This window comes from Globicephala melas, chromosome 1 (genome assembly GCF_963455315.2).
Source record: "Globicephala melas chromosome 1, mGloMel1.2, whole genome shotgun sequence".
Lineage (NCBI taxonomy): Eukaryota > Metazoa > Chordata > Mammalia > Artiodactyla > Delphinidae > Globicephala > Globicephala melas.
Window position 1 is genome coordinate 34,283,661 of NC_083314.1, and position 71,029 is coordinate 34,354,689.

At 45.5% G+C, this 71,029-nt stretch overlaps 2 protein-coding genes across 5 annotated transcripts; one reads left to right on the forward strand and one right to left on the reverse strand.

Annotated features, from left to right (window-relative positions):
* Positions 1–8,756: 8,756 nt before the first annotated feature.
* MFSD4A (major facilitator superfamily domain containing 4A) lies at positions 8,757–33,299 on the forward strand. 2 transcript variants are annotated; one of them, XR_009562765.1, is made up of 10 exons: positions 8,757–9,082; positions 17,172–17,370; positions 18,035–18,286; positions 21,312–21,474; positions 21,919–22,034; positions 23,104–23,277; positions 26,238–26,385; positions 27,468–28,132; positions 29,774–29,844; positions 31,155–31,222. XR_009562765.1 is itself a non-coding variant. In XM_030872786.3 (10 exons), exons 1-10 carry the CDS (start codon positions 8,853–8,855, stop codon positions 32,459–32,461), a joined length of 1,530 nt encoding a protein of 509 aa, XP_030728646.1. In that variant the 5' UTR covers positions 8,765–8,852; the 3' UTR covers positions 32,462–33,299. The 2 variants fall into 2 exon arrangements, 1 of the variants encoding a protein (XP_030728646.1); XM_030872786.3 differs by lacking the exon at positions 27,468–28,132 and adding an exon at positions 32,406–33,299 and having other exon boundaries at positions 8,765–9,082; positions 31,155–31,275.
* ELK4 (ETS transcription factor ELK4) lies at positions 12,876–56,733 on the reverse strand. 3 transcript variants are annotated; one of them, XM_060293570.1, is made up of 5 exons: positions 56,527–56,661; positions 50,538–50,753; positions 48,515–49,390; positions 47,631–47,747; positions 12,876–17,616 (listed from the first exon to the last, which is right to left on the reverse strand). In XM_060293570.1, exons 2-5 carry the CDS (start codon positions 50,742–50,744, stop codon positions 17,566–17,568), a joined length of 1,251 nt encoding a protein of 416 aa, XP_060149553.1. In that variant the 5' UTR covers positions 50,745–50,753; positions 56,527–56,661; the 3' UTR covers positions 12,876–17,565. The 3 variants fall into 3 exon arrangements, with proteins under 3 accessions (XP_060149553.1, XP_060149555.1, XP_030728651.1); XM_060293572.1 differs by lacking the exon at positions 12,876–17,616 and adding an exon at positions 24,008–24,053; XM_030872791.3 differs by lacking the exon at positions 12,876–17,616 and adding an exon at positions 37,849–45,877 and having other exon boundaries at positions 56,527–56,733.
* Between the last annotated feature and the right edge of the window lie 14,296 nt (positions 56,734–71,029).

Consider the following 71,029-nt stretch of genomic DNA (forward strand, 5'->3'; position numbering starts at 1 on the left):
TCTAGAAAATTTATATTAATGCCATTTTACCTATGAAATATAACCTAAGGATGATTATTACCACTCATTTGACAATGTTTCTCATGTAATTTAACATTCCAAGTAATCCTAAATTAGTTTAATATCTCTCTCTCAGATGCCTCAGAGGTCCTTGGAAACATCCCAAAGTTAGCTGGAGGTCAAAGGAACTTCAATTAGAATTTGATATTTGGGAAGTTTGTCAAAAATATTTTTTAAAAAATTTAAAACACTGGGTGAAATAGAATCATGGGTCACTGTGAAACAACACTTATTCACTTAACCAAAGTGATAGTAAATGATTTCAAAGGCAAATACAGAAAGTTACAACGGGTCACTTAAAAGGTGAAGAAACTTACAGTCTGTTATCAAAAGCAGCTCAATATTCCAAGAAAACTTTGTACTCTTAACACAGGGGAAACAAATTCTAGTTGTGCGCCATTTTATCTTTAATATTAAAATTTACTTAATCAATTAAATGTACTCTAATTTTAGTCAGTCCTGACCACACATGGAATTCTCTTCTAAAGACTCTTTTTTTCTTATAAACCTTGTACACTTCCTATATTCATATTAATTTGTCCCTTATTTTCTTTCCCATTTAGAAATAATGAGGGACTTCCCTGGTAGCCCAGTGGTTAAGACTCCATGCTTCCACCACAGGGGGCACAGTTTTGATCCCTGGTCAGGGAACTAAGATCCCACATGCTGCATGACGTGGCCAAAAAAAACAAAGTAAAATAAATATTAAAAATTAAAGAAAAAAGAAATAATCACCTTTAGGACAAAATTATTCTCTTTTCCCTTAATAAAATGCATTTCCATTCCTAATACCTTCTTTTCCCTCACATACAAAGATGTTTTCCTTATTAATTTTTAGTAGTTTTAATTACATATATTAATTAGAATTCTTAACCTTTAAAAACCTTAGTTTCTAGTGAAAACTTAAAAGGAAACAGTTATGAACTGTCTTTTACATTAGCATTCTATCCATACTCATGTTTCTCTTCAGGTCATATAAATCTTTTGCCTTTTACATTAGCATTCTGTAGACTGGCAAACATAAATAGTACTTATTGTTTCAAAAAACACATGCTTTCTGATAGAAAATATCTTGGTGTGGCACCAAAAATATTTATTAATAATCCTAAATATCTTTAGCTTTCTGTAAAAAGAAGCCTACATTCAGTAATTAATGTTCCAGTATCTTATTTTATTTGGAAGTGACCTAGATATTTAATAAACTTCCATCATTTAACTTAATTTAGCAAAACTCTAAAGCTTCAAGCTACCAAAAATCTGGAGAGACTTTTCTTTTTTTTTTTTAACAAACACTGGTGAAGAAGGATAATATGTCAAGTCAGAAATATTTTCTCAATGACATTTTATATAGAGATTTTTTTTCCTCTTAAGTTTTTATTTTCTCTTAGATAATTCTATCATTTCAAGACTTACCACTTATTCTTTTTTTTAAATTTAATTTAATTTATTTTTTCTACAGCAGGTTATTAGTTATCTATTTTGGAGAAATTATTTTTAAGTAGACATTCCTAAAACATAATTATTCCTAAAGAGTTTACCTAAAAACTCTCATTTCATTTACATTTAATTTACTTATAAAAATTTCATTATATCAAGTTATTTTTCTTGATGAGAAATTTTTGTAACAGAAATAATAAGATCCCTCACAGATACAGAGAACAAACTAGTGGTTACCAACGGAGAGGGGGAAGGGGGAGGGGCAAGATAGGGGTAGAGGGTTAAGAAGTAAAAACTACTATGTACAAAATAAATAAGCTACAAGGATATATTGCACAGCACAGGGAATATAGTAAATATTTTATAATAACTATAAATGGAGTATATCCTTTAAAACTTGTGATTCACTATATTGTACACCTGAAATTTACATTATATGATAAATCAACAATACCTCAATAAAAAAAGAAAAAACAGAAAGGAAGAAATAAGATCTTTTTTGACTTTCAGTAAACCTAGGTATAATAAAAGTATTAATGTTGATGCCTCTAAAGACATGTCTATGTTAATTAAACCAACAAGCTTAAACTAACTTTTTAAATTTTTTTAAATATAAATTTATTTATTTATTTTTGGCTGCGTTGGGTCTTCGTTGCTACGCGCGGGCTTTCTCTAGTTGCAGTGAGCAGGGGTTACTCTTCATTGCGGTGCGCGGGCTTCTCATTGCGGTAGCTTCTCTTGTTGCCGGGTGCGGGCCCTAGGTGCGCAGACTTCAGTAGTTGTGGCACGTGGGCTCAGTAGCTGTGGCTCACGGGCTCTAGAGCGCAGGCTCAGTAGTTGTGGTGCATGGGCTTAGTTGCTCCTTGGCATGTGGGATCTTCCTGGACCAGGGATCAAACTCGTGTACCCTGCGTTGGCAGGCAGATTCTTAACTACTGCACCACCAGGGAAGTTCCTTAAACTAAATTTAATACCAGATAATAATTTAATACTGAATATTTTGCAGATCACATGAACCTGAAATTAATTTGGGTTAGTTTCTTTTCTATTTCTTTCTTTCTTTTTTTTTTGGATTTTTTTCACATTAGTTTTTAATTGAATCATATTAATGACAAAATAAATATGTGCTTGTTTTTTTATTAGTTTATTTTATATCTTTTCTATTTCTGAGAATTTAAATAAGTGCTTAATTTCCTTTCAGCCAATTAAACAGAGTTCCCTTACAAATTAATTTTGATAATACCATCCAAAGGAAAAGACATATATTTGTAATGCACACATAGACATATAGACAGACACAATCTCATAGCTTCATTTTAAAGCTTAGTCATGAACCAGGTCTTATAATATAAAACTCACTAGTTTATAAATAACAGTTGGAATAAGTTAAGTTTAAAACGGTCTCTTTTCTCTTTTTTTCCCTCAGTCTGAGGAATTGGAAATGGTGTAAATAAGAGGAAGATAAAATTTCCTGAGAGCCGTGGTAGAATATTTACATCTCAAAGGCACAGGTAGAGAAAAGCAAGTTTTTTCTAGACGCACGTGTTCCCTTAGGGTCAGAATTCTGAAAAGATGTTTTATCAAGTCAGCAACCCAGTTTTGGGGAACTATAACTAAAGGTGGTCTAAATTTGTAGTATCCTACAAGGCTATTTTTAGGAACTGAACTTTTGTTTGTCATGTCGGCCAATTAAAATACTGCATCTTCTTTGACAGAAATATACACTCTCTCTCTCTCTCTCACACACACACACACACACACACACACACACACACACACACACACGACAGATGTCAAACCGATTCCAAAAGGTTTAAAGCCAAACCAATTCCAAAAGCAACCTTAGGCTCATACTTTTATCAAACCCAATCCCTCCCCCAATACCCAGCAATGGGCCTAGGAGGGCATCAATATACAAACCTAAAAGTTTTTGGCCTACACCATTGTGCTGGTTGTTTACCGGTAGATGTCTTCTAATCCAAAAACCATTCCTTCACCGCAAGCCTGGAATATTGCCTACGCTGATGCTTGGTCAAAAAAGGAATTCCCCAGTTGGATCTCCTGGCCAAAACAGCCTCAGCTGCCGGATCTGCTAAGGGAAGACTGCACTGGCAGAGGGCCACAGACCACAGGCACTAACTTCAGAGGAACCTGAGAGGTCCCTTCATGGTCGCCAAATGATAACCTAGCAAAAGGGCTCATGAGCCCACCATGTAGAAAGCCAAACTCTGAAAGCAGGTGTTGCAGCAAAATAAGAGTTTATTGCAGGGCACCAAGCAAGGGAGTGGGAGACAAACCTCAGATCCACTCCCACTTGGTCTTTGAGTTAGGGGTTATTAAAGGGGAAGGAAAAGAAGCTGGGATTAGTCATTTTATGATATTTCTTAATCATAATTTTGGGAGTCAGGATGCCAAAGGTTTATGTGTCTCTGGTCTGGTGGTCCATGACCCAGGGGTCTGTTAGCTCATCTTGACTTGAAGAAACAACCTGAGTCTGTACATTAATGATATTATCGACAACAGCAATTTTAGTCATCTGACTCTGGGTGATAAGTGTTTAGTTTGCACAGGATAGAGGCCAGAGGGGATAAGATGGGGAATAGTTTTGGACAGAGAGGTTAATCATAAACTCAGAAGGGGGACTCAGTTTTAGGGGGATTCAGTTTCATTAGCCACTGTTCTAGCGTACAAGACCAGGAGATCATTTTGAGTTGTTGTTGATGATAATAAATATAATAGTAATAATATTAACAATAATCTATTGAGAACCTAGGGTACTAGCTCCTATGTTATACACTCTGTCTACATTTTCTCTCAGTAAGGGAGGAATTATTCTCCCCATTTTAGAGAGGAGAAAACTGAGGCTCAGTTTTTCACAGGTCTTATAGATTCTTCTTACTAGATTCTTCTGACTTCAAGCCTGAGCGTGCTGAAGCTGTGGCTACCTGCAGGGATGCTATAAATGGAATTCCGTTTCTGAGTGGGAGGTTGCACTAGATAATTTCAGAGAGTCCTTCCAACTCTCAAATTTAGACTAGCTTCAACTAGCACTTTTAAGCACCAACTAAATGCCAGGTGCTATGCAACATTCTCTCCAGGATGCGTGTGGTCACTGGTCTAACTCTTAAGGTGCTTCTGGGCCATTTCACCTGCTCCTAATCCCCCTTGGCATCTGCAGCGACCACCCCACTCACCCTCCATGCAGATAAGAACTCAGTTCACCTGGATATTTGTACACACACCCATCTCTGCTGTTTGAGTTCATGTGTGGTAGGGTGGCTGGGTCATCTGGGTGCAGTCCTTGGCACCAAGCTGTCTGCAACCTACCCCATGCCACCCCCAGACAGAGCCTGCCAATTCACTCTCCAAGTCTGGCCAGCCAGGCAATGATGTGGAGAACACAAAATCCGGAAGTAGGGGAGGGGCAGCCTCATGCCCTAGAGAGGCCAGAGGAACTGCAGGATATGCTTAATGATCTTGAACTGCAGACTTCACTCTACTGCTCCTGCCTGGCCTCCTGAGAGTCTGGGAAGCAGAAATCAGAGGGCCCTGGGGACGAGGGCAGGTCCATGGTCACTTAGAGGATCCTGCCAAGCATGAAATCAGGCCCAAGTCCAAGTGACTCCCCTCTAGGCTCCTATAATCAGACCTTTTCTTTTTGTACATTTTCCTAACATTTAAGGTTTTCAATCCTAACAGAAACAGTAACAAAAACAAAATGCACAGCATGTGCATTTCTACACTCAGGAATCCGGGCAGCCGTGTTGCATGTAGAAGAATCACGGTGAGGGTACCTGGTTCTTATTTCACTTTGTGTTACATTATCTTGTTTGCTTTCTCCTTGAGTATTTCCAGGATGTCGATCACCTATCCATAGTCCAAGACATGCAGTTGATTTATTGCTTGTAAACGTCCAGGTGTTAGCAGGAGTCAGTGTAGTGCAAACATCTCTCACCAAGGAGTCAATCCCCACACCCAGTGAAGAACAAACGCCATGGCCCCTGCCTTGAAAAAGCAGCAGTAAACAGGTAATTAGCAATGATTTACGTTGGGAGCCCCAAGGAGGGACTCTAGGAAGGTCAGGGAAAGCTTCCTGGAGGAGATGATGCTTGAAGCAAAAGAACAGATTTCAGGAAAGAGCTTGAGAACACTTCACTCCTTCAGATTCTTTCTGCCAGTCTATTCAGTCTTCCATATTTTGGGGTCTCAAACTGCTTTCCAGAGCTTGTGAGAGGGAAGGGTAATTTCCTTCCAATTTAGAAGGAGGTAAATCAGAGAATGGCTAAGGGACTACCCAATTTCTTTCAAATTTAAGAATGACCAAAGGGTGCCCAGCTAGGGCTAGACGTTTGAATACACAGCACAAAGGCAATATAGGATAGACCCTGCCCTTGGGAACTTGTTATTGCTGGGAGATATGGTATGTAAATGAAAATCAAAAATAATTGCAAAGGTGTTATATAAATAATTCAGTTCCCAGCTACTTATCCAGGACTTGCTATCTGCAAGGTGTTCTGTGAGGCACAGGGTAAAGGAAGGGAGTTAGAAATATAGGTAAATATAGTCCCAGCCCTTTCTTAAGGAAGAACCCACAGTTTAATTGGCTGCAGGAGAGGCAGGGTGGCAGGAACAGGAAGCTAACACTTGGTTAAATGTAATAGCTGACACTATGAAGACTGGAGGGTGAAAGGAGTGGAGGGGGCTTGCTGGAATTTGGGGGCTGGATAGAATTTTGCTGAGAAAGCTTCCTGGAGGAGGTGGACAATGTGATTCTGGAAAACAGAGGAGATAGAGAAAGAGAAGAAAGAGCACATAAGCAAAACCTTTTCACATACTTGCCTTTCCTGATTCAGTAATCACCTCTTCCATGAAGCCTTCCCAGGCATAATTAGACACTGCCCACCCCCCCTCCAGGCTCTCAAAGCATGCCTATTACAAAATGTACCTTACTGCTTGTTTCCTTATCTGTTTTTCTCCGATCAAGGGCCCCACACCACCAAAGGAAGGAAGGAAGGAAGGAAGGAAGGAAGGAAGGGAGGGAGGGAGGGAGGAAGGGAGAGAGGAAGGAAGGGAGGGAGGAAGGAAGGAAGGGAGGGAGGGAGGGAGGGAGGGAGGGAGGGAAGAAGGGAAGGCCTTTCACTATAAGGTGACTGGGTGCTGCATTCACAGGGGGGTGTCTCACTTTGTTTTTGTTTACTTATTTTTACTTTTTACTATTTTATTGAAGTATAACTCACATACAGTGAAAGGCACAAATCATAAGCATACAGCCCAATGAATATTTACATGTTTACAGCTGTGTAACCACCACCCAGATCAAGTTATAGAATGCTTTTAGCATTCCAGACATGGTAGGCTTCCTCACTGACCTGAGTCACTGCCACTGGGGCCCGAGGATCTGAACCAGTAGGGTGATGTAACTGGGAAGCACCATCCAAGAAAATTATGAAAGAATTTCAGGAATTTGGGCTGGAAAAGCCAAGTGTGGCAGGGGTGGAGTGGTGGTGGGTGAGATCACTATGTGTGTGAAGGGCTAACACGCACAAAGCAATAGTCTTGTCCTGTGGGTGGCAGTGGGGAGCCACAGGGAGAAGCATTTCAGTTCCACATAAAACCTTTCCTACAACCAGAGCTGAACCACATTGGAGGCAGCCCCCCAGGAAATGATAAGTAAGGTCTCCATCAGTAAGAGGTGTCAGTCAAGAACAATACTGACAAGCATTTATCAGCAATGATGGGGTGGGGATACGGGACTGAACTGGAGACGGCTCCTTCCAACTCTGAAGCTTCTATGGTTCTGGAATTCTTTGAGTGGCAGAGAGGACTCAAACATTTGCAGTTATTACTTAGTTTTGCTTTTTCCCCCCAGAGGATAACTTTTTACTTAATTGCAAGTACTGTGCAGGCCCATCATTATCACCACTGAATAAGTAACTGTTGTCACCTATAGACCAACTGAGCCAGAGGGACACTGGGGCTCTCCTCCCTGGTGTTCACAACCTAGGGGAATGGAGCAGATGCTAGGGTGCCACTGTGAGGGGGGAGGGTACCTGCAAGAGAAGCTGGTTGCCCCACCACATGCCAAGCTGTCATGGGGACACCCACCTACCTATCTCCTCAGCCCTTTCAGCCCTGGTCCCCTTGGTGGGCAAGTGGTCATGATGTCATGGCTCCTGCTACTACTAGGACACTTGGGCAGAGTGACCCTGAAGGACCTTTCTGCTCTGCTTCCAGGTGTCAGCACGGGAAAGGTGTCTGGCAGCCTCATGAGCAGGACTACACGGGACCCAACAGCCCCGTGGCCATTTGGGGGGAGTAACAGCCTGTGTCAGCTGCAGGATCCTGGAAGGACTCCCAGTCTGGAATATAACACCCTCCCACTCCACCCTCCATCCAGCTTTTTCCAGCAACAAAAAAACAAACAAACAAAAAAAAGCAATTTTCTTCAGAACTCTTTTTTTTTTTCTTTTCCTAGAGGGTTATTTCAGAATTCCTTCAAGTCACTGCCCTGCTCTTCCCGCCCTCTCCTCACCCCTCCCCCAACTAGGAAGAAGGGAGAGAGATGGAGTCTGGAAGAACGTCTACATCTTCCTCCATCCCGCACCTGTACGGGGCGCCAATGTGATGCGGCAGGTGAAGACCGGCTCTCAGGCCCTTCTGTGGAGCTGAGAGTGATTACCTTTCTGGTGAAAGCCATGAATACTCTACCAAGAAAAAAACGTATGTATGAAATTTTGCCTTCTATTCCAGGGTAAGATGGGATGCTGTCAGACCTAAAGTCCATCAGTGAAGCCCCTAGGTTTAAGGGGGGAGGGCTCGGTGTTTCCTTTACCGCCAAACCACAGGCCAGATCGGTGTCTGGGGAGGGTTTGCAGCTGCCCCGAAGGAGAAGCGCTGGAAGATCCTGCTCCCAAGCCTCTCGGTGTACTTACAGGACGTCTCAGGCTCTCAGTTTGCCCAGCTCTAAAATGGGCGTCCAGGCCCTCCAACCCTGGGGGGCTGGATAAAAAGGCTGGAGAGACGCGGAGCTGGGTGGGAGCGGGGGTGGCGGTGAAGAGCGGCTCCCGGTTGGTCTCCCGAGGCCGGGGGAGGGTGGAAACGTGAGTTCAGGAAGGAGGGGAGGCCGGCGCCTGGCACCGCACGAGGAAGGCGCTGGCCCGGACGCGGTGCCCACGGGCGGCCCAGGCGCCCCCGGTGCTCCCTGGGCCCGAGGGCGGGGCCCCTCGCCGGGCGGCCCCTCCCCGCCCCTCCCGCCCCTCCCCCGGCCCTGGCCTCCCCAGCCCTCCTGGCTCTCCCGCGGGCGAAGCGGCACTCGGCACCGCGCGCGCCCTGACCGGCAGCCGCCAGCCGGGACCATGGGCTGCGACGTCCGCGTGTCAGGGCTGCTCCGCCGCAACCTGCAGCCCACGCTCACCTACTGGAGCGTCTTCTTCAGCTTCGGCCTGTGCATCGCCTTCCTGGGGCCCACGCTGCTGGACCTGCGCTGCCAGACGCACAGCTCGCTGCCCCAGATCTCCTGGGTCTTCTTCTCGCAGCAGCTCTGCCTCCTGCTGGGCAGCGCCCTCGGGGGCGTCTTCAAGAGGACGTGAGTGCCCGGTCCGCGCGCCCGAGGGCCGCAGCCCCCCGACCCTTCCGACCCTTCCCACCACGCTCGTCTCTGCCCCCGCGGGGCTCGGGCCGCCGGTTGTCCCTGCCTTCTGGAAGGCAGCGACCACCCCTCCCCGCTACGCTAGCCATGCGCAGCCTTAGCTGGAGGGCTGCCTCCCTCCCCCACCCCAGCTCTCCCCGCAAAACTCTCTCTGGAGACTGAAGGTGACTTCTGGATTGTTTATTCGCCTTTGCTCGCCCCTGTGAGGGCATAGACTCAGCTCTCACCCCTCTTCTCCCGCCCACACCCCGAGGGAGAGGGGTGAGGCAGCTTGCAGAGGTGGGAGGGTCGCCCTCTTGCACGGCAGACCTGAGGTTTGTCTGCAGGCCCTGCTGCCGGGGGTGGGCGACAGAACTGGAAGTGAGGTGGCAGGAGAGGGAGTGTCACCTCAGGGGCCGTGCCCAGTGCCAGAGCTGGCTGCGGCTGGACAGAGTGCCCTGGGGTGTGCTCCACTCAGATCCTCAGCTCCAAATCAGCTGACACAGGGGGTCCCTTCCCCTGGGCGGCCACGGGGCAGGTGGGTCCTGTGTGGTCCTGCTCCTGAGGGAGCCAGGGTTCCTGCATGGGCCCCTGGAGGTGGCCCCCTTCTGCCTCTGAGACAAACAGGACCTTAGCACTTGGGTTCACGTAGGGGAGGCACAGGGTGACTCACCCATAGCTTAGTGAGGTGACACTCCAGCTCTGGTGCCAGGATCCCCCTCCGCTTTCCCCCACCCCATGTTACTCCTCCCTGGCCTCTGCCTGGCATGGCCCCCAGAGATGCCCCTTTGGATACCGTTGCAGAGCCTCAGTCTCCCGGCTCAAATTCGACAGGGCCACCTCCACAGAGCCCTTTGGAAAGGCAGTAGGATTCACTCTCCTAGTGCAACTGGGAGAGCAGACCCAAAGCAGGGGCTAGATGACTTGCAAGTCAGAGGCTGCTGGAGGTTTCCCTAGTCCTGGCTTCTGGCTGGGTGGTTTCCTGGACTGCATGGACTCAAGCGAGCAGACGCCTGGGAACAAAACCACAGTTGAAGCCTCTAGGGAGCCATTCTGCACCAAGGGCTCTGCCCTTTGGCTCACTGCTAGAGGTATCTGTGAGGTGGGTTTCCCCCTCCACCTCACTTCTGGAGCTGATGGAGAGGAGCATAGGTGTCTATACATATAGACCCCACATTAAGCCACCCAACTGACAAAGCATCAGTTAGGGAGTGATTATCCCCACTACCAAAATCCTCGTGGAAACCCAAGTGTCCTCTTGAGAAGCAAGTCTCCTTGTGTACGATAGTGTTTCTGTGGGTTTTGTACAGGATTGCATGCATAGGGGACTCCGAAAATCTTAAGAAAAAGCTCCAGATCCTTTCTAATTCTGCCTAGAGGTTTAATTAGAAATCAGTCAGGGTATTTTTCTGGTTTTGTTTTCAAGTATTTTGACTTACAAAAGCTCCCTTACCTGGAACTTTTTAGGAGCCTGTGTAGTGCAAAGAACAGGAAAGGGAATGAGGATCATTCTAAATGGCAGGTTGGCACGTCAGGCTTTGTGAAAACAGCAGAGATACACAACAAGCTGGACCAGCTCTTCCTTACTTGCTTTGTGCCTCCCTCAGGGCTCCTTACTCAACGAGGGGCTCTGAACAGGCAGTGGAAAGGGTCTTGCCTCAGGAAACTGGCTCACAGAAAAGAATGATCACGGTAGCAATAATAACTAGCTTTATTGAGTGTTTAGGCGATGCCAGGCACTGCTCTTACTTAGTACCTCACTTGTATCAATTCATTTAACCTTCACAGCAACCCTGCAGAGTAGTGCTATTGTCTCCATTTTGTGCAGAGGGAAGCTGAAGCACAAGGAGGTTGAGAAACTTGCCCCAGGTCACACAGCTATTAAGCTAGTGAGGATATGAACCCGCACATTTGTGTCTAGAACAAGATACTTTGGAAATCCCTCTTGCTTTTTCATAGTAGTCAGCTTCAGCTCTGAAGTGTACAAGTTATAACCCATACTCACCAGGCAAAGGCATGGCACGAGTATCCCTGTGTGTACTCATGGGCTGAGTATTCCTGAGCTGACACTCCTGGGAAGGAAACTATGGGCCTCTGGGGCTTCCGGCTGGGATCTGAGGGGTGGGAGTAGGGGGAGTAGTCCCATCAGTGGTTCAGGTTTCAATTCTGAACCTCAGTCCTCCCACCGAAAGACAAAATGTCTTAAAGAACCTCTTCCCTTGGTTAAGAGCAAAGTAGCCTTCAGTGGAAATAGAGGGACATCACGGGGGTGGCCTGTGTGTGGACAGGAGTCGTCACCAGCTAGGGCTGGACAGCTTATCGCAATCCTCCATCCCCCAAAGCAAACAGAACCTCCACCAGCCCTGAAACCAGCCTCTAAAGCTTGATTCCTCGGGGCTTCACAAGTTAAAATGCTAATACCACTGCTAGTGCTTTCAGCTTCCGTGATTACTGCTGGTGCAGCTAGTCTGGTACTGCGGGAGGAGGGTTGGTTTAACAAATAGGGACGGGAGGGCCAGCTGTTGCGCGGGAGTGGGGAGAATTGCAGGATGACACACACCAGGCAGAGGAGAGTCAGGGGAGCACTCTTTCTCTAGGGTTCCTGCTCAAGTCCTGCCTACTCCTTGGCCCAGACTGAGTTCCAGGGCTGAGCAGAGTTTCTGGATGCCTCCAAAGGGACACGCTTTAGAGGGACTGGGTGTAGAGAGCCTTGATGTTAGAGTGGGTGCAGAGGAGGGCAGGAGCCCTCCACTCAGGATGGGACCAGCTCTCGCTCTCTCTTCTGACATTGACAGAGATCTTGAAGGAGGCCACCACATGCAGGCCAAGAGGGAGCAGGGTGCAATTAGGGCCAGAAAAACGTGGACTAGACCTTCCTTAGAAAAACCTTGCTTATCGAGAGCAGGAAGCCTTTCAGAGAAGAGACAAACCCAAAGCCACCTGGTTGGCAGGGTGTATAGATATGTGCTTTGTCAGATAGGAAAGAGGAGGGGTATTTAGACAAAAGGTTAGGGTTTTGTTCCTGGTTTCATGGGGACCTGTTTAACCACCCTGGGCAGGTTGGGAGACCCCTTTATCTCAAAGGCATCAGGGCAGATAAATGGCTTTCAGAGTTTCCCCAGCCTTTTCCCAGCCTCACCTGGGCCTCTCCTCTGCACACATGCTCTTAAAGGAAGGCTTGAGTTATTCTCTTTGCTATATTAACTGTGTCTTTCTCTACCTTTCTTTTTTTCTCAATTTCCTGCAGCCCTGCCTTCCCAATGCCCACCTCTGACTCTCTCCTGCCCACTGCATAAAACCCAATCTCCATGCAGTGTTCCCCAGGCCACTATCTGACCTACTTCCCCAGGATGCTGGCCCCCTGTGGTTCTGGGATCACAATACAAAAGCCAGTTCCCTTCTCTGAGCCAGACCCGGGTTAGTCTCCCGTCTAGAAAGCGTCTGCCTCTCCCTCCAGCAGCTTGTCCACCTTTCAGCATGTAGCAAACGTGGGCTGAAGGTCTCCTAGGGGTCTAACACCAGACATGGTTCTTGCTTAAAAATCCATCTCTTCATGGGAGGTAGCATCTGACCCAGCAATTTCACTCCTAGGTATATTCCTCAAAGAACCGAAAACATGTCCACACAAAAACTTATACAGGGGCTTCCCTGGTGGCGCAGTGGTTGAGAGTCCGCCTGCTGATGCAGGGGACACGGGATCGTGCCCCGGTCTGGGAAGATCCCACATGCCGCGGAGCGGCTGGACCCGTAAGCCATGGCCGCTGAGCCTGCGCGTCCGGAGCCTGTGCTCCACGACGGGAGAGGCCCGCGTACCACAAAAACAAACAAAAAAACCTTATACATAAATGTTCATAGCAGCATTATTCATAATAGCCAAAAAGTGGAAACAAACCAAATGTTCATCAACGGATGGATGGACAAACAAAATGTGGTCTCTCCACACAATGGAATATTATTCAGCCATAAAAACGAATGAAGTACTGACTCATGCTATAACATGGGTAAACCTTGACAATGTTATGCTAAGTGAAAGAAGCCATTCACAAAAGACCACATACTGTTATGGTGTCATTTATGTGAAAGGTCAGAGTAGGAAAATCTATAGAGGTAGAAAGTAGATGAGTAGTTTCCTAGGGCTGAGGGTGGGGTGCAGAGAGGAATGGGGAGTGACTGCTAATGGGGAAGGGATTTCTTTTGGGGGTGATGTAAATGCTCTAAATTTAGATTGTGGTGATGAGTTCATAACTCTGAATATACTAAAAAAAACCCATTGAGTTGTACACTTTGAATAGATTAATTTTATGGTATATAAATTCTATTTCATTTTTTTTAATTAAAAAAATCTCAAAACTCATCCCACCCTTTAATTCACTCATTTAACAATCATCTCTTGAGCCAGACCCTGTTTTGGGGGTGAATATGACACAGGTCCCTACTCTAATGGAGCCTACATTCTGAAGGATCATTTTAGTGAAATGAAGGAAATAAGGCGGGGTAAGGATAGAGAGTTACAGAGTTGGGGGTTACTTTAGCTCAGTGGTCAGGGAAGGCCTCTCTGAGCTGACACCTGAATGACAGGAGAGAGCCATGCAAGCAAAGAACGTGGGGAGAGGTGTTCCAGGCAGACACTGGAACTGCAAGTTTAACCAGTGTGTAAGGAGCACTCCCTGTGGGTCCAGCACCCATTGAGCCAGGGAACATCGTCATGCAAGGGTGCTCCCCTGATCTGAGTCTAACAGGGATCCCCCCAAAGACAGGCTTCCTTGCTCCTCCTTCTGGGTCCCCCAGCCTTAACAAAGGGTGTCAAACAAGCTGGGGTGTCAGTGTGGGGGGACCCAGTTAGAGGGGGACCTTTCCGCCTGCCCCTCCCTCAGTCTGTCACCCCTTCCCTCTCGCCCTGGCTTGCGCTGCAGTCTCCAGCCTGCCCTCACTCCCAGGGGGTGTCCTGTCCTCTGGTTCCTGTCCCGGGCCCCGCTCCTCTCTTGGGAGACTGCCGGACCCTTTTGGGGTAGAGGGGAGCTGGGGATGCCTCTGACCCCTCCTGGTTCTGCATTCTGCCCCTTTCCCTGGTCCTTCAGGGAAGGAGATTATCCAGGGTGGACAGGGGGAATCCCTTGAGGTAAAAATGTGAGGAGCATGTGAGTGCCGCCCTGGGGTCGCTCACCCCGGTGGCATGGGGCTGGCCCTCAGCAGCATTATTCCCCACCCCTGGGCAGCAGAGGGCTGGACAGCTGGCTGACATCTTACTGTTTTGCTCAAGCCCTTCCCCTGCTTTGGAGCCTAGCAGCCCCTCCTATTATCACAGAACCAGGAAGGCCAGAGCAGGCACCCATGGCAGGACAAGGTGATCACGTGTGCCCTCTGGGTAAGGCAGAGCACCGGGGCTGACAGGTCCGCAGTGTGCTCAAGGTCACACAGCCTGCTGGTGGGGCAGGCACCTGGCTCCCTGCTCTCCCTTGCCCGTTTGCACCTTCCGTGTGGAGCCGTTAATAATAACTAACACACCATTGTAAAGCAATTATACTCCAGTAAAGATGAAAAAAAAAAAAAGTAACCTGGACGTTTCTCAGGCTTCCTGAGGAAGGGTTCCCTAGACTGTCTTGGGGGAGTGGGGCCCTTCCTCTCATTGGCCTGAATTAACGTCAGAACCCAGGGCCAGGGGAGGGACGTTCCACGACACCGCGCTGGCCTTTTCCTGGATTGGGAGTCAGAAACTGGGTCCCCACTCAGCATTACTCGCTCTCTTCCCTGTCTGGGCCGGCTTCCTGATCTCTTCCTGATCCACTGGGGGGGCTCATGTTCTAGTGGCTACAGCTGTTTGCCATTGCTTCCTAAGACCAAGGCTCTGAAGAATCTGGCCTCGTGCTCCCTGGCTGCTCCCCTCTCCAGCTTGGCTGGGTCCGTGGCCCAGCATCAGCCTTTTTACACACACACGCACGTGCACACTCCTCCATGGGAAAGCAGCATGGCATAGGGAACAGCAAGTCAGAAGCCCTGGGTTTGGGTCAAGGATCTGTCTGCTACTTTCTTAGCCCTTCTCAGCCTCAGTTTACTCGTGGGTCACACGAGGCACAATTGCAAGGTCTACCTCACAGCGTTGTCACGTACACCAAATGTCTTGGACCCTGTAAACAAGTGTTCGTTGTTTTCGTGTACCCTGTAATGTTAGTTCTCCTTTCTTTTCCCACACCTTCCCACAGCTCTTGCCTATCTCAGTTCACTGACCCCAGGTCCCGTGCCCTCAGGACTGTGCTACAGGACTGGTTAACCACTGTCATCCAGGTTTTTCAGGGCAATAATGATAATGTATTAATTCTTCAAGAGAGCATTTTTGTACCTGGGGTGTCGGTGCTTTACCGCCAAGTGGTGAGTGAGGTTGTGGCAGTGTCAGGCCCATGTAGCAGCTCAGTGGGGGGAACACTTGAGGGAGATGGGGACCCTCTTGCTATCCCTGAAGTCAGGCCACCCAGGAGGCTGCCTAGTCGATCTTGTGCAGGGAAAGGAAGGGGAAAGAGAGAGCTATTCTGAGAGGCCTGTCGATTGTATCAGCCTGCAGAGGTGTGGGCATCACCTCTGTGCCAGCACCAATGAGACAGGCCACCAGGTAGCAGGAAGCAGAAGCGCCATGAAGCTTGGTGAGCAGTCCAGGCTGTCGGTGCTGGAGGCCGGCAGAGCAGGGACGCTTGGGGAGCGGGAAGGGGGTGCTGGGAGGGACCTGAACAGCCCTCTCCACAACACGAACCTCTTGTTCTCCTTCCAGTGGCCGGGGTGAAGTGAGTCTCCCCTGCCCCCTCACACACAGCTCTGAGCTGGGAACAGACAGGGGTCATGATTGGTAATCTCCAATCAGCAGATCAGCCTGGAAACAAGAAAATGAGAAAATAAAGAACTGCTGCTACCAGCAGAGCCCTTCTCATAAAGGATTTCATCAAAGATGGGGCGAGATGAAAAGCTGAGAGCCAACAGGGTCAGAGGCAAGAACCTCTGGGAAAAGACAGACTGGGGGGTCTCTTGGGGCCTCTCCCTTTTCCTCGGTGAGCTGGAAACTCAGGTCTTCTTGTCACAGAAATACCAACACTCCCACCTCCACAGCTCCAGGTCCGGCAGCCAGACGGAGGCACCTGGGGCTGTCTACCTTCTCATAATCTGAGACACTTTCCTCTACAACCTCTCCCTTCCAGAAGCTGCCTGCTGCCCACTCTCCTTCCCCCCACGTTAGCCTTTCAGACTGGCCCCGGAAAATACGAGGCTTCCTTCCTTTCTCCGAGAGTCTGCTTACTGGGCGGAGTGGACCCGAGAGACCGGACAGAGCCTTAGGCCTCCACCCATGTGTTCACTCATCCATTCACTCCCTCAGCCTGCTGCTGTGGGCTCCTCTGGGGAAGGTCACCACTCAGACACCTCTCAGTGGGGCCTCCCTTCTGGACACTTGCCAGGCACAGAGTCCAACAGCTCTGCCCATAGAGGGGTCACCAGTTTCCCCAAATACCTCGGCTGTGGGCTTCGGTTCGGGCAGCTCAGGCCTGGTGCCTGCAGAGGGCCTTGGCGTGTTCCGTTCCTGTGTGGGGAGGGCAGTGCAGCCCGGCTCAGCAGCTCTCCCCGGCCCCCCTCCAGGCTCACGCATGTGGCACGGCTCCCTGGAGGCGCTCAAAGCCATTCCCCTCACACCTTCCGTGAGAGAGATGGATATAGCTTTGCATATAATTGTTTATAAGCAAACAATCTAAAGTTTAAGTAAATGATACAAATTCACTTCTGAGTCCAAAATTAGCAGTTACGCTTTGTGAAGTGTCCATTAACACAGTTCTCACAGGCACCCCGTGTGGTAGGGATTGTTATCTGGGCAGACTCCAGACATCTTGCCCACGACCCGTAGCTAACAAGTGACAGAGCTTCTGCCACAGCTCCCTTTGCCCTTGGACCAGAGGCGCGGGGAAGCGTCTCGGCTTCCCTGGGGGCCACCCAGTGAGTGGAGGATGGGGTGGGGGGGGTCTTCCTTCGAAGGGCTCCGGCCCCCCTCCACTGACCACACCCTCCGCTACTGCAGCCTGGCCCAGTCGTTATGGGCCCTCTTCACCTCTTCTCTGGCCATCTCCCTGGTGTTCGCCGCCATCCCCTTCTGCCGAGACGTGAAGGTGCTGGCCTCAGTCATGGCGCTGGCGGGCCTGGCCATGGGCTGCATCGACACCGTGGCCAACATGCAGCTGGTGAGGATCTACCAGAAGGACTCGGCGGTCTTCCTCCAGGTGAGCCCCCAGCAGGCGTGGGGCTGGGGGCGGGCAGGGCACAGGGGAGCTCCCTCAGCCCTCTCCCTCGGGCCAGGCATCTCCTCCCCGAGACCAGGACGGTGACCCAGAGAGAGTAGCAGGGTCGAGTTCAGTGTGACCGCTTCCAGCTGGACCATACTGGGCCGTTATCTCTGGACTGAGGTCTCTTCATCTCTAAAATGGAGTGATGATCCTGGCCTGCAGGTGGTCAGAGGAATCTAAGTGCTAATGAGAAAAGGTTCTTTGTAAGTTGGAAAGGGCGTGATGGAAGGACTTGGTGTTTTCTCTCATCTCCTCCTCTCCCTGTGTTTCTTCTTCCTTCCTTCTCCCAGTTACCCAGGATTCCAGTCCAGCCCTTCCCTTTATTAAGCCCCCTTCCCTTTGGGGTGTTAACTGGTGGATGCTAACTTGGGAACAGCCCCCAGCTGGTGGTTAAGCTTTGGGAAAGAAGAGAGAGGGAGGGCTTGGCCACTGTCACCAAGTTATCCCAGGCAGGAAGGTGGTGACAGGAGCTTCACTCCTCACCTCTCTTGCCTCCCACCCTACTGCTCCCAGACAGGGGCTCCCCAGATGGGACACAAGGTGGGGGGCAGGCAAAGCCTGAGCCATGCCTCCACCCACCCCGATTCTCTTCCCTTCCCAGGTTCTCCATTTCTTTGTGGGCTTTGGTGCACTGCTGAGCCCCCTTATCGCTGACCCCTTTCTGTCTGAGGCCAACTGCTTGCCTACCAATAGAACAGCCAACGCCACCTCCGGCAGCCACCTGCTCCATGCCTCCAGGGTCCTGGCCCACCACCATACTGGGGCCCAGCCTTGGTCCAACCAGACGCTGACCCCACAGGACGGGGCAGGGGCCCGCGTGTCCTACGCCTTCTGGATCATGGCCCTGATCAATGTGAGTGCCACTGGGGCAGGGCTGGGTGGGGACTAGTGGACAGTCACCCATACCAGTCCATACCAGCTCCCAGTACAGATTCTTCTGTTTCTGAGAAACGTACTAGGGCTGAGATATGCCTTCAGGAAGGCAAGAAGAGGGGAGGACTGACCCCCGGGGATTCATCTGAACACAGGGGGTTGCAGGAGATCACCTCTAAGGTCCTTCAGTTGTGACATCCTGGGATTGCGATTCTCAAGGGAGATGAAACAGTGAGCAGGTTTAGTGCAGTGAGACCAGGGTCAACTTCCAAGTCATCAGAGGTTCCCTGGGGAACCAGCTCTTTTCCTCCAAGGCCAGATGATGTAGACCCTGGGACAGAGCACTGCCGGACATACCAGGCTCTTCTCCAGGGTCCTCAGTCACTGGTGGGATTCTCCTGTGCCTGCTGTGAGGTGGGCCCCCGTGGAGGCTGGAGGATAGACAAGATGACCTCCAAGGGACCCTGCCTGCCAAGGCTGCCCTGGTGGGAGCAGAACAGGGAGACCACGTCACTGTGTCTGGGTCAGATACCAAGGCCCTCTGCACCCCAGCTCTCATCCTCCCCTGCTAAGTCAGGACTGACTCTGGTCTCTGGCTGGAAACCTCCTCTGGTGCCCTGCGGCCCAAGTTAGCCCAGGCTGGGGCCAGAGGGAGAGGTGGGACACGCTGCCCGCCAGCTCCTCCCCGCTTGGGAAGAATGGTCGTGAACACCAGGGGTGCGCACTGGGGTGAGGCGTATTGCAGGTGGCCATCCACCTGGCTACGGGATGGAGGTGTCACATGGCTTGTCACCCCAACTTGGAGTCTGTCTTTGCTCTAGGCAGACTTGTTACCTAGCCCTCCTGAGGCAGGAAGGCTGGGCCTCAGGGTGATGCTCTACACGTAGCATCGAAAGAGGCCGTTGAGGGCACCCAGTCCCACTTCAACAGCAGGGCAGGGGTGTCACACCATCACTGGCTCGAGGGCCTGATGAGGGGCTAGTAAGAGGCTTGGCCAGGCTGGAACCCTGACCCCCAGCACAAGCCCCGAACAGCTGCCCTATAGTCACTGCTCATTTTCCCTTCTCTTTTGTAACTTTCCCTGTACGAGATTCTTCACTGGGGGCTCTGAAAGACATACCCCTCTCCCTCTGCTCCTTTTCCTTTCTGCCCATGCCCATCATTGTTTTGGAAACAATGCGGCTTTGGGCCTGTGCCCTCCACAGGGGACCTACGAAGGCAAAGAGCACTGTCCGTACAATGTCAAGGCTGAGACTCTGGGACCAGGAAGCCGGAAGGTCCAGGCAGCTTAAGCGTGAGGTCTGCCTTCTCTTGCCCCATGGGGTGCAGAGTGGAGGCACTTTGTTTGCTGCAGGATTTCCGGACTTTTTCCATTGGTTTGTGTCTGAAGATAAACAGCCCACCCCAGAAGAGAATGGGCTGTGCATGCACGTGGGCAAACACATTCACACAGGCCAGCCCACCTGGCATTCTCTGACTTTTAAGGTAGAGCCCACCTTCCCCGAATGGGCTTCTTATAAAGATCCGGTGTGTTCCTGCCAGCAACGTCAGCCCATCCTCTGTGAAGTCCTTCCTGCCACCCACCTCCCTGGAGAGCCCAACCTGCGTGAGCACACCTCTTTTACAGCTGTTTCCCCTTGGCCTTCCCCCAGGCATTCTGCTACCACAGGCCTCTTCGTGTGGGTTTCCTGTTTCTCCCATCAGACTGGAGGGAGGGCTTCACCTCCCTCATCAGACCCAGGACTCCTGAGGGCAGGGGTTGTCCTGTCCATTCAGACCAGATTTATGGCTCTAATGCTGCTGGGGTGTGTCTGACTTATTTATAAGTGGAGGGAGGCTCCCAAGGTGCCCACAGGGAGGTGTCAGCACAGGGGTGGCATTCAGGTGACTTGGGAAAATGTCTATGCGAGCCAGCCTTCCTCCGGGCGATGGGGAGGCTTCCCCAGGGCAGCACTAGGCAGGGGCTGGCAGCCCCCTGATGTCCGTCTACCAGGCCAGCTTCGCCTGCGAGCCCAGAGGAGCCCATTAGCCCCTGGGACACTTCCGCAGTTCCCTGGGCTTCCTCTCTTTCTGAAGCAAAAGGAGCTGGGATGAAGTTGCAGCAGGAAGGGCAGAGGTTAGACTTGATGAAGAGCTCCCTGGCAGCGAGGTGGTTAGACACAGGCAAGGCACCTGAGGGAGGTGGTGAAGGCTTCTCCGGGCAACCTCAGGAACAGGAGACATTTCCCATTACTCTGGGGAGTTCATAAAACTGAAGCGGCTTAACATAAATATCAGTGAACATGACACTGGGCTCTGCATGTGTGTTGCTCACAGCATGCATTTTTCAATCCAAGGAGTCCCTGTCTCTGTTTTCCCTGAGGAGAGCCTCTGTACCTTCCTAAGGTATAACATCACCCAGAACAGCCCCTGACATGGAGATGGCACTGGTCAGAATCAGGTTGCCCGGGCGCCAGTCTAGCGCTGCCTCAAGTCAGCTGTGTGACCGTCTCTTCCAGTTGTAACAGTTTTGACTAAGTAATAACTTTAAGCCTCAGTTGCCCCACCTGGAAAATGGGGTTAATGATTTTCCCCCAGCACGTTTTACAGAACTGTGATGAACAAAAGCCAAACTTCTTTGTAAAGCATCACACGCTCTACCAGCATGAATGAGTGTGAGGGGCCCTGCTCCAGCCCTGCTCAGGACAAGGGTGTTAGAAAGGAGTTTAGCACCTCCTGTGCCAGCAGAGGCCCGGTGTGAGTCCAAGCTTTGCATGTGACAAGTACATGTCTTTTCAGGGAAATGACTGTGGTTAAAGTCGGGCAGCAATTACACCAAGCCTGCCCAGGTGTAATTGCACCTGGCTGCATTTCCCAGGTGGGCACCCTGGGAAAAGAGCTGTCTTCTCCCAGGACTGTGCAGACATTCGCCACACAGCCATGTGGAGGTGTATGCAGCAGGCCAGGCACGGGAAATGGGGACCCTCACGGGAACAGGGCTCTCCTGACCCTCTGCCCACCCCCAGCTCCCGGTGCCCATGGCTGTGCTGTATCTGCTGTCCAAAGAGCGGCTGCTGACCTGCTGCCCTCAGAGGAGGCCCCTACTCCTGTCTGCAGATGAGCTCACCCTGGAGACGCAGCCTCCTGAGAAGGAAGACACTTCCTCGCTGCCCCCTAAGTTTCACCCAGGTGGGGGCTCTAATGAACTCTCAGGCTCATGGCCCCATACCGAGGCTTCCCTGGTAAGCCCTCCCACCCAGAGGGAGAATATAGATCAAGGTGAGAATGGTTGGGGAAGAACCCTTGGCACTGCTGGTCTCGGGAGGCAGGAGATGGAACAAACTGGCCAAGAGGATGAGGAAGGCAGACTTCCGGCTCCAGCCTGCATTCTACCTAACCCCTCCTGTGTGACCCTGGGCGAGTTACCTGACCTCTCTGAGCCTTGCTTCCAACAGCACTGTGAGATGGACAGGGGCTGTTCCTAATAGACAGTTGGAAGCTGGAGAAGGTGGGAGGCAGTAAGTGGTCTCCCCTCTGCCAGGGCTCTCCTGACCGCCGGCCACCGTCCCTGGGTGCGCAGAGGAAGGGAGCAGGAGCTGAGACCTGTCCCTGCTCTTCTCGTATGTCATCCAGGGCACGAGGACCTGTTCCGCTGCTGCCAGAGGAAGAACTTCAAAGGAGTCCCTTCTTCTTTCTTCGCCATCCACATCACAGCCGCCCTGGTCCTGTTCATGACCGACGGCTTGACGGTGAGCCTGCCCTCAGACGGTGTCCCTTATTGGGCACCCCCTTGCGCCCCCTGAGCCTCAAGTCTGGGGATGGTAAGAGAAAGGAGGAACGTCAAGGTTTCCTAGAGACCTCACCTGTACTACAGTGGGCCCCAAAATTTAAACCAAGCATAAGTCCCTGGGGAGAGTCTCTCCAGAATTGAATACAGCCCCTTGGAACTGTGGTCTCCTGTCTCATTCAGTTGTTTTTATTTTCATGAACTCTGTGGATAGGGGCCTCTGGTTTGTTACTGAGTGTAGGCTCCCCACATTTTTTAAAGGGGCAGTGCCCTCTTCCCCCAGGTAGAGGTCATGCCATATAAACTCTAGGGCACTCTGCTTCCTGGAATACATTCGAAGCCTGGGCTTCTCAAGCCATGTGGTAAACAAACTACAGGTGGGATCTGGGCCCAGCTATTCGGTCCACTCGTGACCTCTGTTACTCTGTTCAGTGCCTTTCTCCAGGAATCTCTAAGGATTAGGACAGGTTTGAATGGCTGATTGATTAACTGGTTGCCATATGAGGGACTCTCCAAAGAAAAGGCCCTAAAAACCTAGATGACCTGGTGGAAAGTACTCGTGACGGTACTGGTTGACTTCCAACTCTCAGTGTGACCTTGGGCAATTCACTTCCCTCTGCCCTCTCATCTGTAAAATGAGATGCCTAGACACACCTTTTTTTCAGCTGTAGCACCCTTCCTTCAACAAAAAACCTTCTGTGGAATCCTCATAAATAAGGCATGTAGTGGAACTCTGCTCTGGTTGAAGGGGGAGCAGAGCCTGCATGACCAGACCCTTCGGGACTCCCGTGGGGACCCAGAGACACCTTCCTGGATCCCCTAGCTCCTGCAGGCACCGTCCGTAAGCTGTGGTGCCCAGGTTCCACTCTCAGCTCAGGCCTGTGTGTGCCGCGTGGTCTCGGCTCCAAGCCCACCCCTAAGCCTCTGGCAGCAGGACCAATCCCTGCCGGCCCACACCACACCTGCCCCAGCTAGGCCTCCTCTGCGGGGGTATGCTGCAGGTGTGCTCAGCAGGACCTGTCTCCCCACAGGGGGCATACTCCGCCTTTGTGTACAGCTATGCAGTAGAGAAACCGCTGTCTGTGGGACACAAGGTGGCCGGTTACCTCCCCAGCCTCTTCTGGGGCTTCATCACTCTGGGTCGGCTCATCTCCATTCCCATCTCCTCAAGAGTGAAGCCAGCTACCATGGTTTTCGTCAATGTGGTAAGTGGCCTCCTTTCACTTTTTGGAGACCCAGAAGAACCATTCACTCCTGGCCCTAGCACTGCCCCAGGACATTTGTTCGGAACTGGACTCTGACAGCAGGGGAGAAATGTAGAAGTAGAGGGAGGAGAGGAGAGGAGAGAGATGCTGGTGGGGAAGGGATGGAAATCCAAGGGGTGGAGCCTATTCGTGCGATCTTGGAAAAGTCCTTTGCTCGCTGTGGGCCTCTGATTTTGCACCCATGGAAGAAAGGGGCTGTAGGAGACGATCAGTGCTGTGTCTGGAGCAGATCCCAGCTGACAGCCTGCAAGGAGTAGAGAGAAGCAGGTGCTGGCCTTGATCCTCCCTTGTTCACCTTGGTGCCCAGCTGGTCAGAGCCCTATGGCCAGTGGAGGGCAGGGATCCCTTGGCCTTCAGAATCACCATCTCTGGGCTGGGGCCTGGGAATTTACATCTTGCAGCTCTCCCAGATGATTCTTTTTTTTTTTTTTTTTTTTTTGGTGGTACGTGGGCCTCTCACTGCTGTGGCCTCTCCCGTTGCGGAGCACAGGCTCCGGACGTGCAGGCTCAGCGGCCATGGCTCACGGGCCCAGCCGCTCCGCAGCATGTGGGATCTTCCCGGATCGGGTCACGAACCCGTGTCCCCTGCATCGGCAGGCAGACTCTCAACCACTGCGCCACCAGGGAAGCCCTCCCAGATGATTCTTAAGTAGCCAGACTGGCATATAGGATGGCCTTCAAGGAACTGGTCTTCTCCGGAGGCAGGAGGTCTGGGCCTGAGAAGTGGGTTAAGACTTTTACCCTCATGTGTGTCCATGCCACCATCTATGACAAAGAGGTCCAGATTACAGATTCCTGTAAGGTTGCCTAGCCCAACCTCCGACCAGGGATTGAATCACCTCTGTAATATCCCTTCCAAAGGGTCCACAGTCTGTCTAAACACCCCCGAGTGACTGGAAACTCGCCACCTTTCCAGGAAGTCCAATCCACTGTCGGAAAGTACTTCCTTGAATTGAGTTTCTAGTGGAGAGAAGGTTGGGAACTATGTAGAGGCCACAGAGGTCAAAGATCATGAGCCCCAAGAAAGGCCCTTGGATTTGGCCTTGTGCTCGTTGATGACTTTCAAGAAAGAAATTTCTGTTCAGTGTAGATGGGAGGTGGGGGGAGGGGGTAGAAGCCAAACTCAGGAGGTTGAGGGTGGGAATCCCCTGGCAGTGCAGTGGTTCTACTGCAGGGGGCACGGGTTTGATCCCTGGTGGGTTCGATCCCTGGTGGCCTGGGAACTAGGATCCCGCAAGCCGCACAGGGGAAGCCAAAAAAAAAAAAAAAAAAGAGGTTGAGGGTAAGAAGGAAGTGGAGGTGTGAGAATTGCAAATACGTCTGTGAAGGGAGTCTTGCTTGACAGGAGTCAGGTGGTATGAGCGTGTTTGTAGGCAGAGGAGAAAGGCAGGAAGCCTGTAAGGCGGAGGCCTGTGAGGTTAGCACGTCAGAGAGTAAGTGAATGAAGAAGGCCAGGGGAGAGGGGACGGGGTCGAAGGACAGAGGCGAAGGAAGGGCTAAGCTTAGTAAGAAGAGGGCCCCTGTTCTGTGGAGCTGGGGTGATGGTGACGTGATGCGGGCAGAAAGACTCCTGAGGTCCGTGAGGTGGAGAAGAGTGAGGGTACAGGGGCTGCTGGTGGCCAGACTCTCTAGCACACGAGGCCAGCTGCTTAGAGAGAAGACAGTGGGCATGACTCTGGGTTGGTGAGAAAAGGAAGTCTGAAGCCTCCACATGAGTTAGGCACTGATGATAAACTCACCCGGGGTGCTGGTTTCTAAAAAGGAAAATCAGATTTCTGGGTCCAGCTCAGACTTGGTGAATCAGAATGTCCAGGGGAGGGGGCTAGCAATCTCTATATTCAACAAACACTCTAGGGGGTTCGTGTCATCAAGCAAGTTTGGGAAAACATTATCCTAGAGCAAGTGATTCCCACATACATGAGACCCACTGGAGGTGCTTTTGGAATATACAGATTCCTGGGCCCCTACCCCAGAGATTCTGATTCGGGGAGCAGGGGGAAGTGTGGAGGGGAACCTGGGTGCCTGAATTGTTTTAAAGCTTTTCAGGTACTTTTCGTGGGCAGCCTGTTGGGACCACAGCTGAACAGCCCTGAGCAAGCTCCCAGATGCTGCAGCTGCCATGTCTCGAATTCACTGCAACTTCTTCCCAGATTCCGCTCATTTTAAAATTAAGGGTCACTCTGCTCTTGATGTTCTCCTGGATCTCAACAATCACTTACTGGTTAATGAGTACACACGTGGGTGGGGGGGCCCTGCGGGGAACGGCTGGGGTGCTGAGTTCTATAGGATGAGGTCTCTGCCTTTAAGGAGCTTACAGTTGGCTAGGGAAGAAGATGGGCAGGGGAGAGGGAACGTGTGTGTCCCGGTGCAGAGGTGAGGATGAGGGTCTGGTAGGGAGGTGAGAAGCAGGCTGACAGCCAGTCTGCGCCACCGACTGAGGAGGGGGCCACGCCGAGTGGGAGCAGAGTTGGTTGGCAGAGTTGCTAATTCGCCCTTGGCATCCTCAGTCTTCTGTCATGCAGGCTAACATAAAAGAGTTAGGTGTTTTTAAAACTTCCCAAGTCTAGAGATTTTCCGGGCGACGCTTCAAACCTTTGTTTGTAAGGTCGGAGCGGAGTAGGAGCTAAGCGTTTCTAAGGCATGCGCGGTAGGCTGTTTGCGAGATGTCTGGCTGGGCTCCCCTCCCCCCTTTCTCCTATTCTCAGGGTTTCCTTGGCCGACACCAACTGGGGAAGGTGCAGTTCCCACATATTCCACAGGGGAGCGCACGGGTCACACAGCGCTGCCCCTGCGGCTGGAGAGGAACTTTTCAAGTCTGCAGACGGACTGCTGGTTTTCCTTTCTCCATGACCAGCCAGCTTTTCCCTAATTTCTCATCGCCTTCGTCTCCGCCATGACAGGTCGGCGTGGTGGTGACGTTCCTGGTGCTTCTTGTTTTCTCCTACAATGTCGTCTTCCTGTTCGTGGGAACAGCCAGTCTGGGCCTGTTCCTCAGCAGCACCTTTCCCAGCATGCTGGCCTACACTGAGGACATCCTGCAGTACAAAGGTGAGCCGGCGCGCCCAAGAGCGAAGAGGCACTCCCTCGGGCCGGGCGCTGCTTCCTCCCCGCAAGCCCCTCTTCCTGGGGTCTTCCAGCTACAAGGTCCCTGCCCCACCTCCTCACAGAAGTGAAGGCTCCCCTCCTGACTCTGGGGGCAACAGGCTTGTTCTGGCCCACGTGCCCCCCCCCCATTCAACGTTATACCGGATCATGTGATTTCAGACCACAGAGAAACAGTAAGCATCTCTTTCCCATTTTCTTTTTCCCGGTAGCGGTGTCTACAGACCCACAGCTGGCATCTTGTGTAACACCCATGTGCTGGAAATAACAAGTTCAAAGAAAAGCAGAGTTGCACAGGAAAAATTATAGCATAGGAAAGGGGTTTTATAACTTAGCAGTAAAGGACCTCTGTGTTTTGTTGTTGTTGTGGGTTTTGTTCGAAACAGAGGAGTAGAACAATGACTCCACACCTGATTGAGGGTTGTGCCTGATGTCGGAAACCTCTGATTCCCTCAACTAGTCTCCTTCCCTTTCCGTAGCCTCCCAAGGGCGTATAGCAAAGATCTTTTTTTAAAATAAGTTAATTAAAAATAATTGTTTTGAACATTTAACGTTACCCTCAGAAGTAATCAGAGGTGCCCTAGAGTGTTGGAAAACCAGCACTAAAGATGAGTGATTTCTCTAGAGCAGAAGTGGGGGCCGTTGGTGTAGGGGGTTGCGGGGGGCGCCAGGCAGGGTCAGAGCAATGAGAGCTACATCCCGCTCATCTGCTGAGTTGATCCTGAGACCTGGGTCCTTGAAATCAAAGGATAATCCCCAAACTTCAAACGAGTAAAGGAAGTAATGAAGTAATGTTGGTATCACCTGTCACATAGTATATCCCACAGAGGTTGAAGTGATTCACAAATGTTAGAGTTTAATAAGAAGAAGAATGTTATGTTGGTTGGTTCTGCTGCAAATGATCACTCAAATCCGTCCTCTTCTTTTCTCACCATCCCGGCCTTAGTTCAACCACTTAACCTGTTTGGATTAGTTAAGGGTGCCCAGCTTTTCGTAATTTCTAATCACTCCCATCCCTGCCTTGGCAGGTCTTGGCTTGTCTCCTGGCCTTCAGATTTGCCTCCATCAGTGGTTCTCACTGCTGGTTCCACATTAAAATCACCTGGAGCCTTTGTAACAAAGCCCAGTGCCTGGGCTTCATCTCCACGAAGTCTGATGTAACTGGTCCAGAGCTGCTGAGTGATGGTAACGTGTAGCCAGGGTGAGGAACACTTACTGGGCCGTCCTCTACACGGCTCCAGAGGGATTGCTTGGAAACACAGAGCTGCTCACAGCCTTCACATCTTCTGTGGAGCGCTTTTCCTTTCTCCAGCCTTCTCCCTCCCTGCTTCCCCTGAGAGCCCGCATTCTAGCCATGTTGAATTACTTGCTATTCCCTGATAGCACAAAACCCATTCTGTATCTCCACACTTTGGCACAAAGCGAACCCTCTGCCTGGAATGCCCTCTCTCTTCTGTCCCACCTTCTCATCTGCCTGTTCAAGTCCCTCCCCTTTCACCCCCTCTGGGAAGCTTCTCTGACCCCACTGGGAAGGTGTGCCCCGCTCCTTTGTACCTGCCTCTCCTGTTTGTCCCACCTCAAGGCTTTTCTACCTATGTTATCTGCGTCCTCTCCTTGACAACACGCTCCCTGAATGCACCAGCAAGGGACAAGGGCAAGAGCATGGGCTTTGAGGTCATCAGCAGATCTGAAGGTCAGTCCTGTCTCCACACCTTCTGGCTTTGTGACCTTGTGCAGGTCAATTTCCTTCCCCTTTCTGAGCCTCAGTTTTCTTATGTGCAAAATTGGGATGCAAACACCTTCCTGTGAGGATGGTTTTGTGCACTAGAGCAAATGTAAAGCTCTTGACTTAGCAGCGTAACTGGCTCACAGGTGCTCAGTATATACGTTAACTCTTATTATTCATCTGAGTACCCTCAGTGTTTAGCACAGTACCTGATGCACAGCAGGTACTGAAAGGTTTTTGAACGTATGAGTGGAATAGACAGTGGGTACTGCTGACCAGTGTTGAATCTAGAGATAGCTTCATGGAGGGGAGGGAACATGAACTGCCCCAGGGTTTGGAAAGTCAGAGGAAAAAGGAAAGGCATTCTGGGGAAGGATGGGGTGGGGGGCAGTGAACAGGGTGAGAGCAAAGGCACAGACAGGTATAAATGTAAGTGAGGAACTTGAAGGACAGAGGAGACAATGGCGATCTCTGATTCAAACAACACTAAATGTCTACCGTACGTTGGCCACTGTGCTAATATTAAGCAGTGGTATATGCCACTGAACTAAAATTCAAGGCACATCCTCTCTCATGGGCTTCCAGCCTGTAGAGGGAGGCTGCCTGGTAAACAGGTGGGAGGTGGGTGAGGCACGTGAGAGTAGAGTGCAGGGGGCTGAGGGAGCACAGAGGAGGAGCTAATCCAGGTTCAAGGATGGGGGCTGGGGGGAGAAGATTATGATGGAAAGCTCAACTTAAAAGATGAACAGGAGTTTTCCAGACAGAGGAAGAGGAGGAATGTTCAGGAGGGGGTGAAGGCATGTATGAGAAGCTGGCGGTGAGAGTGTGTGCAGGGTCGGGAAACGGAAGAGAGTTTCTCCTGACTGGAGGGTAGATTGTGAGCAGATACTGTGACAGTCTGAGCTCTCAACGGGGGCAGATTATAGAGGGCCCTGCAAACCACATTAAAGCATTTGGACCTGATCCTGATGGCAGCGCTGAAGGGTTTAAGCGGAGAACTGGCCAGCGCTCTGCTGAGCGCTCACGTGTGTCTTGCGTCAGAGTTATCCACACAGCAACCCTGCGAAAGAGGTGTTGTCATGCCCATTTTACCGAAGGAAACCAGGGCCTAGAGAATGGGAAGGACTTGCCTAAGGTCCCATGCTAGTAGGTGATGTAGCGGGCTTGGAACCCAAGTCTGACTCTGAAGCTCGGGCTCCGAAGGTCTGTGCCATGTTGCCGGATTGACCAGAGGTGTGGCTGGTCAGCACGATGCCAGGGCAGTGAGGACACTAGCCTGCCTGGCAGAGGAGGTCAGGAAATCTTTCTGGAAAGGTAATTGGCATTCCGATTGGGAAGGGCCCTGAATGCCAGGCTAAGCAACTTGGAGTTTACGCTGGAGACAATCGTGAGCAATTGAAGGTTTCAGAACAAGGAAGGGATATAATGACAAGCGGGACCTAAGCAAAGTTCAGAGCTAAAGTCTGAGAGATCTCAGGGATCCAAAGTAGTCCTCTTAGGCAGCTGTACCACTTTCCAGATGCTTCCCGGAAACAACCTGGATTATGCCAGCTGACTTCTGTCTCCTTAACTTGCTGTTACTAAGCCAGATCCTTCTCTTTTGGTTAGGCTGTGCGACCACAGTGCTGGTAACAGGGGCAGGCGTTGGTGAGATGGCCCTCCAGATGCTGGTTGGCTCGGTATGTGGGGAAACTCGGGGTGGGGGGAGTAATCAGGGAGCGCCCCTCCAGGCAGGTGAGAAGATGTGGCCAGCCCCCGTCTGAACCTAGGCTGTCCCTTCCCTGAGCCTCCCACACAGCAAGCGGGAGCCCCACTCTGTCTCTGTCACCTGTTTCCGTTTCCGAGCCACCCTTGGAAGCTGAGCCTCCAAATGTGGGACCTGGAGATGTAAAGGGATGCTAGGGATTGTCCAAAGCAAACACAGGCCACGTCTGGGAGCAGGGCCAGAGGGCCCCGTGGGAATGTTTAGCTCTCAGAGCCTGGGATGGGTTTGGGCTGCAGGCAGAGTTCCTTTCCATCCCTCTCAATCCACCACTCCCTGCCCCACCTCTCCTCGCCTCTGGCCACCCTACAAAGGGCCCAGCTTTCCTGCCTGACTCCTGCCCTGATCAAGGGCCCAACTCACCCAGTTCTCTTCAAACATACCCACGTTTCATTTGTTCATCAGGAAAAAAAAAATCCACCTACTTTTTATGGAAGACAGTAATGAAGATATTGTTATGCTTCCTTTTGCAAAGGAGGATACTGAAACTCAGAGAGATTAAGCAACTTGCCTTCAGTCACACCTGTAATAACCAACAGAGATGACGTCCATACTTATGTCTTTCAGTCTCCAAAATCCCTCTAATCACTACTCAATTCTCCTTCCCTTTTGTCCTGCTGGACAGGAGGAAGAGCTACATCTTACACTACCCTCTGCATTGAAATGATGTGATGTCATTTGCTTCAGTGTAATCTAGTGCAGGGAAGAAGAGGTACAGAGGGGTACAGAGGAAACATACTAATTACTAAAGTTGGTGATGGGTCCATGGGAATTCCATATGCCACTTGAGTATATGTTTTAAATTTTCATAATAAAAGGATGTATATACACACACACACACACACATATATCATAATAAAAGGATATGTAGATATATCTCTCTCCTCTGCAGAGTTCTGATCAGGGCTTGGGGGTATAGAAACAGCTAATATGATTGGAGTTTTAAGGAAGATACAGAGATTTTCAAAGGTTCCAGGACACAGAGCTGAAAGGGACTGCAGGGGTCACTGGGTCCAACCTCTGCCATACAGCAGGATTTCTGCCACCTCCAGAAACATAACCTTGAAACAAGGCCAAGATGTCCCTCCTACCAGTGTTTCTGTCTGTTAGCATGCTGGGCCAGAACTTGACTGAAAAACCTGCTGAGGCCCGAGAAGGCTGCTTCCTCCAATACATCTTTCTGTGAGGTTTTGATGGCCTGTTTCTCTGTGTTTTCCCCTTTGGCAGGTATTCCAGGCTCGGGGCAGCTATAGTTTCCTGGTCTGTGGCGTGATCTTTGGTGGCTTGGCTTTTACCTTCTATATCTTGCTCCTGTTTTTCCACAGGATGCACCCTGGACTCTCATCAGGTAAGGAAAGAATCTGTTTCTACACAAGAGGAGGAAAACAGAGCAGGGGGGCACGTGAGAGACGCTGTGGATCTTAGCACGCCACAAATGCTGTTCTGTTCCAAGTAAAATGCAAGGAAATGTTTATTTTTCTACAGCTTCCTTTTCCCCTCTTCCTGCTTTGCCCTGCGATTGTCTGTGCTGGGCTCTCAGGGCAAGAGGGAACGGGATAGGCTGACTCATGGTTTCTCCATCAGGAGAGGGGCATGGTCTGTGAACTGGCTTCCTGCATCCCACCAGACCAGGGGACCATGGGCCAAGAATCGCATTCCAGCCTGTGCTGAGCACGGAGAGGCAGAGCCTGCCTCCTTGGCTGGAACTCGGCCCAGCAGCCTAATTGGCCATTTCTTTGCAGTTTGGGACTTGACTCGAGTCCAAATCTCTTTTTTCAAAAAGAAGTCCTTCAGGCCAAGTGGCAAAGAAAAGCTCCTTCAGGGCAGAGACACCTCCTAAGAATAGTCTCGCTCCTGGAGACCCCAGGCAGGGGGAGTCCCAAAGCTGTTTTCATAACCCTGAGCCCTCACCTGCCTTTCCGCCCAGAGCTCTCAAAGTCCCAGCAACTGAACCAGCTGTCCACACAGCCAGTTCTTAAGGCAGAAACCTTCTCCTCTTCATAGAAAGTAAAATACCAATCACAAAAAGACTGCAGGGTCAGGCATCCATGGTCCTGTCTCGCAGTAGGTGATCATACACTCCCTTTAAACATCAGCGTGGGCCCCCCGGTCAGCACACACTACATCCTTGTGCCTGAGGTGGCAGGTACCAGAGTTGTTCAGTCCAGCACTCGGCACAGGGCCTTCAGTTAGGCCACCGTTCAAGAAAGCTCTGATGAATATCCAATGAGTAACACTTCATGAGTTCCCTGTTCACGGGAGACAAAAAAAACCCCACCATATTCCCCAAGCCCTAGACACTAGTCTCAGCAAACTGTCTCCACCGACTAGTCTGCCAGAACTAGTAGGTCTGACTTTCCACTCGGCCTCCTAATGTGAACCGTTGAATGGCAGAGAAACAAAGAGTAAGCTGTCGGGATGAATAAGGGCTAGTTAATCAGAACTGCTCAAACATGCTACCTGTTTTTTCTCTTGTAGTTCCTACCCAGGACAAAGCACTTGGAATGGAAAGCCTGGAGTGCTACCAGAGGTAAAACTGAGATGAAGGAGGCTGGCGAAGACTTCCGGCCTCTTGCGCACCAGCTCAGGTCAAAGGGCTGAAGAAAGCTGGGGTGGCAGCGGAGGCAACCTCTCGACGCCTTGGTTCCGATCTTCTCTAATACTCGGTTGGGTAGAAGAAATTAAATTGAGTTCTGGTACCTGGGTCCTCCCTGGGCAAATCATTAGATGTTTACCTGGCTATTCAAGTTACTCTCCTCTTCCCTGGCTCAGACTTTTGGTAAGAGCGGGCTAGGATACCCAGCTGGGAAGGAAGAAGACAGCTAGATGCTTCACTCCACTGGCCGCCTCCTTCATGGACCACACCCTGGGTTTGAAGATGACTCTTGGTTGAAGTTTGAAAAAATAAGTTGAAATTATAAAGAGCGATGATCATTGCTATATGTAGATAGACTTTAAATTAATCAAAACAAATCCCAAGTTATTCCCTGGCATGCTCAAAGGATTTATGTGCTTTTCCTTATTATAGTCCGAAGGCCCTCCAACTCCTGCTGCTGCTGTCAGTAGTTTGTCTGTCATCTAAAACATCGAAAGGAAAAGTTGAATCTTGCTACCTTTGGGGCACTTCAGTGGTATGCTGGGCTAGCTCATACCAGCTTATAAAAGCCAATTGTTAAGTATTCATTTTGAGAGCTGGTTGTTAAACCCAGCCATTATTTAAAATTAAATTAGAGAAACTTATTACCTTCGTTTTTAATGTAATTTAACTATACTCAAAACTCATCACTTCCTAACTTTTTTATACCTATGCTCTTGAAGTTATTTATTGTGCCTGCAGGGTAGAAATATTATATAAAGGTATGCTTCCGTGTATGTCTTTCCAACTCCACTTTCAGTGATAATATGTTAGCGGCTTGAGATCAGCCATGGTGGGAGTATTTACACCACAGAAATTGGCAAAAGCTAGAAATCATGGCTTTATTGTCCCCTTGGAGAGCCATCTGATAAACATTTACCAGCATACCACTGCTAATCATCAATGCTAATTGGTCCAGAAGTTGTCTGGGAGAATGGGATAGAGTTTCTGCTTTTACTGACATTGAATGGCTTATAAAAGGTATAGAAACAGCATGAAGAATTTCTCAAAAATAGCTAATTTAAACTTTACGTCTTCTATAGGGAAAAAAACTCTTTATATCACGTCAGAATTTTCTTTAACATAAAGCTGGACGACTGACCAATTCGAGCTGTGCAGTATACTGAAAGCAGTGTCTGTCAGGGAGTATCAGCTCCTGTCCAGATCAAATCCTGTAGTAATACAGAGACAGGATGCAAACTCAGCCAACTTGGAGCAGTTAAGAGTGCTGAGACTTCTGTAAGTAGTGAAATGGCTGTTACAGTGGCTGTTTGTGTGTTAGTTTACCAGCACTTTCTCTGTGTAAATACAAATGTACATGTATAAATATAAAATAAGTGGATCGTGGTTCTCAATAACCTGTCCAAGTGGAGCAGTTCACATGCCCCACACCAAAGGCTTATCCTGGAACCATCGGCATTGTCATGTTAGCCAGCTCCATCTGCCATCAACATGGTGTCACAGTGAGAATCTGGCTATAGAGAGAGACCTGGTTCAAGCCCTGGCCTCACCTTGTAGCTATGTGGCCCTGGGCAGATCACTGAGACTCTTCCAGCCTTGCTTTTTTTTGTATCTTTAAAGTGATATTTCTAAAAGAACCTTAACCCTACCTCAAAGGAATTCTGAAAGAATTAAGTGCATTTGTGTAAAGCAATTATCATATGCCTGACATAGAAATTTGCTTAATAACTGTTAGCAATTTTTATCTTTAAAACCTCCTCGTTAGCAGCTTAGAAACTGTTCATATGTTTGGTACATATTTATTGTAAATCAAACAGATCCAAATTCTTTTGAAAGCTGGTGGTCTAGGGGTATAGTTTTAACTATGCCTGTAAATACTTAAAAGTATTAGACGGCAGCCAGAGTTACTTGTGCAATCTAACCAGAGTGAGTGACTGACCCGGGGAAAAAGAAAGCAGCTATATTTTTCTTGTGGTTTTTTCAAGAAAACGTCCTTTTTATACAGATTTAGAAAGAAGAATCAATAGCTGTATCTAAGGTGATCATGATTAATCTGTGAATATAGAAAACAAGATTGAAACAAATCTAAGAGTACCTTTCCTAAAATAAAATATTTTAAATTTAATAAGCATGTTGTCCATTATGAAGGACAGTCGATCCTTTTATAAAAGCTCAGAAACAAATGACCAAATGTTCCCCCAAGACAGGTCTCTCTCATACTGTAGGTTCCCATGGCTGATACTGTAGAAGAAACAAGACTCTGAGGGAGGACTGAGAACCACTGTTCCCTCTTACATATGATCAGAATAAGGGGAAGCAGGTAGGTTTTATACCACACTTCAATATCAGTTACAGAGAAAGTAGGCTTTTTTCCTGATCTTCTTTGAAGGGTGTTGACATCTCAGAGTGCTGTGGAATCACCCTGTTCCCAGATTTCCTTCTGCCACTTGGATGTGGGAATCTAACCCATCAGTATACCAGAATCTGGAAGTATACCAGATTCACAGTGACATAAAAAGTCTTTTAGAGAATTCATGTATTCATTTAAAAAAGATTTATTGATCACCTGCTAGGTTTAAAGCACTGATCCAGGTGCAGATACAGCAGACAATGGGACAGAAGTCCCTGCCTCACAAAGACAGTAAACAAGTAACATGCCACAGGGTGAGTGATAATTGAGTGCATAAAGAAAGATAAAGCAGGGAAGGTGGATGGGAAGAGGGAATGTCAAGAGATGCTCCGATGGCCTTTCTAAAGAGGTGTCATTTATGCAGAAACCGAAATGAGAGGCAGGAGCAGCCATCCAAAGACCTGAGGTATTTCCTGTCAGGCTGGGGACACAGCAAGTGCAAGGGCCTTAGACGGAATATGCTTATAGTGTCTGAGGAACAGCAAGCAGGCCAGTGTGGCTGAGTGCGGTGAGGAAGCGGGAAGAGTAGCAAATAAGTTGGGGTGGTAGCTGGGGGCTCCGATCATATAAGCCATGGTAGGAATGTAGTTTTTTGTTTTTTTGTTTTTTTTTTTTTAGTTAGGTGAGGTTATTGGGAGAGTTGTGGGCAGCAAGGGACATGATCTGATTTACATGTTTACAAGTAATACTCTGGTTGTCGTGTGAAGAAGAGAGAGGCTGTGGAACAAGGATGAAACTGGGGACACCAGAAAGGGTATAATTGCAGTAAACTATGTAAGAGATGGTGGTAGCTTGGACAATGTTGGTAGCATCAGTAGTCAGAGTGATTGGGTTAAAGTATATTTTGAAAGTCAAACTGACAATTTGCTGATAAATCAGGTGTGGGGCATGAGAGAAAGATGGGAATCAAGGATAACCCCAAAGGCGTTTGACTTGTGTTATGGGCATGTGATAAGGCCATTTAAGGAAGACCTTAAATGGTCTTCCTTAAGGAAGACAACGGGAGCGCTCAAGAGTTGTTTCAGGACATGTTCATTTTATGATGCTATCTTGGATGTCAAGAAGGCTGATAGATATAAAATCTAGAGGTTAAAAGAAAAGTCAAGCCTGAAGATACAAACTTCGTGGTCGCCTACATATAAAGAATGTTTAAAGCCACGGGACTGAATGAGGTCATCTAGGGAGTAAATGTAGAGAGAGATCGAAGATTGAGCCTTGGGATTCTGCAACACCGAGAGGTTTGAAAAAAAGAACAGGATCCAGCAGAGTAAATGAGAGAAGCAACCAGAGAAGCAGGAGGAAGTTCAGGAGAGAATGTGGTTTCCTGGAAGGCATGCGAAGAATATCTTAAGAAGGAGGAAGTAATCAGTGCTGCTATAAGGTCCCATGTGGACTGAACATCGGCCACTGGATTTGGCAATACGGAAGGCGACCTTGACTAGAGAGGGGTTTCTATCAAATGATGTGTATTCAAAACATACGAGAATCATAAAATCAACTCTGTTCCAGCAACCTCCTTGCCACCAATGCTTGCCACCTAACTTGCACAGCTATTAGAAATTATTGTCCCTGTTTCATTTTTCATTATATAATGCCCTCTTATTGGAAAATTATTCCAAATGAAGTCAACTTCATGGACTCCCTTCAGTTACAGGGTGTATTCCAGTAAGTGCAGTGCTTTGTAGTGACAATCAATGTGAAATCTTACAACTGTTAATGATTATCTCCTACCTAATAATGCCAGTTACCCAATATTAGGATATTCGTTTTATCATTAGATGCATCTGTGAAACACAAAGTATTGATAATTGCAAAATAGACATTATGCCTCTCAAAAGAGGACGTGTCACCAGTCAGAAAGGTTAGAAAATGGTGGATTAAACAGGTTGGTTTTTCTTTTTTGCGGTACGCGGGCCTCTCACTGTTGTGGCCTCTCCCGTTGCGGAGCACAGGCTCCGGACGCGCAGGCTCAGCGGCCATGGCTCACGGGCCCAGCCGCTCCGCGGCATGTGGGATCTTCCCGGACCGGGGCACAAACCCATCGACAGGCGGACTCTCAACCACTGCGCCACCAGGGAAGCCCTAAACAGGTTTTTTTTTACTAAAAGATTTCTTAGAGCTTTTAATATTCTGATACGCACTTCAACTCTCCAAGCGGTGAAGACCCCATTTCCCAAACTTATTCGCCCTCGTGGGACTACCGTTCTAGGCAATGCATTTTGGGAACATTGGTTTAGGGGAATCCAGCAGTCCTCACAAGTGGTTACCACCCACTGTGCTGAGCGAACACTGCCCCATCATCTGAAGGGACATCTCACCAGGGCTAGTGAACTGTCGTCCCCTGCGGAACCGTTTGTTCCTCTTATTTTCATCTAGAGATATGAAACAGAGCTCTGATGTGATTCTGCCACCTATTAACCCCACTTTCCCCCATGTATATTTTATCAGACCAGTTCTAAAAAGGCCTAACTTCATTTGCTGAACAAACTGAAGTCTCTAGTTTCTAATCTCAAAAACTACGTGAAGAAACAGTGCCTAGAGTGGAAATAAGCAAGAGCTGCTTCTTACAAAGGACTGAAACAAAAGAACCTGATTAAAATTTAAATACTTTTAAAAAATGTAAATAAATTTTAAAAGTAAAATAAAAAGATTTCACAAGGAAAGTAATTTTTCTAGCCAGTCAGTACTCTTTTAATTCCTTTTTGTATCAACAGTCATTTTACAGTTTCCCCTTTTCACTACCTATCTCAACACAGGCTTTAAATATTTTAATGTAGATACACATCAAATAGTTGAAGGCCAGGTTTTAATGATAACCTTTGGAACTTTCCTTACCCACATTTAGCACAGACGGGAATATAATACACAAAGACTACCTCAATAGATGTGAGAGGAGGGAAATAATTCAGAAAGTCATTTTGTTAAAAATATTTATTTAAAAAAATACAATTGTCCATATCAAGTTGCACATACATCTATTAACATATCTATATAATTTTGGACTTTAGTAAATTTGATACAGTGCTTTCTTAAAGCCAGCTTGCCATTATACAAAGCAGATTCCTCTGACAATTCTTATATAAAATAGTTTTTAAAAATGTATCATCTTTCTAAAAAGATGCATATCATCATTACAGAATTTAACAATATTTTTGCATAAAACTTGAAGCCGTAGAAAAAAAAGATCACCTGATTGGTTATTCAGAGCAACCCCTTACTATGTCTGGAGGTGCACTGAGTATCAACTACACTTTTCCCTCCTAAAAGCAGCATATTATAAAGCCCTCAAAGTGCCAGCGCATATTCTTCCTCGCCAACCTAAACTCTGTAAAGTTTTTCTGCCACACGCATGTAGAGCTGAAGGCTCCAGCTACAGCCATACTAATTACCCTAAAACAACATCCCTTAGTTTCCCAACACGTTAAGTCAGACTGCTTAGCTAGAAGATGTGGCAGTTTCTCTCCAGCTGCATCAGCAATTAATGTGATTTTAATAAATGCTAGCAGTTACCATCATTTGAATTGCTTTTTTAGGAAAAAGAAAAGAAAGTGATTTTAATACTTCAAAGGTCTCCCTCATGTAAATTAAACAGATTAATCAAGACAAGTTGTTAATGACACTTTAACAATAATGCAGTCTTTTGGGTAGGTGTGCACTGGCATTATATGTAAGTATTCTGTTTATACAAAAGTAGTGGATACTAGATATTATGAGAGATAGATTTCAATAAAATAAACAAGGGGAAAAATAAACAATGAAGTAACTGTCTTCTCAGCTGAATGAATCGGAGTTTAAGAAAAGCACCCTGACAAGTTCTTATTACAGAGGCCAAACTAAGACGCTGAGGTAAAAGAATACATCTCTCTGTGTTAACACCACAGCAGACATATGCTCTCTTTCTGACTTACACATTGGGTGGGCGAAAATCAAAAGTTTAACGGTATTTAATTTTCAAGTGTTATCCGTACTTGAAGATCCAATAGGGCTCACAGAAAATTATTAGTTTGTTCTTCAAAGGACAAAATTGTACACTTTTTTAAAGCCAACTTGATTATCTAGTGTAAAGGGCAGAATTCTAAAAAACTAAGTCAAAACTTTTATTTGCCTCAAACCAAAGCCAGCCAGTAGCAAAATGACTGGACTGAGTTTCATATTTAATCTTCCCTACCCACAAAGATAAATGAAACTGCTAGAAGGTAAAAGTGAAGAAATACATATGATTGTGACTAGAAAAGGTCGAATGGCCAAACCAAATAAATAGGCCTCAAGTAATCAAAAATTAATTGCATTCATTTCTATCTTTACATATATGCATCTCAGTTCACTTCACTAATACTGAACAGGGAAGTTCATACAATATGCTACTTTATCACATAAGCAATGAATGTAATGTACACTTAAAGGCCCTTGGTAATACTGCCATCAAAAACAAAAAGCATGAAATGTCTTAGAAAGGACTGTGTCCCCTACCTGACAGACAATAAGCAACAATGATTAAACAGAAAAGAAACTTAAATTTGGCGAATTCACAAAGTTGAGTATAATCCACCAACTGCAAACCATTAAAAGTCATACATTTCTACAAAGCAGAATATTAAAAGCTTGTAAATTATTTTAAAGCATCCTAGCCAAAACAGCATACCTTACAGAGCCTAGAATGGCTCATTGGGTAATCCACTTATCCCTTCTCCAAACAGTCAAGTTCCAGAAAACATAAGCAAGCAATAAACCTTAACTTCCCTGACCCTCAATATCCTCAAGGTGAAATTAAACAAAATAATCATTAAGTGCTTCCAGTTATTAAAAACAGAACAGTGCTAATAATGGTGTCCCAAAAAGTGCCAAGTGATTTCATACCAGTATATGGCATTCCCACCCCTGAACTCTAGGCAAGCTTGAATGATGGACTGGCTAGAACTCAGGCCCAGCCACAGGGCACCTCCCCACCCCCAACCCGTCCAGAAGATCCCAGGCCTGTCCTCGCAGGGCTCATAATCCTTGGAGGGGACAAGAACAAGAACGGGCCCTTATGAGATGGGAAACAAGGCAAAGTTGAGAAGACCATTCAGCCCAAGATACTCTTGAGTTTTCTGCTAATGCTTTCTATGTACAGTTCAAAAGGATGAATAAGCTACAATGCCAGAATTCCTCCACCACTATTTCAATCATGGTTAAATCTGTATTTTAGAAATACTACGTCTAGTATAAACCTCCTCTCTGAGAAACGTAGAACCCAACGTAACAAGGATTTTACACAAAAATGTAGAAGTTTTTAGAAAGAACATTCTTATTTGCTCAATAATACATGAATATAAGAAAACAGTTTAAGATGACTTTGCTTAGAGTATGTCACATGTGGCACTGTACAGTATTTCTAAAGAGTAGACAAGCAATTAGTCTTTAAGGCCTATGATTCTATGCATTTAAAAAAACAAATGTGCAAGGCATTAATTTTTAAAAAGTGACAACTGCAAAGTGCAGCCAATTTTTGTTTTTAAGTTTTAGTATAAAATAGCCTAGGAACCATCCTAGACTAGGATGACCATATGTTCCCTCTGAAAAATAGATTTATTTATACACGTACACACAAACATATACTCAGTCAATACATCAGTATATATACACACACATGTATGCACTCAGCCAATCAGAATGACTTGGAAAGAAATGCTCTAGTTTCCCAAAATATTTTAAAATAAAAACTTAAGCCTCATAAAACTTCTTGATCTATATTATACTCAAAAGATTAGAGTTCAAGAGACTATGTTTGATTGTATCCCTCATAAATTTTCTTGTTAAAGGTTTCATTTAAAACGTTAACAGCCTGAATTTCCTGGTTTCTATAGAAAGCTTAGAGCCAACCTTTCCCCTCTCACGCAAACCACTCTGATTTCCATCTTCACAACAACTAAGTGTGGATGGCAGCACCCTAGAAATTGCTATTTCTGGCAGGCTGTCAATCTACCACAATTTTTTTTTCAGAAAAGTAGCTTGAAGAAACTGGCAGCTTCAAATGGAACATTTATACTACATCAATAACTCACCTTTTCAGTTCTGCTCTGTTTACAGGTAAAAACATGACTTTCATCCTAACAGGTTCCACCAAGTACGAGAAATGAAATCAAACCGCCTTCTTTTCTTGCTTAACACACCACCACCCACAAGAATTCTAGATTCTAAGATTAAAACTTCAACTTCAGTAAGCAGAATTCTGATGACACAGAGAAATAGCAGGGCACCTTGTTTCAGGCAACACCAGCAGCATTAAAAACAGTAACAACTGTTTATTTAATTGTTGATTAATTGTTGACCCCAAACCAAGAAGATAATTAACCAAACACTTTCCATCGAACTAATTCTCTGGTCAGAGTACCTGCTCAAGATAATTATGGCTGGCCTCCACTTCACTATTATGAATTGAACAATTAACTTCTCAATTCCATCCTGTCACACCCTCAGATCACAGACTACGTACTTCATGAAGAGTCTAGTTTTCCTGTTGCTGTGATCCTTCACTCAGAGCTCCAGGCTTCTGCACAGAGACCTGCACTTGTCGCCATACTTGTTTACACACCTAAGAACGGCACCTCAGTACAATTCTAGATTTCTGGCATGGGTAAATAAAATACATACAATAAATGAAGTGATAGATAGAACAGACCCATCAAGAAAATATTTATTTGTTCAGATGCCAAAATGTTACCAAAAAAAAATAATAATAATAATAATAAACTTACCAATGCAGCAAGAAACTGGAGGTTGTTATGTATTTTAACATAAAGCAACTTGAAATAATTCTGAAATTGTTGGTAAAATATAACATTAATAAGGCCAAAAGAAGTTTGAGAGCAGCTAGTAAAATAAAAGTAAATTATAAAGTCACACCTAATATGAAAAGGAAAGAGACAACAGGCTGTCAAAAATAATAAGCATGAAGCTCTGGGAAACATTTGGTAATGGGCTATTTGGCAATGTATGAAAAAGAAATTTCTCATGAAAAAGAAATAGGAAATTTCAGAAAGTTGATGACAAGCTCTGCTGAAAAATTCCTAATCTCTACTGGAGATTTTACATGAAAATCAAATCAAATATGTAAAGGATTTCCCCATATATCACAACCAAAGCTTCCACATTGTATTTTTCAAGATTAGACTGACAAACAAACCCTGAGTCAGGGGGCTTTAAAGTAGAGTACATGCCTCCAGGGGAGTGCACAAGACAATCTACTGGATGCAGGAAAAAAATATTAGAATTTCTACTCAAGATTTATTTTTATGCCATCCTTAATTTCTGTTTTGTGTTATGTCTTATAGTGTATATAGGACTCTAGTATAGCAGTATATAACTTAACATATATACATATAAATCTGCAATAGGGTATTTGTGTTCAAAGCCTTTTATTGATCAAGGTGTGTGTTCAAAAAGGTTGGAGACTGCTTTTCTGAAATGCCAGTGAATGGCTCTAATGTACATAAATTCACTAGAAACATACAAAACTGCCTTTGAGAACTTTAGAATCATAACACAAGTTCTGAGATCAGGATGAAACGATGTCATTAGACTAGACATCACACAATGCCAAGTGTGAATGGCACTGAAGTGATAATATCAACAGCCTGCAGTTACAGTTCCAGAATTCCAAGCCTCTGATTTACTGTCTCCTCCAAGCCTAAGTGACACACAGTATGGAGAAAACTAAAAATGTGCCATGTAAATAGATTCAACAGTCAGTGCTGCCTTCTTTGATCTCTACTATAGTATGTAAATCTTCAAGGAATTGTAAAAAAAATCCAGTGTAAAAAAAAAATCTAGTACCCTTTTACTATAGGCTCATGGGCTTATTTTCCCCATCAAAATCTAAAGAAAAAAATTACTGTTACCTGTATTTTAACCACCAAGATGTAGAAAAATTAAACCTATATTTTAACTCAAAGAAGCATAAGGCTGACCTTTTGAGGGTTTCTGGATTCTTCCATCATGTATAAATTTTAAAAAAATCAATGGAAGTTTCCACCTTTGAACACATAAAATATGCCATGAGGAATATTATATCACAAAAGCACTGTGACAAGCCAAAAAGAAAAAAATTATTTTAGAAATTATGTGAAAATCCACCCTAGGGTGAAATAAATGCAGTGGTTCACTGGCTGAGTGTGTGGCTCTGAGCCAACTGTGTGCCCCCCTTCTCAACTCCAAGGTGGGGGCTTAAAATCAACCACAGAGGGAGTAACTTACATGATGGGAATCAGCAAATGCTACAATTTAAGGGCCTTTTTGTTCCCTTCAGAGAGCCTGGTGGTTAAACATCTCACAGCATACAACTGACTAGATATCGGCCAGAGCAAATGAAAAGTTAAGCTAATCACAGCAGAAGTCGCAAAAACTCACTAAACCTGCTCCCCTATCTTAACTTGGGCTCCTTTGGCCAACCAGCATTCATCCTGGCAAAGTGACTAGTGATGGATACCAGCTACTGCTACCAAATATAAGTCTCTCCAGTGAATACTGATCTTAAGTGGTATGTCACCTTTTGATGCTAAGAACTCTGTGGATGTTCAAAAAAATAACAGAGACTTTTCCAGGAAGGAGGTAGTTTACAAATAGAACGATCTGCCTCATACACACTTGCACTATAGTTGCAGTTTCATTTCACTTAAAAAAGTGAACACATACATACACACAAACACACACACCAACTTCCCCAAAACAGTTGATCTCAAAGAGAAAGCAGATCATCATCAACCTCCTAAGGCCCACACCTCTCAGAGACTTCTGGGAGAGGTTTATAGGCAGAGGACTCACTAAAACTGGTTCCTAGGAAGTTGCTTTGACCGAGTTTTCATGGTGCCCTTGGTTCCAGGCACCCCTGTGCTGAGACGGTTAATTATCAAAGATACTATCTATGAAAACAAACCAATGGCTTTTCTCCTTTGACTCAAAATAAGATACTTTTGTGCTTTCAAAATTTTAAATATCTAGTTAAATCAAGCCATCAATATTTACTTATCTAATGTACAAAATGTGAATTAACCTAATAAAAACTAGTCCAAAGTGCTGCTGAGCAGTCTAATTTCAAAGAGGCATGCAAACGAAATGATTCAATGTGGGAAGAAAATCCAGTATGTCTGTTCCCCATCACTACTGAACACTGCCTTTCAACACTGCTATTGCACATCTCAGGAACAGAACTTTTCAGCTGATAACCACAAATGAACCAGTAACAGTCTCCAACACTACAAATATAAAGGCAGCTCCCTGAATACTGTCCTTCTGCTACTAATGAACTAGCATAGACATCTTATGCTAGAGTTTCTCCATACTGTATAAAACAAAGTGAACTTTATGTATCTGGAAGATGCTGGTTTATAGCAGTGTCACTTTGAGCCCTCAAGTCCTTACTACTCCCTTATTCCATTTACTTCAGGTGGTTAATTATAGGAACTATTTCGAGGGTTAAAAGACTAGTTTAATGGGCAGGGTGGTGGTGGTGGTAGCAGCATATCATCTGATCCTGGACTTTAAAGCCACGTTTTTCAAAAGACTCAACTGTGACGTTGGTATCAAATCAGTTTAGGGGATCAACAAATCTGTCTGCACCTGGCACTGATTACTATATGGTAATATTTTATAAATTTGGTAGAGATGAAGGCCTCAGTTTTTCACTACTAATATGAATAATCCAATCCCTATGTATGAGCATTGCCAAATGAACTCTGCTCCTTTCTTATTAAAAAAAAAAAAACTCAAAGAAATAAGCATATCTTTACTTCACTACAGATTTGGAGGCTTCACTTTGCTTTTCATCTTCCTAATTACATTGTTAAAACTATCACAACCTCTAACAACCTTAAATTTAAAAGACAAATATACGGTAGAAAATGGGATAAAATGAACAGAGAAAAGGGTCCTTCGTGCCGGTACCTTCCAACTGAGAAAAGCCCTACATGTTGTTTCAAGTTATTCAATTGAATCTTCGACTCAGAGATGCCTCAACATTTCAAACCCCAGGTTCATCTCCCTAAAAGCCATCATTTACCATACTGTATTCCGTGGGTGTGTAATCATACCACCTAGAGAGCAGATGACATTTCTGTGCCAGATATGGGGTCCCATGTTCTCACTGGTTGTTCCAAATACTGTTTTAAGTCCCCGGTTTAAAAATCTCCCTAAGTGGGAATAAACTAGCTCCATGCTCTGTTGACAGGTTCAGACAAGATCACACATATGGCTAAGAGATCCACCCTGAATAAATGTAAATAAGATGCCTTTTTGTGGAGTTGCTTACATATGTTATAGTTCATAGCAAAACAGAATCTACCCAATAGTCCTGCTCCAATCTTACTTGGTGTGAATAGGAATGATTCTTTTTCCTCTACTGCTTATGCACAACTCAGTATTCAACAGAGCACATTAAAGTCCTAAAGATATGGCCAATTTCATTTAACTAATATTTCTTTATATAACATGCTCAAAGCATAATTTTTTTCCTGGCCAAAGGGTCCCAATAAGGCAGGAGGAGTAACTTTGTTCTTAATTCTCTTGCAAAGCATAGCTAGCTGCTAAACCCCACCAAAAATTTCTTTAACACAAAGTTCAAAATATTTTTTAAAAAGAAAGAAAAAGAGGGAGGTGGAGTCTGGACTCCAATTAAGGCATTTTTATACACAGTCTAACTTGAGTCCTATTCAAAGGGAATCCTAAAAAAGCATTTTTAATGGAGAATGGCAGAAATCACAATAGTCTATTATCAGCATTGTGATGTATCAATTGCTCACTTTAAATGTAATCATGTTGGGTGTCTCTTGGGTGTTATTCCTTGGTTCTCTCATCCCACAAGTGCATAGGTTATGTTTTCTGTAGATCTGGGGAAAATGGGCCAGGGGTGGAAGGTCCATCCAGGCCAGACAGAGTGAACGGCCCATGACTGTTCAGCACAGAAGGAAACTGAGAAAGAAAATAAAACACATTATCATCCTATTATGCAACCCTAAATTTCACTTTCTGTCCCTATTATATTCCCTGAGGCAGAACATGACATCCACCTGCAGTGGCTCACAGGACAAAGGCAGTAATTGTTTATCATGGAAGAATATGATGTCACAGAAACTTTTAAAAAATTGTTTGTCTTATATGTTAAATATTAACACCCTCCAGCGTACCTTGATGGAATGGAAAGAACAAACCTATACTTTCCCTCAGATGCTAAGGTACACAGGTTCACACTTGACTTCAAATGAAGGTTTTAGAAAGCTCAGTAAATGACAGTATGCACTACAGAGTATAATTCAATTGTATAGGAAATCACAGACTATCAAAAAGAGGTCCAGAGGAGATGCCCATCTCTTAACTGCTGCAAATAGTTGTAGGGTGCTCATCCTACAAAAGGGCTCCCCATCATGTGTTCTGAGACCAAATGTATATGGAGATTCCAGGCTGGAGCTACATGAGCACTATGACTTTCTCTCTATAATTCAATTATCTGTTTGTGAGAGGCAAAGAAAAATGTAAAATGAAATATGGAAAATTCTCAACACTCTATTCAATAATTTATAAGTTTTTGCAAAAAACAAATTGCAGAAGTAGTAAGATTTTTAATTTTCTTTCTTTTTTTCCCCCTCACCATTCCATTTCCAAAAGAACAAATGAAAATTTACATTACAAACTCTAAGAAAATCTCCCAGGGAGTCACCCTTGAATAAGTGAATGAATCAACTACAAGAAAGCCTACAAGTTATAAAGTCTAGATGTTCTGGGCAAAAAAATGGTTTAAAGCTGTGAGACCGGGACTTCCCTGGTGGTCCAGTGGTTAAAAATCCACCTTCCAGTGCAGGGCACGAGGGTTCGATCCCTGGTCGGGGAAACTAAGATCCCACATTCTGCGGAGCAACTAAGCCCGTGCGCCACAACTAGAGAGCCCAACTCGAGAGAAGCCCATGCGCTGCAACTACTGAGCCCGTGCGCTCTAGAGACCACGCGCCACAACCAGAGAAGCCCGCACGCCACAACAAAGAGCCCACGTACTGTAACGAAGACCCAGCGCAGACAAAATTAAATAAAAATAAATAAATAAATACCTTAAAAAAAAAAGATTAATAATACCTGCCTTGCAGGGTTTTAATAAATAAAGCAAGCTGTGAGACCTTTCCTAAGATCTTGGTTAAGAGGTAATACAATATTCATTTTTTAAAATATATATATTTAAAATGCTGATGAATATCAGATCTGAATGAGGGGGGAAATGGGAGTATTTGATACACTATTCTCAAGAGTTTTCTCTATTTTTTTAAAGTCCTCAGTTATAAGGGGAAACCCCTCTAAAAAGAAATATGTATATATATATATATATATATATATATATATATATATTTTTTCTTTTTTTAGAAAAGAGGATTTCTAGTATTTAAAATGACCAAAAAAAAAATTGGATAGGCTCAAAATCTACTACAGTTTTAAACAATTCTTGATCTAATTCAAATGTATGGGATAGTAAACAATGAAAAGGAAACTCTGCCGTGAATATTTATCTGAGTTGTCTGCTGGCCAGAAAATTAACACTTAGAAATTCAAAAATAAATCTAAGGAATACTTATTAAGTAGAAGTTTTACAATGATTAACTGAAGAGTGGATACTGCCTTTTTGCCTCTTTCTTCATTTACCACACCCCAATTACAGAAGACAAGCTTTTATGTAATTTACCTGGAAAAGTGTGTTAGCACCTTGTAGCCTGGCTGGACTTAGGGGAGCAACCGGGCTGAGAGTACTCCAAAAGTGGATACTGGAGAGCAAGGGGCTCGGAGTCAGTAAGATGGGTGTCTGCAATACACAAACCAAAAATATAACTAAATGGCTTATCAGGATTATGTTTACCCTTGTAATACACAAATAGCTCTGAATCCAAATACTGTCCTATTCTCCACTCCAAGTATCTCCAAGTCGGAAATCTTACCATGAAGAAAAACTCAGAAATTACTTTTACAACCCAAGTAAGATAAAGGTCAAAATATTTTCTAACCCGTTTTTGGTAGAATCTTTTTCAAATAGAAAAACAAAACCAATCTGAATTTTGGTATGGAGAAATTATGGGTAACTGAGTCACAAACATATTTTCCCCTTAATAATGTGTAGGTCTAGGAGTAATCTAACTATTTAAATGTTATATGAGATGAGCAAGTTAAGAAATAGCTAATGAAAATAACTGCACAAACTTGTAAGGACCTCAGGATCTGTTGTCTTCTAACTTGAGATTATCACTGTTGTTTTATATGACCCCCCCCACCCCCCCAAAAAAAGAGCGAGAGAGAGAATATACTTATTTTCTTTAGGAGAAAGTGGAAACACCAAATACTTATTTACTTGTAGAACAATGAATTTTTTAACACAATACTCCAAACCTTTTATTTTGACAATTCTAATTGAGGTGAGGAATTGGGTTACTTTCACAGGGTCATATAACCTTCTGTAAGGCAAGCCTATGTGGCCAAATGAGAACTTGAGGTTATAAATTCTGGATCTGTTTTAAAAGGTGAGTAAAAACAAACAAAACAAAAAAAATGCAGCACTAATAAGAAAGAAAGTGTTACCTGCGAAAAAAGTGCTGGAGTAAGAGAAGCTGTAGGGAGAGATGGGCTTAATATTCCCAGTGGGCTTGGATCACTGCCCGTGATCACCAGGGTTGGTGCCAGCTCTAACCCCTTGGGTTTCTTGGACCTTGATGAATTATTTGTTTTGTCCTTTTCTGGCAAAGCCAAATCCTGGTCTTTAGGCTCCAGGGACAAGTCCTCCGGAAGTTCCATTGGCTGAGAAGCCACTGATTCCATGTCTGTGTCCATGTCTGGGTTGGAACTCAGTGGTGGTGAAGGTGTTCTAGAAGGCTCCTGCAGAGGGGACACAGATGAAATAGGTGGTGTGGTGGTAAAAGCGGCAGTTACACTGGATGCAGAAGTCGGTGCTTCCAGAGAAGGCAGTCTGGGGGAAGCCAGATTCTCCAACGCTTGCATAGTTTCTTCTGAAGATGGAGAAATACTTGGGCCAGTAGAAATGGCAGCAGCAAGAGGTTCAACTGGTGGCTTTTTGGCAGGTGTGGTTACAAATTTGATAACAGATGGTGTGGGCTCCTGAGGAGATTTTTTCTCTGCCAATTTCTCAGCTGGATTCTCAACCTTTATAGATTTGAAAAGCTTCCTGTTGGAGGAGTTCAAAGAGTTGAGAGTAAATGAAGAATATAAGCCAGAGTGTATGTAGTCATTGCGGCTAGAGGTCTTGGCACCAGGCTGTGCTGGCTTCTCTTTCCCGCCATTCTCCACATCTTTGGAACTGTTGCTGCTGAGTTCACTGACGCTTAAAGCTTCGCAGTCTCCCTCAACCCTGCCCACTGTCATCGGATCCATGTTCAAAATCTCTGGGTACGAGACAAACTTGTACACAAACTTCTGACCATTCACTTTTTTAATGATATTCTGTAGATAAATAAAATAAACACTCTTAGACTTTCTTAAACTTTTCTTAAGCATTTCTTAAACTTTACCCACCCCCCATGAAAAAGCTGACCTAATGGGGTTCTCTACTTGACAGGTAGTTTACTTGAAAGCTTCAAAATCATCTACATTTATCTAGCCATACCAAACACAGTTCCTACTATTATGGAGTACAAGTTAAAAACATTTAAATGTCTTATTAACAACTGAACTAATATGTTACATCAAAGCTGAAAGATTTTAATTGCTTAACACTGTCAGCTAAGTATCTGTATGAGGTCAAAAATTTCTGAACTGCAATCTCAAATAACTCCAAAGGTACAAGCCATTCACATGCTGAGGAAGCAAAAAGGAATTCAGAATATTACTTCTGCTAAGGTTCCTACTTCCTTCAGAAACTCCAGCTGCTTCTTACCTCATCTCTCCATACAGGAAAGCTGATAACATCAACCACTCAAAGGTGAAAGAAATTAAGATCCCAGCTTCTCACTTTAATTCTACCCATTTGAGCCATTTATTTCACTTCAGTACCCAAGAATGTATTCAAAATAATAAGAAATTAAACAAAAAAGTTTTAACTAAGAAATCACATCGAGGTATTAACAGCTATTCTTTAAGGTATTAATTTGTGTTCCAGGTTAAACTAAAAAGTAAAAATTAAGTAGAGCTAAAAAAATGAGTAAATATGAGACAATTTTTAAAGTAAATTATGATATAAACAAGAGTATTTATTTATCCTCAAGAATCTCAAAGTTCCTTCTCCTTATTCCAACTCTATAATCATGTTTTCTTTAAAGACAACTGTAATGAGGAATAATATATGAGCAATGGGAGCTGGGTACTGAATAAGAATTTGCAGAAATACACCTGGAACATTTACGTCTTTCATCCTAATTCCAAACTGCTGAAGCTGTAAAATAAATTGAATTAAACCAGAACAGTGATCATTTCACAATGTATACAAATATCGCATCATTATGTTGTACACCCAAAACCAATATAACTTTATGTCAATTATACCTCAATTTAAAAAAATTTCTTTTAATAAATAAATAAACCAGGACATTAGTACCTCTAACCTCACCAGAAGAGAAGGATCAATTCTTGTTTTGAGGTGGATGTGTATTACCTTCACATAATAGTATCTGAGGGCTCGGCTGAGTTTGTCATAATTCATATTAGGCTTGTTCTTTCGAATCCCCCAGAGACGAGCCACCTCTTCGGCCTGCAAAAGCTTGAACTCCCCATTATTAGAGGTCCAGCAGATCATGTGATCGTTCTGAGGCTCCTTTAGGAGCTGAAGGAGGAACTGCCACAGGGTGATAGCACTGTCCATAGCAATGAGCTGAAAGAGGCATCGGGTAAGATACACAATTAACAGCCAACCGTATATGTCAGACACTGTTTTAAGTACTCTAACTGTATTAGACTAATTACTCATTTTATCCCCACAGCAATCCTATAAGACAGATACTACTGCAGCCTCATTTTACATGTGAAAAAACTGATTCATTAAAGAGTTAAGTAACTTGTCTAAGGTCACACACGTAAATGGTGGAGCTGAGATTTAAACGCAGGCAATCTGGATCCAGAGTCCAAACTCTTAAGCATGCCACGCTGCTTAAGAAAAGTCTTGCTGTGAGATAAAGCTAGTTTCATAAATTGCAGGAGCAGACTGATGAATGCCAACCAGTAGAGTATCACTGTTATTAAATTTTATCTTAAAAACTCATTGTCATATTCTCTGAGGAGACCACCATTTCAGCATCTATCTAAATTAGCCCAGCTGGTTTATTTGCCAGGATATGTTGTGTGTCTCAGGGCAGCCCAGAGGTATAGGGAATAATCTACTTTTGTTCCACTGGTATTTCTCCTCCAAATAGTTTCCATTATCATAAATGTAATTTACACACATTGGCAGCACTGAAAATTCAGCAAAATGTTCCCTAAGTTACACGTCCTGTCACCATTCTGTCCACAGGGATTCCACCTGCATAGATCCTCCTTTTATTTGATTAGCAACCTTTATTTGATTACCAAGACTGGAACTGAAATATCTTTCAGTATCTCAAGTTTTAGGATCTTCCTATTTAGGCCAGAGTTTCCTAAATTCAGCACTATTGATATTTGGGGCCAGATTATTTTTTTGTTCCAGGACGCTGTCCTGTGCATTGTAGTTTAACAACATCCCTGGCCTCTACCCACTAGATGCCAGTAGCACCTCCTGCCCAATTTGGCAATCAAAATGTCTGCAGACATTGCCAAATGTTCTCCTGGGGGGACCATATCATCTCAGTTAACAACCATTGGTTTAGGCAATGGAGCAGCAAGGAAATGTTCTCACAAAGTTATTTTCCTCACAAAAACTTCCAAACACCTTGTTTATAAGGAAGAATTTTTTAAAATATTTTTTAAACATCTTTATTGGAGTATAATTGCTTTTCAATGGTGTGTTAGTTTCTGCTTTATAACAAAGTGAATCAAGCTATACATATACATATATCCCCATATCTCCTCCCTCTTGCATCTCCCTCCCACCCTCCCAGGAAGAATTCTTTAGGGCAGAAACTCTGGCCATATATAAGCACATTCTAAAAAGTCTATAATTGAACTTGACACACACACACAAAACAAAAAACCTTCCTTTTTAAATCTATGAATTAGATCTCACTGGATCAGAACAGGACTTAAATGAAATCAATTCTGTTAAAATACTGTAAAAACAGGTAAACTGACTACATCAAAATTTAAAACTTTTGTGCTGCAAACAATACCATCAAGTGAGGAGACAATCCTTGGAATGGGTGAAAGTATTTTCAAATAATAAGGGACTTTCATCAAAAAGTATAAAGAATCCTTACAATTAAAAAACAAACTGAAAATAGGCCAAGGATTTGAAAAGACATTTCTCCAAAAAGTAATACCAATGCCCAACAAGCACATGAAAAGATGCTCACTGTCATTAGTTACTAGGGAAATTAAAATCAAAACCACACAAGATACCACTTCACACCTACTAGGATGGCTACAATCAAAAAGACAGATGGGGCTTCCCTGGTGGCACAGTGGTTGAGAGTCCACCTGCCGATGCAGGGGACATGGGTTCGTGCCCTGGTCCAGGAAGATCCCACATGCCGCAGAGCGGCTAGGCCCATAAGCCATGGCCGCTGAGCCAGCATGTCCGGAGCCTGTGCTCCGCAACGAGAGAGGCCACGACAGTGAGAGGCCCACATAACGCAAAAAAAAAAAAAAAAAAAGACAGATGATTTAAGTGTTGACTAGAATGTGGAGAAAAGTGAAACCCTCATACATTGCTGATGGGAATGTAAAATGGTGCAGCCACTTTGGAAAACAGTTTGGCATTTCCTCAAAATACTAAACACAGAGTTAACATATGACCCAGTAATTCCACTCGTAGGTATATGCCCAAGAGAAATGAAAATATATGTCCACACAGACACTTACACAGGAATGTTCACGGTGGTATTCATAATACCCAAAAAAGTAGAAACCACCCAAATGTCCAACAACTGATGAGTGGACAAGCAAAATGTAGTATAACCACAGAGTGGAATATTAGCCAGAAAAAGGAATGAAATACTGATATGGGCTACTTCAGTGGATGAACCTTGAAAACATTACCCTAAGTGAAAGAAGCCAGCCATTTATATGAAACGTCCAGAATAGGCAGAAAGTTGATCAGTGGTTGCTTAGGGCTGGGAATGGGGAATGGGTGGGGAGAAGAAAAGGGGAGTGACTGTTAATGGGGTGATGAAAATATTCTGAAGTTAGATCGTGGTGGTGGTTATACAACTCTGTGAATATACGAAAACCACTGAACTGTACTAAGTAGGTGAATTTTATGGTATGTGAATTATATCTCAATAAAGATGTTAAAAACAAACACTACAAACAATACAAAAGTTAGGCCTGAGAAACCTAACTCTAACTATGTACAACTCACAAAGGGTCAACAATGTCTGCTTCCAAAAAGGGCAAAGATGAGGAACTATACTAGAAAATATCTGAGTTTCTGTAACTTCTGAGACATTCAAAAAGTCCTCCAATTATCCTCTTATCACTTCGAAGCTGGTTATATAGAGATACTGTCATCCAAAAGTAGAGTTGGGAAAATGATAAAGAATAGAATAGGGGAGATGCCTCCCACATTTATAGAGTTAATGGAGAAACAGGCCATGAATCTAAGTCTCTTTCATCACAGTCATAATATTCTGTTCATTAGGGAAACCACTTCCCTAGATGGATAAAAGCATTCACATCACCAGTGGGTTGTAAAGAAGTATTACATTATTAGATACTAAGTGATAATAATGTACAAATATGAAATGCTACTTTAATGCTTTTATGCTCACTAGAAATCATAGTTTCCCATAGCCTCACTTAAGCTGGGTTAAAATAGAGGTTTTATATTATATCCATCAAGTATTGGGCGGGGAGGTGGGGGGGATGGTCCCTGCCATTTCTCTGACTTTACTGCAGAGGCTTTTCTTCTGATAATGCCTGTTCATGGCAAGTTACTTTTTAACTACATATGTTTCTCATTTAAACAATTATTTGTTAGTCTAAATCTGTTACAACTACTTCCCAGTAAATTTCAGCTTAACCAGAGAACTCAGTCTCCACATTTCCAAACATCATCTTCATTATCAACAATGCTTACAGCAGTGTGTGAATATGTGTGAGAGAATGGTAATGGTGATGATGTTGAAGCTAGAAAGGAGGGGAAGAGGAGAGAGGAGGAAAGAAGAAAGTGAACACGGCAGAGAACCGGAATCTCAAGACTATTACAGATTTGGTGCCTGTAATTCCATTTATTTTTGGAAAAATTCCCCAAACCAAATCCTAGAGTCTTAATGCCTATCATGCAGACAGTGCTTGAACCCTTCAGGTTTATAATGGCTAAGCAATACACGCAAAAAAAAGGAAATAACCATCAACATCTCCACAGTGAGTACACAAGTGCCATCCTGAGCAAATGGGAGGTGTTCCCAAGGTGGTGTCGGTTTACCTTCCACCTCTCCCTTTGGTTATTAGGAGAGAGTGTGTACTGAGCCAAACGCTGGTGGGGCTGTTGCATACTGCAGGGCAGAACCCAACTGTGTGCAAAACGCTGCAGCTTCTCTAGTGTACTTCACAGTGCATCGGGGATGGGAAATGGCTGTGAAAGAAAATGGGCACTGTGGTTTTGGACTTACATACCAGAAAAAAAAATTTCTTTTGTGAAAAACTAACAAAGACATAAAATGGACATCCTCAGTGGGTACTTTAAAGGAATATTTTACTCATTCAATTTTGATAACAGTTTATTCTTTGGCTGAAAAGGTGGTGAACCACTGGGCGTATAGTTAAGCTGAACCTCTTCATTTTAGTTCCTAAAAGTGTGCTATTAATATGAAATTCAACAATTTCTTCAGCCATAAAAGAGAATTAAAGGAAAAAAAGTTACAGAAGACAGTTATGTAAAATTACAAAGAGTGAAATAAAGTCAAAAATATTAAATACTTTTATTCTCAGTCAAAAAACCCCCAAACCCTTTATTTTTCTTCTCACGAAAATCTCAATGTTTCTACAATTACAGTTTTTTCCAGAAGTTACAGTTTTAAAAGAGATTTTTAGTAGAAGTATGATGAGGGAGGGAAATACTTAACTGATCCAAATGAAGGAATCTGATTTTTGAGGGATTAAATGTGGAAAACATAACTGATTCTAACTTAACACTTCAAAGACAGTAGATTAGTTCCTGTGCTAAAATGAAAGGAGCATGTTGAAGTAACTCTTTAGGGAAAGGAAGCCTCTATTAAGTGAAAACTTTCCCACCCTAAACATGTTTATAATACATAGTCCAGTTGCTGTGGTGACCCATGGCCCAACTATTTTTCAGAAACAGTAGCTAAGACCCCAAAAATAAATGTCTCCAAATTCAGAGTGCTGCTTAAGTAAAACAAAAGCAAATTATGAAATGTATCAAGCCTAGTTTTGACTTAAAATCATCGTAGTTGTCAAAAAGTAATCTGATGTATCTAACTGTACAGTATCCTATACTAACAGAATATTAAAAGTGTACTGTTACATTACCATAAAACTTAAAAACAACATTTCCCTAAATGGATTCCACTTAACGCAGTTTTAACATTTAAACAAAATTAAAGAGGGGAGGGTTCCTGAGGGGGAAAACTGAATCACAATACATTTTAATGAAAACACCACTGACAGTCTTAAATATTGAAGCATCAAGTTTTCCACGCAGTGGGGCGGTGAGTGGGAGACGGCAAAGAGGGAGGGAGGCTCTGATCCACCAACCAAAGAGATGGGTGAACCGTTCTGATGAGGAATAAAATTCCAGAGTCTTTCTTTAAATGCCCTAAACTTCAAATAGCAATAGCTTGGGAAAAAGCCAATTGTGTATCGTTTGACTACTTCAGCCAACAATGCCCTTTATTTCCTGCCAAAGCCAGTTAATATTTAGCCCCCAAAAGATGTTTCCAATTGATCTTCTTAGGCATGAAGAAGCCACCAGCCTCGCGGCAGCTGTACATTAAGCGGAAAGTAAAGAGGGGAGGGGGTTTGCGGGAGAGAAATAGAAAAAGAAATGAAACTTGACACCGGATGAATAGCGAGCTTGGGGACAGGAAGAGACACGGATGACCGTGTGCCCCCGAGGAGATCAAAGTCCAGGGGAAGAGCCGCAACCTCACCGGGCCTGGGTAAGCACTGAATTACTGTACTTTCACTTTCCAACTTCCTGTCACTACAGAAAGTCAGAATTGCTCCCCTCTTGCCCCCACCCCCCCAAAAAAACATCACTGCGACCTTTTGCCCCAGGGACCTCGCGGTACCAAATAAGGGGCGAAGAGAGCGGAGCGGGTCGCGCCGCATCTACCTGCGCGCCTCGGGGCTAGGGCCGCCTGAGCGGGCGGGGCGGGGCAGGGGCGGATCCCTAGGGGAGCGCGCGCCGCAGCCCCCGCGCCCGCCCCCACGCGCTCGTTTCCTGTTGTGCAGCGAGCCCCTCGCCCCCGCCCGCGTTCCCCGCTGTTGGGGGGGCCTCAAGACCCCGACGGGGTGCGGGGTGGACGGGGCGTGCGGGGCTGGCCGCTCACCGAGGCCGCGCGCGGGGCTCCCTCTGGGTCTCCGCCTCGAACACGATGCTCCTCTCCGCCCGCCGCCTTCTCAAGCTGGGAGCTCGAGGATGGCGCGGCAGCCGCTGCGACCCCCGCGGCGGAGCCGGAGAAGGCACCGGCGGCCGAGCCAAGCCCGCCGGGTGCCCGCAGCCGCCCGCATCTCCCGCCGCCGCCGCACCAGCCGCGGCTCCTCGCGCCCCGCCCTCCCCGCCCCCACACGCGGCGGCGGCGGCGGCGGCGGCGGCGCGGGTCGTCGGGGCCGCTTCCCGCCGGGCGCGCGCTCGGGGCGTTCTTCGCCGCGGCCGAGCCTGCCAATCGCTCCGCGGCCGCCGCCACTCTCAAACCCCCCGGCTGCGTTGGGGCCCCTCCCTGACGCTGGAGCTGACGGGCGTCACTTCCGGGGGCGGGAAGGGAGGGGCCAATAGCACAGGGGCTCTGCCAGCCGCCGCCGTAGCAGTTTCCGCCGCCGTCCCCATCCCCGTCCCGGTTTTGGGGGGCCAGGGGTGCGGGCGCGGCGAGGGTGCTGTTTGGGTTTCTCCGCTTTGTACTCTCCGCTGGATTACTAGCCAGTTGCTGTTTACTGAGGCCCACGACCCGAAACCGCACTCCGAAGCTGCCACATGGGGCCCCTCCGTGTCTCCCCCGCCCGAGGGAAGAGGTGGCCCTCGCCAAGCAGCCTCCAGGGGACCACTTCTGTTGTTGCGAAACTTAAATGTGAGGGCTTCTCCCTCCAGGCCTCCCGTCCTGCCTTCCTGGCTGGGTGTACAGAGAGGTCGGTATTGCCACAGCTTTCTCATCGAAGTGCCAGATCCCAGGGCACTATGAACACTTGACAAACATTAAATCAGCACTGTGGTTCTCTAGTGCCGGAACTGACAAATGGAAACACTGGTGTCCTGGGGAAAGCTCGTTCTGGCGTTGGAGTCGGAGACCTGGAATCCATCCGTGGCTCTGCCTCTCACTAACTCGTCAGTCTTAAGCAACTTTCTTTACCTCCCAAAACAGTTTCAATATACGTAAAATGGAGAGAACTCAATCTCTTAGAACTGTAATGATTAAAGGAGATAAGGTGCATAATCACTTCGCGGAGTGTCTAGCCCATAGGTTCTCATTAAATAACAATTTTTAAGGAACCAGGTCACACTTGGTACAAGAAACTGCTTGAACAACTTAGCAGCAGAAGGTATAACCTTATGCTGAACAAAACCTCCAAGAAATATACTGTGTATCCCATTTAACAGGAAACCAAGGACAGGCCAGTGTCTTACTAGCTGTGTGTCCTGCAATGAGTTGCTTCACCACTCTGAACCTAAGTCCCCTCATGTAAAATGAAGATAATAATGTGCAGCATTGCTGGGAAGATAAAATGTGATAAAGTCTGTAATGTGCTTAGTGCATTACCTGGCACATAGTAGACACCTAGTAAGTGGTGATGTCATTTATTTTTGCCTCCTCCTCGTCCCCACAGTTGAATTCATGGTTTAAAAAAAAAATTTTTTTTTTTTTTGGCCGCTGTAAGTAGCTTTCAGGATCTTAGTTCCCCGACCAGGGATTGAACACTGGCCACAGCAGTGAAAGAGCGAGTCCTAACCACTGGACCCCCAGGGAGTTCCCCATGGCAAAATTAATTGAACTCACTGAGTGAAATGGGATCATCTCAGGGAGCTCTAGTCAATACTCTGTAATGACCTATATGGGAAAAGAATAAAAAAGAGTGGATAGGGCTTCCCTGGTGGCTCAGTGGTTGAGAGTCCGCCTGCTGATACAGAGGACACGGGTTCGTGTCCTGGTCCGGGAAAATCCCACATGCCGCGGAGCGGCTGAGCCCGTGAGCCATGGCCACTGAGCCTGCGCGTCCGGAGCCTGTGCTCCGCAACGGGAGAGGCCACAACAGTGAGAGGCCCGCGTACCGGAAAAAAAAAAAAAAAAAAAGAGTGGATATATGTATATGTATAACTGATTCACTTTGCTGTACAGCAGAAACTAACACAATATTTAAATCAACTATACTCCAATAAAAATTAATTTTAAAATATAACCGATATCATAAATGAAAAAGGAGACATCACCATCCATCCTATAGATATTTAAACATGATAACAAAATACTATGAATAATTTTATGAAGATACATATGAAAACTTAGTTGAAGGGAAAATTCCTAGAAAAATAATTTAATAAAATGGACAAAAAAGAAATGTGATCCTATCATCCCTTTGAAGGCTTTGGGAAGAGAATCATCACTTTAATTTCCAACCTCCTCCATCATAATACAGAGTAATTATAACACATAGAGGTATTCGTGGAAAAGCAATGCCAGCTAAAGATGTTAGCTTTTCGAAAATAATTTTATGACATATTTTCATTAAGAAATATGTGTTTTATGAGACTGACATGCTGCCTACTGCGCTAAGGAGGCAACTAAGAAATAGGTGTTTTAAAAGGAACGTGCAACATCTGAAAAGCAATAGTGCTCTTGGCCCCCACTACAAGTTTTTTCCTTGAAAAACTTCCATCTTAGAAACCAAGAGGGGGACTTCCCTGGTGGCGCAGTGGTTAAGAATCCGCCTGCAAGGGACACGAGTTCGAGCCCTGGTCCGGGAAGATCTCACATGCCGCAGAGCAACTAAGCCCGTGCGCCACGACTACTGAGCCCGCGTGCCTAGAGCCCGTGAGCCACAACTACTGAGCCCGCGTGCCTAGAGCCCGTGCTCCGCAACAAAGAGAAGCCACCGCAATGAGAAGCCTGCACACCACAACAAAGAGTAGCCCTCGCTCGCTGCAACTAGAGAAAGCCCGCACACAGCAACGAAGACCTAACACAGCCAAAAAATTAATTAATTTAAAAAAAAAAGAAATCAAGAGGAAAAAATAAGAATTATTAAGGTAGGCTGCTTAAGGTACACGCATTGGAAACATTTGTTTATGGGAAGATTTCATTTTAAAGCCCCATACCAGGAACAGTTAAGGGTTGTAGAGTTCCTCTGCAAACTACCCTGCTGTGCCCAAACTAGCAGTAAACATCTGATTCAGCCTCAGGGTCTATAGTTGTATCATAACCCCGAAGACTGAGCTGCCAGTATTGTCAATTGCTATGTATTTTTGGAAAAGAGCCTACTTTGGGAGTTCTTAAATTAGTCATAGCAAATCTGTCTGCTTTTAAATTGACTGGGTTTTTGTTTGTTTGTTTGTTTGTTTTTAAACACGGTATATGTTGACAGCAGAGAAACCAGAAGAAAAGTGGATTTCAGATTAGTGAATTGAAAAAAAAAGTTTATTAATGTGCCTGTTTTTCCCACTCGGGATTCTATAAATACAGAATCTCTCTCCATGGGTCCTTACACAACAGATGGTTCTGTTTTTGCAAACTCCATGGTGGTTATATTGGTCAACCAAAAAGATTATGCTTTTTTGTTATCTTGTTTGTCATTTTCCCATCAGATAGATGGATTCTCATGCTTAGCCTTAGCTACTCAGGGCTATCTCACATATAATTTGCAGATTTTTTGAGTGTTTAAACACATGTCTCCTGCCAGATCTGCCCTAGATTGTATGTTTTAATCTTTACAGTTATCCCAGCCCTGCCACCCCAGTTCCCCCAATTTAATTACATTTCTAAGAAACAATAACAATAAGTTATGATCATTTCTTCTTAAGGCAACTTCCCCTTCCCTCTCTTCTATTTCACTGCCTCATCATTACACCAAGTTAGCACAGTCAGTCCTCTGTATCCAGGGGTTCCACATTCACGGATTCAACTAGCCTTCTGAAAAAAAATTCCAGAAGGTTCCAGAAAGCAAAACTTGAATTTGCTGCATGCCAACTATTTACATAGAGTTTACATTGCATTAGTATTACAAGTAATCTAGAGATGATTTAAAGTATATGGGAGGATGTGCTTTATATTCAAATACTGCTCCACTTTATATATGGGACTTGAGCATCCTCAGCTTTTGGTATCCTTGGGGGTCCTGGAACCAGCCCTCCACAGATACTGAGGGATGACTGTATCCCTTTTTCCTAAAGAAATATTTCATGCGCTCTGACTCATTGAGCAAGCATGGAGCCATCCAGTTGCCTGGTGTGTCTTTCAGGCATGTCTCGCAGCACACGAAATAAAGAAGAGATAACCTTTAAGTCAAAAGGAGCACCAACAACCCCTAGGGATAGATGTGAGACAAAATTCACCATGTCTGAGATGAAAGAAGAAAAATCAGGGATCTCTGGGTTCTAGCCTTTCAGTCTCCCAAAGCTTGATCCTCCTGAGGAAATCCTCTTGAGGAAATCCTAAGGAAATAATATCCTTATCTTTCCTGGGCCTCACTTTCAACATTTTTGAAGATAAAAGAAAGTCATACCTTTCGCTTCTAGTCTGTGGTGCATAGAGTAAAAGAAAAAGATGGTTGATCAGACTATGCCTGGACTCTTATTAAATGATCCTATAGTTACTGTATTTGTGAGAATTGAGATCTTGATAGAGGAAAAGTTATTTGAAAATAAAATACATGTTAGTTGTCTATAGAATTTGCCAGCATTTGCTAAGCCGCACTACCTGTCAAGGGCCTAAACTTCACCAAAGACAAACAGTGAAATGATGGTTAGAAATGTCTTTTCACCAAGACTGTTATTCTGGGCAAATACGTTTCATCCCCAATAATCAGAGAATATTCAAGGTCCAGAGAAAAATCCCTGAAAATGTCCTTGAACGAGGTACTCGTGGCCTCTAGACTATGAGGAAAGCTCATGGCAACATCTTTCAGCCCCAGCTGTAATCTTCACACAACACATTGTTTTCCCAGAGAGGGAAACATGACGAGACATGAGTTATTGCAGTTACGTGCCTGGGGCATAGCAACTATCTAATACATTTAATGACCTGTCACAAACACACCTTCATATAATTTTCATCTTTAGAGCCTACACCCGGGCTACTTCTTTCCTCCTCCACTAATATTTTCAACCTAAAATAATTTTATTGGTTTTGGGGGACTTCCCTGGTGGTCCAGTGGTTAAGAATCTGCCTTCCAATACAGGGGATGCGGGTTCAATCCCTGGTCAGGGAACTAAGATCCCACATGCCGTGGGGCAACTAAGCCCGTGTCGCACGCCACAACTAGAGAGCCCGCATGCGGCAACTACTGAGCCTGTGCACTCTGGAGCCCTCATGCCACAAAAAGAGAGAAGACTGTGCCCCGCAACGAAGAGCCCGCACACCACAACAAAAGATCCCATGTGCCGCAACTAAGACCCAACACAGCCAAATAAATAAATAATAATAAATAAAATGTAAAAATAATAATTTTATTGGTCTTTGATAAATGTGCTTTTCTCTAGGCTCATGAAAATTGATATGGAGTATGTTCTAGAGAAAGAGGAGGGAACTTTATTCCTAATTGCCCTTTAGAAAAGATATAACTTAATTGACAAAAGCTCATGAAATCCACCTTGTGTGTAACTGTATGATTCTAGGTGGCTTATCCAACTCCTTGTAGGATACATATTGCTCTGAATTTTAAATTAGAAGTTTTGTTTCCTCTCGTATATATTGTGATAACTGGCTGGAAATTTTTTTTTCAATTACAGTTAATTCAGGAACCACAATACTATTATTCAGCATAATACTAAGCTGTTTACTGTAGAGGAAACTCAAAGAGGCTTTGTTCTTTTTCCTAGGAACTTTCAGTCTTGGACCAGTGACACTGACACCCTCAGAGACCATCGTTACTATCTACGACTTCCATTGTTTTTAGAGTTCTTTCACATTATCTATGTTGATCCTATTGACATAGACAAAGAATTCAGCAAAGGATCCAGAGATGATGGGAAAAGCAAAGTCAGGCCGACAAATGAAGGGGTAAGTGCATCTCTAAACAGGGTTTCTTGGGGTGAGGAGGCATTGGGAGAGGGAGTGAAATTACCACCTCCCATTGCATTAAGGAACATTTCCTGAAAGAGGTGGAGTTCGAAAGACATGGTGCCAATTCAAAAATCTGTAATGCCAGCTTTTTTCTTCCTTACTTTTTCCAGCTGCAAAACAAAATGAGTTTTGCTGTGCTACAGAACTTAGCCAGTGAGTTGTGTACCCAATTTAGAAGTGTGACACAGCCCCCAGCTTCCCTCTCTCAAGGGAAGGAAATTTGAATTCTGTCTTGGCTTACCCTGTGAAGTGGGAAAATTGTTGGGTCTGGAGGGCTTTTTTTCCTCCCTTCTTTCTCTCAGCTTCTCCCCATTCCTGAGAAAATGCAGCTGTGTTGCATATAACTGATCAAATATGTCTAGAAGTCAGATTCCAGTGGGAGAACCCTAAAGTAGAGGGAGAATAGGGGGTTCTGCCTGTGACAGAAAAGAATCCAAAGGCAAGGTTCCGTGGAGCAGAGAGTTCTGGTTAGATTTTGTTTGGAATTGTATCCCTCGCCACCCTATGTACACTTGATCTTCGTTTCTTTGCTTTCTCCCCACCTCCCACCCCAGCCGTCTCTCTCAGCCTTATTCTTCTTCCTATGTCTACTTTTCCTTTCCCTTTATACCTCTATTTGTTAACCTTGCCAGGGGCCCCTTGAAAATGTATTAGCCACGATAGTGGTCCTTGGGCTTGAGAAGATTTCATGTAAAATTTTTTTTAAGCATTAGCCATGTGCTGAACACTGCACTAGATGCTTCAGGAGACACACAGACGAGGGGGTAAAAACCACTATGACACAGGAAAGCATGTTAAATAGGGGTAAAAACAGCAGGAGGCTCCTCGGGCATCCAGGGTGTCTAGGATTTACAGAAAATTGGGGACAGGATTTGCAGGAAAAACATTCTGCTTGGAATGCCTTTTCCCCTGCCCTGCCCTGCCCTGCCCCACCTGGCTATCTTCTACTTTAGGTCTCAGCTCAGATGTCACCTGCTCCAGGGAGCCCTCCCAAACCCCAGGCTGGGTTTGTGACCTCCAGTGTCTCCCATCGTGTCCCATACTGACCCTGTCTGTGGCACTCACCACACCGACCTGAAATTTCTTATTTGTCTCTTTAACCCTTTGGACTGGGTCCTTGAGAGGTCTTGTTCCTCATTGCAGCCCAGCACCCAACACAGTCCCTACCCTGAGAGCTGCTCAATATACTCACGGAATGACTAGATCATCTAGGCAAAGGGCATGAACATACCTGACGCAGAGAAGTGCACTGGGGTTCAAGCCACCCATCCTAAGGGAACTTCCCCCTTCAACTCTCAGCCTATTTTTTCCTCTCTTTCCTTCCCTTTAGTATCAAGCTTCAAAAAATAATGGTTTATATTTGCCACCTATGGTTTCTCACCTTGCACTCACTCTTCAATCCACTGAATATGTCTATTGGCCCCACCATTGACTCTTCCCTAGTGGAAGCTACAGGCATCCTAATTGCCAGATCTGACCTCCCCTTTCCAGGCATCATCCTGTTCTCCATCTTTAAGACTAATTCAGACATCACCTCCTTAGGTAAACATCCCCTGATTCCAAAGCAGGCTTAGATGTCTCTTCCTGGCACCTTCCCTGAAACACAGTTCTCTCTTGGCTTCCATGATTCTCCTTCTATCTCTCTGGCCAGTTTTTGTCTCTTTGGGGGCTTCTGTTCCACCAGCTCTGGAGAATGGGCTGTATCCTTGCCTTAGAGTTCTGTCTTTGGGCTGTTGTGCCTCAAGACACTCCCCACAAGGGACCTCATTCTCTCCAACACTTTGTTCACTACCCAAAGGCTAATGACCCCTAAACTTTATCTCTGACCCTTACTTCTGCCCTGAACTCTGAATCCATGTTTCCTATTTCCTACAGGATTTTTTCACCTGATGTCCTCATGACCTGCCCTCCATCTCAGAATATACAACTTGAATTCATTACCAGCACCTGCCACACCTCCCCAAATCCTCCTTGCCAATTTCAGTTGAAAGCATTACCCAGACATTTCAGTCATCTCTAATGATTCCTTCTTCCTCACCCTCCACAACTGGTCACCGTGGTCTGTTGTATCTAATCTTTGGAATATCTCACATCTGTCCCCTCCTCATGCCTGTCCCAAAGGCTCTAACCATCTCTTGCTAGGACTATTGCAGTAGCCTTCTAACTTCTCTCCTAGTATCCAGGCATTCCAACCCATCCTCCACATTACCACAAGGAAATTTACTGAAACCCACATTCAATTATGTCACTCATCCATTTTAGAATGTCCAGTGATTGATTTCTCTGCTGCTTCCAGGATAAAGTCCTAACTCTGGCCTGACAGGCCTGTGAAGAGCAAGGTTGAAAGGCCACATCATCCTTCAATGTTTCCTATTTCGATTAGTGACCCTTTACAGTCTAGCCCTTTTTCAGCCTAATCTCCAGCCTCACACACTAAAGCCCCTCAAACACATCAGGCACTTCCAGGACTTTGTGTATGTAGCTCCTTCAGCCTGGAATGTCTCCTCCATCGCATGGAATTCCTTTAAAGCAAGTACTGTGTCAATCATCTCTATATACCCAGTGTCTCCTAACCTAGTGCCTGGTACATAATAGGGGCTTTAGTAAGTACTGAATGAGGAACTCGCACTTCAAGGAAGGCCCAGCTCTCAAATGTTACTTCTCTATTTCTCCTGACCACTGCCCACTTCCACCCCAATTAGATGTGATTGTTCCCTCCAGCCTTCATCACTTAACAAAAATTTCATGAATTCCTGCGAAGTACCAGGCCCTGAGCTAAGAGAGAGAGCCATAAGGAACCTCAGTCTAGGTAACAGATGGACCAGCAAATGATTAGAACACTGAGATAAGTGCTGCGATGGGGTCCTTCTGTCATACACCTTTCCTGTAGAGAAATTAACATGAAAAGCCAAATCATGACCATCATGCTAACTGGTGAGCATGGTGTCTGGGCAGAGGAGTGGGCTAAATGAGTCAAATGTTCCACGATGTCTTAGTCCGTTCAGGCTGCTATAACAAAATACCACAGACCGCGTGGCTTATAAACAACAGAAATTTATTTCTCATAGTTCTGAAGGCTGGGAAGCCCAAGATCAAGGCACCAGCATGGTTGCATTCTGGTGAGAGCCTGCTTCCTGGGTCAGAACCAACACCTCTCTGTGTCCTCACAAGGTGGAAGGGGCGAGGGAGCTCTGTGAACTTTCTTTTGTAAGAGCACTAATCCCACTCACAAAGGCCCCACCCTCATGACTTCAGCACATCCCAAAGCCCCCACCTCCTAATACCACCATCTTTGGGGATTAGGATTCTAATATACAAATTTTGAGAGGACACCAACATTCAGACCATAGCACATGGTAACTAGATATGCCCGCTGCACAACAGGGTACTGGCAAGGGAGCCCCTTCTGAACAGCATGGGACCGATCACCCCCAACACCTTCCTCATCTGGTCCCCCCTTCAGCCTCCACGTGGCCATCTCTCTTCTGCTGACACGTTCTCCTTAGCCATCTTAAAACAATCTCCTAGGTGCTAGCCTAACTCTGCCTGCTCATCCAGATTCAGATATCTAATAGAAGAGAAAGGGAAGTGTGTACCTCTTTACAGCCTATACAACATTCCACTTTGTCTTACAGCCATTTGTGCCCTTGGGACGGGGACTTTAGTTTCTCATGCTGAATAGAGTGCTTCATACACAACAGACCAAAATGTTTGGTTGGATGAATGCTCATAACAAACTTCCTCAGACTCCTCTATCCGTTACAACTGACCATCATCCATAGCTTCATATCAGAATCTCAGGGTTAGAAAGTGCTTAAAGATAATGTAGACCAACCAACCCTTAATGCTTACCCTGCACCAAGCACTCATCCAGCCCATGCTCCAGTGCCTCCAGTGCAGGGAGCTCCCTACCTCCTGAAGCAGCCCGTTTACTCTTGACTGTCAAAATCTGTATTCCTGTAACCTTCCTCCAGCCCCCTGGCCTCAGAAGAACACAGAACAACTCCATTCCTTCCTCCACAGAACAGCTCTTTAAATAGCTGAAGACTGCTCTCAAGTCCCCTGAGGAGTCTCTTCCCCAAACTAAACACATCCCCATTTCCTTCACCTTCATTGTGTAATGGGATTTCAAGTATCCTCACCATCTTGCCTGCTGCCCTTGCTCTAAACAGGAAGGACAATTATGATACTGGCCAGATTGGCATAACACAGCTTTCTTTTTCAAGCTGTTGACCCAAAGAGAAAACTCAATCAGAAGCTTTATACAAGCAAAAAGCAGAGAAGTTACACATAAGGTTTGAAAATAGGCTTCTGGTCACCTCATGACTCCAAACAGCTTCTGCCCACTCTACCCACAACACATCCTAATGTAGCCAGGAAGGCAGACGCATGCACACAAAATGTTATTTTTTTTTAATTTATTTATTTAATTAATTTATTTTTGGCTGTGTTGGGTCTTCGCTGCTGCGCGGGCTTTCTCTAACTGCAGCGAGTTGGGGCCACTCCTCACCGTGGCGTATGGGCCTCCCACCGTGGTGGCCTCTCCTGTTGCGGAGCACGGGCTCAAGGTGCATGGGCTTCAGCATTTGTGGCGCATGGGCTCAGTAGTTGTGGCTTCAAGGCTCAGTAGTTGTGGCATGCGGACTCAGTAGTTGTGGCTCATGGGCTCTAGAATGCAAGCTCAGTAGTTGTGGCACACAGGCTTAGTTGCTCCGCGGCATGCAGGATCTTCCCGGACCAGGGCTTGAACCCGTGTCCCCTGCACTGGCAGGCAGACTCCCAACCACTGCGCCACTAGGGAAGCCCCAAAATGTTATTTTTTTTAAAAGGCAAGCATTACTGCTAGAAGTCTGTATTTCCAGAAATTTCTTGTGAGCTCACTGAAATTAAGGATTGGGCCAGCTCCAGCCACTCATGCCCTCAGAAGTGTGAAGTCTCAGCTTCCCAGCACAACATAGACGACAGTGGTCTGGACCAGCTCTCAAGGTCATAAGGAGGTAAAGTCTGTGGGCCTGCCCTGCCCTTCCTGGACCCCACCTCCCACTGTCCCAAATGCCTCCTCCTTTCACTTTTATTTATTTATTATTATTATTATTATTTTTGTGGTACGCGGGCCTCTCACTGTTGTGGCCTCTCCCATTGCAGAGCACAGGCTCCGGACGCGCAGGCCCAGCGGCCATGGCTCACGGTCCTAGCCACTCCACGGCATGTGGGATCTTCCCGGACCGGGGCATGAACCCGTGTCCCCTGCATCGGCAGGCAGACTCTCAACCACTGCGCCACCAGGGAAGCCCCTCCTTTCACTTTTAAAAACCAAACTATGCCCATCGTGCATGGCTTGCTTCTGTCCATCTCTGAAACTCTCATTCATCAAGGACCCCCTTTCTAAGAGGGTTGGAACTATGTCTATCTTTTCACCTTGTACTCTTGCCTTCCCCCACCAAAAATTGCTCTTCAGAAAACATTTCATCAAGTCACTTATATTCTCTTATGAATTCATATCAGTATATTATTCTCCCAGAGATATTTGCATTTTAAGTATTCTTTGTAAATATGGTTTCCAGTTAAGGAGACTCCAAGCATCAGCTAAGTAGTGAACATGGTAGGTGGAGTATATGCCACAGGAAGACGCTTCCTTCTTGGGCTGCAGTTTCATCATCCATAAACTGAGGGAGGTGTTTGATGCCCAGCTCTGGCGTCTGTGAGTTGATGATTTACCTGGTGTTAGTAAGACCTCATTCTGTTAGTCACAGTTCTCCAGAGAAACAGAACCAGTAGGATTTATATACAGAGAAAGATTCATTATAAAAAATTGGCTCACACAATTATGGAGACTGACAAGTCCTAAGATCTGCAGGGTTAGTTGGCAAGCTGGAGACCCAGGAGAGCCAGTGGTGCAGTTCCAGTCCAAGTCTGAAGGCCTGAGAACCAGGAGAACGGTGGTGTAGCTCCAATCTGAAGGCCAGCAGGCTCAAGTCCCAGGAAGAGCTGATGTTTCCATTTGAGTCCAAAGGCAGGAAAAAAAGTTGATGTCCCAATTTGAGGGAAGTCAGGAAGAAGGAACTCCGTTTAACTCAGAGGAAGGTCAGCCTTTTTGTTCTATGCAGGCCTTCTGCTGATTGGACGAGGCCCACCCACGTTTGCTTTACTCCACCTACCAATTTGTGTTAATCTCATCCCCAGACACCTTCACAAATACACCCATAATAATGTTTGACCAAATATCTGGGCACCCTGTGGCCAGCAAGTTGACACATAAAATTAACCATCACACTCGTAGAAGTAGAGTATGGTCACTCAAAAGGCCTGGCCCTGGTTGTGAACAAGAGAGAGATCGGATGGGAAATGGCTTTGAAATCCCGGACATAAAGGCAAGGTCATCCTTGGTATTTAACTCCACCCCTTCCCCCTACCACCTGCCCACTACCCCTACAATTTCCTTCCACTCCCACTTCACAACTTTAATTTTTCTTTTTCTATGTTAAGAAAATTTTACAAGCATTTTAAGAAAAATATTATCCATAAAATTTACAGACATTGATAAATTAAATTAACGACTTCCTTCTATAGCATACTGAAACAAAAGTCACAAACTCTCTCCAAAAAAATGTGAAACCACTCACACAGTATTACTAAACTGAATCTAAAGGTCAAAAAAATGCAAAGGCAAAACACAGCCTTCATCTTCAGACGAACCACCTGATATTTGAAGCAGGGGTGTTAAACTGAGGTTTTCCACTTGCTTAAAAGTAAGATGGCTTTCATTTGCCCATCGATTTTGTTTGCTTAACAATTCATTGAATCAAGTGAGCAAATTTACTGAGGACCCATTGACTACTATGTGTAGCTACAGACCTAGATATGGGGCAACACAACAATGAATAAGATGCAGCTTTAGCCCTGGAAAAACTTGCTGGGGGAACAGATTGCAAATGCCTGCTTGGGCCCATCTCATTTACCATTGCTTCTCCTGGGAAGCCCTCTCTGACCTGCTACCACCAAGCCTTATCCCAGACCGGGCAAGGGCCCCTCTATGCACTGCCCTAGCCCTGTGCCCCTTGTCATAGCATTGTCACACATCCTGTAATTGCTTCTGTGTATCTCCAAACTCCTCACTGGTTGGGGACCTCCAAGAGGGCAGGGATTGTTCCTATCTTTTCACCCTGCCACAACTCTGGCACATGGTAGCTACTTAAAAATTGTTTGTGAAACGAATTTTTAGATGAATAAGCCAAGTTTCTTTTTTTAATTTTTATTGGAATATAGTTGATTTACAGTGTTGTGTTAGTTTCTGCTGTACAGCAAAGTGAATCAGTTATACATATACATATATCCACTCTTTTTTAGATTCTTTTCCCACATAGGTCATTACAGAGTATTGAGTAGAGTACCTACCCTGTGCTATACAGTAGTCCTTATTAGTTATCTATTTTATATATAGTAGTGTGTATATGTCAATCCCAATCTCCCAATTTATCCCTTCCCCCTTTCCGCCCCCGCCGGTAACCATAAGATTGTTTTCTACATCTGTGACTCTATTTCTGTTTTGTAAATAGGTTTATTTGTACTATTTTTTAAGATCCCACATATAAGTGATATCATACAATATTTGTCCTTCTCTCTCTGACTTACTTCACTCAATATGACGATCTCTAGGTCCAACCATGTTGCTGCAAATGGAATTATTTCGTTCTTTTTTTATGGCTGAGTAATTTTCCATTGTATATATGTACCACATCTTCTTTATCCATTCCTCTGTCAATGGACATTTAGGTTGCTTCCATGTCCTGGTTATTGTAAAGAATGCTGCATTGAACATTGGGGTGCATGAATCTTTTCAAATTATGGTTTTCTCCAGGTGTACATGCCCAGGAGTGGGATTGCTAGATCATATGATAGCTCTATTTTTAGTTCTTTTAAGGAACCTCCATACTATTCTCCATGGTGGCTGTACCAATTTACATTCCCAGCAACAGTGCAGAAGGGTTCCCTTTTCTCCACACCCTCTCCAGCATTTATTATTTGTGGATTTTTTGATGATGGCCATTCTGACTGGTGTGAGGTGATACCTCATTATAGTTTTGATTTGCATTTTTCTAATAATTAGTGATGTTGAGCATCTTTCATGTGCTTTTCGGCCTTCTTTGGAGGTCAATGTATATCTTCTTTGGAGGAATGTCTACTAAGATCTTCCAGTCTTTTTTTTTTTTTTGATTTGATTTTATTTATTTTTTTATACAGCAGGTTCTTATTAGTCATCAATTTTATACACATCGGTGTATACATGTCAATCCCAATCGCCCAATTCAGCACACCACCACCACCCCCACCCCACCGTGGCTTTCCCCCCTTGGTGTCCATACGTTTGTTCCCTACATCTGTGTCTCAATTTCTGCCCTGCAAACCGGTTCACCTGTACCATTTTTCTAGGTTCCACATATATGCGTTAATATACGATATTTGTTTTTCTCTTTCTGACTTACTTCACTCTGTATGACAGTCTCTAGATTCATCCACGTCTCTACAAATGACCCAATTTCATTCCATTTTATGGCTGAGTAACATT

What these genes read in the sequence shown, in the direction of transcription:
- MFSD4A (XM_030872786.3), top strand. Translation starts at nt 8,853, where the DNA reads ATGGGCTGCGACGTCCGCGTGTCAGGGCTGCTCCGCCGCAACCTGCAG. An exon ending in CCATGGTTTTCGTCAATGTG is followed by an intron (nt 23,278 to 26,237) that starts GTAAGTGGCCTC and finishes CCGCCATGACAG; the next exon opens with GTCGGCGTGGTGGTGACGTT. An exon ending in TCCAGATGCTGGTTGGCTCG is followed by an intron (nt 29,845 to 31,154) that starts GTATGTGGGGAA and finishes CCCCTTTGGCAG; the next exon opens with GTATTCCAGGCTCGGGGCAG.
- ELK4 (XM_030872791.3), bottom strand. Translation starts at nt 50,744, where the DNA reads ATGGACAGTGCTATCACCCTGTGGCAGTTCCTCCTTCAGCTCCTAAAG. An exon ending in CTCCAGCACTTTTTTCGCAG is followed by an intron (nt 47,748 to 48,514) that starts GTAACACTTTCT and finishes TGTGTATTGCAG; the next exon opens with ACACCCATCTTACTGACTCC. An exon ending in GTGCTAACACACTTTTCCAG is followed by an intron (nt 45,878 to 47,630) that starts GTAAATTACATA and finishes TTTCTTTCTCAG; the next exon opens with TTTCCTTCTGTGCTGAACAG.